Genomic DNA, 67,933 nt, shown 5'->3' with positions numbered 1-67,933 from the left:
TGCTGATAGCTATGCTCCTCTCCAGCATACTCCCCGCTGTACTTGTGAGCTGGTGACCCCATACTTCCCCAAACGCACACTTCAATTTCTTCTCCTCGTTCCCCAGAGGTGTTAGCTGATACCTCTGCTCTGCGGTTTGCTCCCCACTTTTCAGGCTGCCTTGGCATTTCCACTTGATGTCTCTAGCATTGGTTCTCTGTAAAGTAGTTTGATGCTGTATACGAATGTCAGATAAACCTGTGATGGGTTATCTGTGTTCTCAGACCCTTACTTTCTACCAACCCCTCTTAGTGCTCTCCTCTTAGTTGGCCCATTTCTCTGCTCCCTACAGCCTCAGTGGTCTCAGTCTCATGGATATTTTCTCTCTGATTGCTAATAACTGGATGCTGCCTGGGCAATAATTATCACCATCCTGAGCAGCTCCACCCTCTTGCCTCCTAAATGTTGTGGCCATGAGTGGCTGTAAACCTGAGCATCATTGCAGCTAGGATCAGAACAGGACTGTTTTGCACTAATGATTCGATGTTAGCTGTCTTCATCTCTGGGCAGGCGGAAGAAGAGAGCTGGACAGAAGAACCCAACGTCCTTCTTTTGCTTCATACAGAGGAGTTTGTGTCCATGATCTACAACTACAAACAGGTGAGGTGCTGCGTACTTTAATGTGATCTTTGTTTAGCCTGTGTGAATGTTAAACGTTGCCTGACCTTTCACACTGACATGAATAGAACCACCTCTGCTGTGGGACTGGAAGGCAACCTCAGAATGCAGCTGTTTTTCTTCTGTCTGAGGGATTTGATTTTTCCAGTAGTACAGGAACCAGCGATTACCTTTTCCTACTGTGACCTAGCCTGTGTGATTTAAAGGGTTTAACTGGCATTTTGCAGGTGCCTTTGCAGGAAGTCCAGTCTAGCACAGATGGACAGAAGGAGACTTTACGGAGCTTTGTGGCTCGTGTCATGGAGAAGATTCCTGGGAAGACTCTGGCACTGGCTGTAGTAGAACTAGAGAAATACCTAAGGTTAGAATTCTTACTGCAGAGGTTTCTGGTAAGCTTAGCAGAAGTGTTGCCAGTGACTACACACAGAATGACACCAGTCTTCTGCTCTGTTGCTTGTTGCATTTCATACTGGTAAAGGCTGGGTGTTGGGAGCATCTGTAACCAGAGTTATCCTCTTCTGTCAGGGGAGGCTGGTGTTGGGGTAGCTGCAGACTACCCCCAGTCAGCTGGGACTAGAGCCAGAGGTGACCTCTGGGTCTTTTTCTCAGGTCTCACAAGAGTCAGTCACAGAAGAGGCCACGACAGGCAGTGCCAAATGGAAGCCAAAAGGAGGGACAGAGGAAACGGAAAAGGCAGAAGGAGAAGGAGGCTTCTGGGCCAGAGGTGTCCAGGCTGGACGTGGAAGAAGTGGGTAACCTCGGAGCAGGAATGTAGCAACCTTCTCCTTTGCAAGCTCTCTCAATTTCAGGTTTTGCCTGAGAAAACCATCTCTGGGGCAAGGAGCATTTAAACCCCTGTTTGCAAGTGCAGCTGTTCAGGCTAAGCTCTGCATACCAGGCAAAAGCTGAACACCTGGTTCCCCTCCCTGGAGACCAGAATGTCTCTGCTGGTTCCAGATGCCATGTCTGTAATAGCCTCTTCAGCCTAACACCCATCTTCCTTCATAGCCCAGCAGACGAGCTGAACGGGAGTATGTCAGTATGGCAACAATGGGGTGGATAGGTAGTGCAGAACAGGGAGGAAGAGCTAATCTATGACAGTTGACAAAGAATTATATTAGTCTGCAGTGCCTGTTTGTTAGTAGAGCCTATGCTATATTTTTTTAGTGGAATAAGCTAGCTGAGCCCATGGAGGGGAGGACTCTTGTCCTCCAGCTGGCTGTGGTGAGGGATTGGGGCAGCATCCTACACATGAAAAGGGTGTTTTCCGCACTCACTCCTGATCATCCTATGTTTGCAGGCCTTGGTAGATCTGCAGCTTCACACAGGCATCCAGGTTAGATGCCTTGAGAACTGGAAGGACCTTAGCGACTTTGCCACTATGTTCACCAAGTCTGTTGCTGAAGCGCCCTTCAAGTGAGTGAGCAGATGGATTTATTCTGTTCCTTATTTTGCCCTTTGGGATTCCCTTGGGAGAAGCCTCACTGTTGTCATTTTGGGGAAAGAGCAGGCCTGTGGCTTTGCTTCCATGCTATGTGATATAGTATATGCTGAAGGACTAGGTGATGCTGAGCAGCCATTGATGAGCTTTAAAACCAGATCATGGAGGTGTCGCTTGCCTTGAAATAGGTGTAATGTTTGGGACTGAAATCTCAAAGTCATTTATCTTAGGGTTGGATTCTGGCATCGAGCACAGATCTTATTTTCAACCCACATTTGGGAATAGACCTCAGATGGTAAATAAGGACAGTCTCTGGTGGCCTGATTCAGTCCCTTACAGGCTGGCTTTTGCTTTACCCTCAAAATATTTGTGATCAAAAGAGACTTCCCCAAGGTCAACCCCCCATTTGATTACTTACCATGGAAGACGTGTTCTGTGTTTGTTTAAGCTTCAACTGTGTAGAGGTTATTCCTTGAGTGTGAGAATGAACAGTCCTAGCCTATGTACCAGAGCAGCCGTAGCATTTTGTCTGTCATTAAAATCCATGGGAATGGACAAGCTTTCTTTAAAATGCTTTTCCACAGTTCTTTGAAAGCCTGAAATGGATTTCTTTTCCCCAGCTTGCAGATGCCTTGGCTTGTTCCAAGGTTGCTTAAAATACTAGGATGTGGATATTAAAAATAAGGCGACCAAGTGAATTGGGCTGGTTTGTGCTGCTCCAGTAACACAAAAGGGACTTAAAGCTGCCCCTGTAGAGCGCCTGGGGAATAACTTTCAATAAAGCCCTGAGCTATATGAAGTCAGGAGAGCTGCCTCTGTGCCTCTTGTTACAGCCAGCACCCCCATCCATGTGGTAAGCTGTGTGGTTATTTTGCACCACAGTAAAAGGATCGTGCTAATACATGTAGAGGAGATAGGTCAGGTTTTGATCAGCTGCCTTGATGCTGCTGGTCTCTCATGTTCTGTGCTGGGTGTGAGGGTTTCCTATCCTGTAGCCACTGTTTCTCCCAGTAGTTTCCTGCTCCATATATATCTATGCAACTGGTTCTATGCCAGTCTCATTGATCTCATTGTCCTCTTTCTTTGTCCTAATCAGGCGGGAGCGAGAGAACACGGGTTTCTCCTTCTACCTGGAGAATGAGTGGTGCCGAGGCGTGAAGGTAGACCGCTCAGGGAAGGGGCTCCTGCAGGCTTGGCAGAGGCAGATTCAGCAATTCCACCGGGTTAGTCCGGATATGGCCAGTGCCATTGTGTCAGCCTACCCTTCTCCTTGGCTGCTGGAGCAGGTAAGTGTGCTTTGCAGGTGCTAAGAAAAGTGCGCATGCAGCCAGTGTGCATTCATGTCCTGCGGGGATTTTATTTGCAGTCAGTAATCTTGCAGAGTTGAAGTCTGACGTCAGTAATCTCATGGGACTCGCCATTTGACCCCATGTCTCTCCTCAGCAATGTAGGGCATAACTGTAGCTGATTATAACCCATGAAAGGTGGAAGTCACAATGTGCATATGCCTTTTGATAATTGATTTTCAAGTGCCTGCAAAGGTGGATATTGCTGCCAGAAGGGGAAACTCAGTCACACCTTACAAGTTCTTTCCACCCCTACAGTGAATGAGTAAGAGAGCCAGGAACTTGGGTTGCAAGTGAAGAGGTGCTAGCAATAAGAAGGAGGCTATCTTCTGGGATAATGGAGGGATCTGATAAAGGCAGGGATAGCCAGATGTGTTCAGTAAATTGTTTTCCCCACTCCATTCCAAAAAGTTAAACAGAGAGTAACTTATAGCAGTCTGTACTGAGTCCTCCTCTCTGCTCCAGTAGTATATCCTTCTATGCTGTGCTTTTCATTTAGTTGTCACAAGTTTGTAGAAACTCTTCATGGATGGAGTGGTTGATGCAGTTTGGGATCCTAGGGCCATGTCCAGATGAGCGCAGACATGTGGTATGTGGTGCCACAGACCCATCTGTGGCATCATACATGCGGATGTTGTGGGAGGGGGTTAGGGTCAAAGATCCTACACCCTGGAGATCCCAGGGTCAAAGAAACCCGTGCCTCAAAGCAGGTCAGTGCACATGCTTGGCCTGCCAGAGCCATGCTCCAGCTACCTGCCGGGCTCCCAGGTGCAGAAGTGGTGTGGCTGCAGCTCCCTGAAGGCTCCAGGTAAGGCTGATGGAGCCAGCACAGTTGCTGGCCTCAGCCTCCCCTACCCAACCCAGGATAACCAGCCAGGAGAGGGCAAGTGGCACAAGCATTTCCCAAGGACAAGTAGTAGCAGCACAAGGTGTTCCACCGCTTCTTGTCCCCAGGGAAATCAGTGTCCATGCGGACTCATCCTATGGCTTTAAATATAAGTGCCAGTTAATTTCATTCCATTAAGGCATCAGAAGGAATGATTTACCTACATCCGTTGGCCGAGCAGAAAGACACTGACCTGTGTAGAGAGCAGAATGAGGCTGACGAGAAGAGCCTGTTTTACTAACCTTCACATTCTAGGTTGCTTAAGTGTTCCCCTTCGCAGAGGGGGGAAAGCGTGCATTGGCCAAGTGGACTATGATGGCTGGTACAAGGTTGTTACTTTTCTGTTGTAACTTTTGTGCTTGGAACTGTTCTAAGGACTCGCCTTATCAGTATTTATTGGAGCACTCTGGATTCTTGGGGTATACCTTGGCTGCTAAATGGGGTGTGAAGGGAGAATAAATGCAAAACTTGTGACTGACTGTCTGTTGTCCTTGCTAGACCAAAGAGCATGCCAAATCAAATCCCTGTTTCTTTGCACTGTTCCAGGCCTATCGCAGGTGCTTTTCTGAGCAGGAGCAGCAGAACATGCTGGCTGATATCCCTGTGCGCCGGGGTGATGGAGTAACAGCCACCTCCCGGCGGATCGGACCAGAACTCTCCAGACGGATCTTCCTCCAGATGACCTCCCACAATCCTGACCTCTACCTGGATGTCACCAACTAACCTAGGACTGTGGATTTTATTATTTTCCTGGTTAAACATTCACTGCTCTTCTGGGGAAAACGTGTTTGGGTAAGAACAGGGGTTATGGACTTTGAAGACTTTAAGATCTGTTCCTCTGGTCTGCAAGGACTGCCTCAAGACCCTCCTAGATGCCTGAAATGGCCATGGAGGTGGAGGCTACAGAAGGCACCTCATCATCTTTATCACTCAGGGATGCCGTGCTGCCTCCATCTGTGTTGACTGTTCTTGAGATTAGCTGCACGTTTTATCTTGGAATGAGTCTATGCTTCTACAGGAAGCACTAGATCTGCTTTAGGGGTTTATTAGCACACAGTCAGATCTTTTCTATGTAAGACAGGATATTTTCATGGTCACCCTTTGAAGCAGTTTGTTCCTTGTCATATCCCTAAATCAGTGTAGAAAAACTTGATCGGGGGGGGGGGGCAGTCTAATTATGGACTGGACTAATTTGAACTCTGTAATAAAGTCTGCAGCAAGAGATTTTTTTAAAATTAAAGCAGACGGCATCTGCCTTGTGTGGGTACTTACTGTTCCTTGAAGCCATTGATGCCTAAATGCGTTTGTGGGTGTAGAAAGTCTTTCAGTATTAGCAAAGCAAGTACTGAAGTGAGGATCTGGGTATAAACTCAACCTCATGCAATGTATGATCCATAGCTTATTCCTAAGAGTAGTGCCATGCTTCAGACGATGAAGTGTCCAAATTCTATCAATACATGGATGTCAAGCCCACGTATACTGCCCTGAAATGGGCTTTTTTTGCACTGCCATTCACTGTGACAGCAGCAGGCCTTGCATTTTATCAGTGCTAATTTTGTTAGAACTACAGTGTTCTTTCTACTAAAGTGGTGAGTGAATTGGCTCAGTATTAGGTGCTGGATTCTTTCAAGAACGCTTCAATAGAGGTGCAGCGATCTCAGTCCAATATTGGATCAGTACCACTCTAAAGAAAATTGACTGTATCAGAAATTGGCCTGACATGGCTGATCATTTGGCCAATAAATGTCCCGTGCAGCTGCAACGCAGCAACTAGATAGCGAGGAGCACAGCCCGGCAGCTTGGAGAGTTACATACAGCTGGTATGTCTGTTCTAGTAGAAGGGGAGGGGGCAGGGAAGGTGTACAGTGAGAGAGGGAGTGGGGCTGGGGCAGGAGGTAACTCCTACTGCTGCACCTACCCCAGGAGGGCGGTGGGGGCTGCAGCTGGGACAGGGTCAGGCTCTTCCCAGTGCATGGGGGCCACACTTAGGGCTATGCTCCTGGCATGTAAAGACTGCACTTGAGGCAGGCAGTGGTGCTGGGAGGGGGCAAAGGCAAAGGGGGCTATGGCAAAATTTGGGGTGGCTGCAACCCCCTGCCACCACCTGCCCTGAGCATAGCCTTAGCCTGTAGCTGCAGCGCATCCCATCCTTCTCCGTGCCCTCCTGGGGCGTGTGCAGCAGTAGCCCAGGATGAGCTATGGCTCTGTCCTGCACTTTACCCGGCCCCAGCTGGGAAGTGCCTGCCCCACGCCCTCCCTCCCCACAACAGACTTATAGTTGCCTCCTTAAATGTCAGCTATCAGTATCAGCCCCCAAAATCTCTATTGGTGCACCCCTACTTTTCAAGGGTGCTACTGCTGTTTGAAGAAAACCATTCTGCATGCCTCATCTACCCAATGTGTTGGCACCAATCTAAGTGAGGGCCTCCACTATACTGTAGTGATAAAATATTTGTACAAAGGAAGCACAGTAAAACCCTAGTGTGTAAGCAACACACATATCAATCAGACAGAGTGCTGCGAAAACTGTTATATTGAAAACCGTCGACTTGTTCCAATAACACATCACCTCTTTCACACTGATGTACTGATACACAGCCCTCTTACAGACTTCTGGTCCTGGAGTGGGTCCACCTACACTCTTATCCCAATTCAGCCATACCAGCACAGACTTTAGCAGAGGGTTTCATCAATAAACATAGTGGCAAGACAAGAACCTCCACTGGAGAGCCAAAGTTAGCCTGAGGAAGGCTTAAGGCCTTCCCTCACTCTGCTGTAGACTGCCATTTTACAATCTAGGGAAGAAGGAAATGTTAACAAGTTTGAGTTAATGTGGGCAAACAATGGGAAATGCAGACCAGCTGAGACATGCACAGCAAAGATGACCTGAGCAGAGGCTCTGCTGTTTGGAGTGGACCAGCAAATCCAGCGCTGCCTGACTGAAAGCAGTTTTCATCGGGACACGATTCCATAGGAATTCTGGCTGTGCGGATGGCGGCAGAGATGCTGGGAATGCAAGTGTCTGGGTAGCACATTCACTGCTGCGAGTTCCGGTGGAGCATGTTCTGCAAGGTTTTGTGGCTCTGTACGGCAGTGACCACATCCTCAAACAGAGTGTTCACGCTGACACACAGCGGCTGGTGCTGCAGCTCAGTCATCCTGCACACGGCCAACGTGCAGAGGGCACAGAGCAACAGCATGAGCAACAGCCTCAGCAGCGCCTGGGACCACGAACGCCTGCGCTGGGGCAGCTTCGATGGACGGGAAGCAGATGAGAGCTCTGCAATGATATGAAATGGGGAAAGGAGGAATCACGGAGAAAAAACTGTTTACAAAAGCTTCTGCCTGCAGGTATGAGCCTATGTGGGGATGTGCTGTACCCCATATCTAAACTCCAGCTTTACCTATTCCATGAATATACATGGTCTTCATAAAGTCCTTGTACACTTTTAAACTTTAATAGCTTAGGTTGTAGGTATGATAGAAGCTGTAAATGGCTGGTCTACACAATGCTAGACTTCATAAGTAATAAATTTATTCTTATTTCAGATCTTTTGACAAATGAAAAATGGCTACTGTAGACGAGAGGGTAAACTGAGACAAGAGGGTAAACTGTCCTATGGCTAACAGAATTGAAGTCCATATCAGCTGTGAGAAGAAAATGGTTATGTTGAGGTCTAGCATTGTGTACTCTAGTTGTCCTAAAACTTTAATAAATTTGCTTTTAAATGCCATTTACAGATTGTTTCTATCATACCTACAACCTAAGTTATTAAAGTTTAAAAGCGCACAAGGACTTTATGAAGACCCTGTATGTGAAGGCCCCAAGGCTGTCGCATGTAACATTCAAGGAGATCAGACAGCCTTGAAGATAATATGTATTACTCATGTGAAGAGGTCTCCCTCCAGAAATCGTGAGGAAGAGGAGATAATTTTCAAGAGTAATTGTAGAACTTCATGATTTAAGATCAGTGTCATCCACTGCAGAGATGCTAAAAGTTCTGCTCCCTCCCCCCGTGGTGCACATGTCTTCTAAGAGTCTCAGCTCTGCCACTGGGCCCTGTTTTTCCCACCATGCTTAACAAGTGACTACTTCATTGACTGTGTAAAAACAGATACAGCATTGTCAACAGCAGAGCAGAGCAGACATGCAGATAGAAACAACCATGCTAATACTCCTCCTTGTTCCCACCCATCTATTTCTCCTTCACTCAAAGTATGGAGGAAAGTGCCTTCTATTTGCAGTGCTCCTCACAGTAAATGCCCTGTTAACTTACTGGGGCTCTCGGTGGATTCTTTCTTCCTTTGTGTTTCCAGCTCCTGCTTTACAGCTCTTAGTGCATCATACTCTCGCCTTCTGCGTTCCTTCTCTTCTGCCTTCTCTCGCCTCCGCAATTCCCTCTCCTGAGCCTCCCTTTTTCGCTGCTCTGCTTCACGCTTCTTCTCCAGTTCTGGGGATCAAACGCAAATGTTTTCCCCTCTGAAGTGTGAGCACTCAGTCCATCCCCACCCTTACCTTCTCTCACCAGGAAGGTAAAGTAATAGAAGAATGACCCAAAGTCGCATTTATTTTCTAGAAGTGTTGTCTCCCAACACCCTCCAAGCTAGTCTTCCCTCCACTGTCATTTGTGTGCTCTATAGCAGCTCTCGCCTTGCAGGATTTCTTAAATATTTTCAGTCTCATAATACCAGTGTGAGGCATTATCCCAATATTACATACGGGCAAACAGAAACAGTAAGATTTATGTTGACAGTGTTCCTTTTTAAGATGATCAATTTTAAAACCACCACTCTCTTGCCAGAGGATCCTTTAAATCCTGAGCCTTGAAAATTCCCCATTCCCACTGCAGCCCCACACACAATATTGTCACATGTAGAGTGTAAATCAGAGCAATTTGTTACTAAAGATTTGTTATCTCTAAACAGTTAAGTATTTAACATGCAGAGAAGCCTAACTTTGCCTTGTGTCCCTGCAAGACGGCATTTAGACTCAGTTCACCAGGAGCAGCAGTAGTGGGAAATCTTCCTCCCAAGTGGTCCTTGAGAGACCCACTCTGCTCCAGTGAATCGCAACCTTTTCACCACCTCCAGTTCAGACATTATTGGTGTTTAGTGCCACGCTATTTGGAAATCCTTGTTAGACATCCTTGGAAGCTGGGATCATCATAGAACAAACACAGCCTAGAGCAGTACTGAGGTGGAGGGGATAGTGGAACCTACCTCGCTCCACTTGTAGCCTCCGCTGCCTCTCGCGATCCTGCTCTGACTGGATGGCTTTCATATATTGCAGCACCTTCAAGACCCAAGAGGACAAGGTGAGACAAGATAATACAGGAGGTGCTTTGAATGGTCACCTCAGCGTGGGAACAGTCAGAGCGTAACTAAGAGGAAGAAAGCACTCTAGGACTGACCTTGAGCCTTAGTCAGGACAGACAAGCCCTAACTCCTACCCTGATACCACAACCTTCAGCTCTTCCCCAACTGCTTCAATGCATCTGTGCACGGGCAACACACAAGCCTGCTGTGATGAGTGCTGGCACCGCATTTCAAGAAGGATGTGGATAAGCTTGAAATGGTACAGAGAAGGGCCACCCGTATGATTAGGTGCCTGGCAGCTGGGCCCCATGAGGAGAGACTCCAGGACCTGGGTTTGTTCAGTCTGAGTAAGAGAAGACTAAGAGGTGACTTGATAGCTGCTTACAAGTATGTCAGGGACGAACACCAACATGTAGGGGAGCAACTCTTCAGAAAGGCAACCCTTGGGAGGAGAAGGACCAATGGGCACAAGCTAGTTGAAAAATTTAGGCTAGATATAAAAGGAAAAACTTATCTTCTGTAAGGGTATCTGGAACACACTCCCAGCAAAGGTGGTGCAGTCGCCATCCCTGGAGGTGTTCAAGAGGAGGCTGAACAAGCACCTCGCTGAGCTCCTTTGAGCCCAGTTACCTCCTGCCCATTGCAGGGGATCAGACTTGTAAGATCTTACAGGTCCCTTCCAGTCCTACTATTCTATGATTTTATGATGTAATGTCTTTAATCAGTTTATTTTAACAAGGGGGGGAGGAGCTTAAACACTGAGTTAAGTAGAAGAGTGATTACTACATGCATCCCATTGTTAAATTACACAAAGTTGTCACAGAATCCAAGGGCCCGTCCTACAGGGACCAGAGATTGCTTCAAAGGAAAAAACGTTACATGGCTGTCAAATAACGGAGAAACACTCACATGACAAAACAGGCACTCCATTTCACAACCCAAGAGACAAGTCCCAGTGTGGAACTGTTGCCCAACAGGACATATGCAAAGCAGATACGCATCTAAATCAGGGGTGGCCAGCCTGGTACATGGGCACCACAAGCGGCATGGCAGCCTGTGTGTGGCATGTAACAGACTGGAGAGCAGCAGCTTGGTCAGGGAACAGAAAACAGAGCAGCAGATCAGAGTAGCACTCAGGGAAGGTACAAGGCTAATTTGTGGTACACCTGCCAAAGAGGTCTAAACACCACCTGCGTTGGGTAAGATCCTCAGCTGCTGCTGTTGGCCTGGCTGCACCAAGACTTGCCCAATTTGCTGGTGTTGGGAGTAGTACCTCCACCTGGGGCTCAAAGAGCAACCCTCAGTGGAGGCAATCCCTGCTGATTGCTGAAAGGTGGTTACATGCTCTTTGTGACTGCCCATCTTTTCAAACAAAGACTGAATCCTCTCCAGAAACAGCAGACAATTGCAACAGCACAAACCCCAACCTATTTTTGTCCTGCTCTACAGCTCCCGGGAGTCACGCTTTACACAGGTTGCCCCTGCTTCTCCAGAGACTTTTGTACTCCACCCTACAAACCTGCCTATGGATTATTTCACTGAGGGCACCTCCTAGTTCCTGCTGGTCAGCATTTCAAGGCTCATTCCTTGTGCCAATCCTGGCTGAACACACTGCTTAAAATGACTTCCTAGACATTCAGGGTCAGGGGCAGTACTGAGGTCTTGCAAAGCTAACACTGACTTTGAAAGGATCGGCTCCTCATTCCCTCTCCAGACCAAGAGCCATCGAACTGCCACACTGATGCCCTCTAAGCCAGAAAAGGAGAAACAACAGCTATAAAATCCAAGGAAGACCAAATAAAGCCCAGAACTGGTTCCTTACCCTGACGGCCGCCTGTTTACACTGTTTCTCATCCAGGCAGTCTCCTGCCACCTTGGCCAGGGTGGGATCCAAGGGGTTGTCCTTCAGGTCCAGCCACTTCAAATTCTACAGGAGGGAAAAGATGAACGGATCAAGCGACTGCAGGCCCCTATGAGGCCAGCGATCAAAAGCAAATGCAAACAGGGCTGTTTATTCAAGTGAATCGAAGCAGGAAGCAACAGCTAGTGAGTGTCCACGTGGACGAAAGAGAGAGGAAACCAGCAGGGGTTTGACTTTTAATAGAAGCGCAGCAGTTTCTACAGGCAGGGGCGCAGGTCCCCAGCTGCTCAGAGTCCCACAGTGGTCTGTCCTGGCAAGAAAGCAAATGTTTTTACTAGATAAATCAGCTCCAAGGAATGAAAAAAAAAAAAATAACCTCCAGCTGCAGCCCAAGGGCCTAGGTAGCTGCCTGCCAGAGGGGCTTTACCTTGAGCTGCGCAAAGCTGACAGGCAGGGCGACCAGCCGGTTGTTCAGGAGGTCCAAGTGCTGCAAATTCACCAGGCGGCCGAAGTCCGAGGGCAGCTGCTGCAGCTGGTTTTTGCTCAGGTCCAGCTTCACCAGGTGGGTCAAACTGCAGAAGTCCGACTGCAAACCCAAACAGGAGCAGAACCGCCCGCCCTGTTAGCCACGCTACTACAGAGCGGCCGAGAAAGGCAGGGGCATTTTGCCGCACCCTGCAGGAGGCAGAGGACAGGCCGGAGAAGACTGCAATGGGGCTTGCTTTCCTAACTGGTCGGCAGCTGCAATCCCCCCCCCCCCCCCCCCGCCGACTACAACAGACAGACGCAGCAACTAAGGGGAGACTTGGCAGGCGCCAGCAAGCAGGGCCGGGCCGGGCCGGATCCTGCAGCACGAAGGGGCCGCAGCCCTCCCGGGGAACCCGCCTGCCCCCCAGGACGCCGGCCTGTCCTCACCGCCGGGGGCACCGCCGGGGGCGCCGCCTGCCCCCCAGGACAAGGGAGCCCAGCCCAGCCCTGCCCCCCTTACCGGCAGCGCAGCCAGGTTGTTGCAGGACAGGTCCAGCACCGTGGCCTTCGGCAGGGCGGCCTGGGAGGAGGAGGAGGAAGAGGCGCCACGTTTCATTAACCCCCTCACTGCCCCTTGGGGGGCCCATTAACCCTTTGCTGCCCGTGGGGGGGCTCATGAACCCTTTGCTGCCTGTGGGGCAGCTCATGAACCCCTTCGCCGCCCGTCGGGAGGACCTCATTAACCCCTTCGCTGCTGGGGGGGGGGTACTGACCAGCTCCTTGACGGGCACCTCGCTCAGGTCGCTGAGGCTCAGGTCCAGCTCGTTGCCCTCCAGCTTGTCCCGCAGGTTCACGCCCTTGGCGGTGGAGGCGGCGGCGGCGGCTCTCGCCATGGTCCCGAGGGGGGCCCGATCCAGATCCGGCCGCGCTCGCCCCCCGCCGTGCCAGCTACTTCCGCGTCCACGTCCCGGCTCGGCCCGACGAGCGGCCCTGCCAGGAGCGGCCCCCGCGCTCGCGGCGCGGCGCAGAGCAGCGCAGCGCCCCCACGCGGCGGGAGGACGGCGGCGCCCCCTGGCCGGGCAGGCGAGGAGCCGGATCGAGCCTTGTACTGAGCGCGGGGCATCAGAGGCGAGCGGCGGGCAGGGGTCTCCGGAGGTCACATCTGCCTCTCCCCAGCACCAGCATCATCCCAAAGTTTTGTCGAGCCGGGTCTTAAAAACCTCCAAGGATGAAGATTGCACCACCTCTTTCCAGCGCTTCACCACCCTCCTAGAGAGAGAGTATTTCCTAATATCCAACCTCAGCCTCCCTTGCTGCGGCTTGAGGCCATTGCTCCTTGTTCTGTGTGAGACCAGTCCTGCTCCGTGCTCTTTGCAACCCCTTGCAGGGAGCGAAAGGCTGCTGTTCAATCCCCCCTGCTCTTTTCTTCTGCAGACTCAATAAATCAGGGGCGGGCAATTATTTCAGGTGGAGGGCCGCTTACTGAGTTTTGGCAAGCCATCGAGGGCCGCGTGACAGGCAGCCAGGGTCAGATAAATGTGTCTGAAAAGGGTTCATGTGTCCGGGAAGTGTGTATGCTTGGGAGTGGTGATGACAAAGGGGAAAAGGATGGTCTGGATGTATTTAGCACCAGGCTTGGGAACTGGATGTGAAGCCAATCTGTTCTTTCATAGCAGTGAGGTTATCATGCCTGTGCCCTCCAGGCATGAAAGGTAGCTGTGCCTGTTTGCTTTCTTCTGGGACATGAGAGAGGTGTTGCAAATTCCCCCGAAGGATTTCACCATGGGAGAGACGCATAGTGCAATGCCCGAGAGGGTGAATTCAGCCTCTCTCTCACTGAGGTTCCCAAGCACAGAGGAACCACTATAGCTCCATCTTACACATACCTCCATTGATTTTCAGAGCCCATAGGTGTGAGGGGAGGAGCAGGGGAACCCATGGGAAGCCCAGGTTTCCCCTGTATCCTATCACAACAGTGAACTGGAGGCCAGGGAGAAACACTGGGGAAGCTACAGCAGGATGGTGCATCCATTGCCATTAGTTTCTCCAACCATTGATTCCCTGCTGGTGTCTGTGATTCTCTCACCTCCACTGAACTGTAGGGGCAGTTGGGAGGTGACAGAAGTGAAAGCATCCCTTACCTCTCTTGCCCCGAGCTCAACCGAGAACTATGTCCACGGGGTAGTCAGCCCAAGGAGTTTAACACGCAAGTTCAGAATAAACACTCCTCAGGGAAGGAAAGCTGCATCTAACCTCCCTTGATACTTTGGAAGCAGCTGCAAGTTTCCAGAGCCTTGTATCCCTGCCTGCAGCATTACTCCAGGCTTAGGATGACCACGGTCCAAATCTGTAGTAGGCAGAACAGTACAGGACCTGTGCATGTGGCAAATGTGCCCATCCCTGGGAGGAGGAGCAGGCCCTGTACCTCTAAGCTAAGGAAAAGGCATGTTTGATTTGCTGTGCTGCTGAGTACTGAGAATATCTGGAGTCCAGGACTTTGGGTTATGAGTTTGTACTAGGCCAAGGGCCCTTGGCTCTTATCAGCAGGATACAAGGTCACAGGTGATCATTCTCAAGTAGATCTGCTGAGTCTTCCTGACTTGGAATGAATTTGGCAGCATATTTTAAGATCTCTGCTTTCTGCAAGAGAGATTTAAAATCTTATGCAACGCAGGGAAAAATCTCATTCATAGTGTCACCACTTTGACAGCCTTGAACCATTGTCCTCATTTCCCCAGAGGAGCAAAATCAAACAGATTTCTGCATATTACCTCATTTCATGCCCAACTGGGATTCACACAGTACAACCTGATGATCTGAGCACAGGCTGGTTAAGTAATACCAGGATTACATCACTGTTGCTTGTTAGGCATTTATTGCCAGCTCCTTGGATTGGGAACTGTGTTTTCCTTTGTGGTAGGAATGCCCTCGGCACTTTTGTTCATGTAAATGAAAAAATATATAATTTTGATAACTGATATGTGTGCTTTATCAATATATACACGATACCAATCCAGTGCTCCAGCCCTACACACAATCACATGCACGCATAAATGTATTCTTTTGTCTTCTTTTTTTTTTAACAGGACTGACTTGTGAGTTAAGTTATCCACGTGGATTAATATTCATAGGATCGGAGCCTAGTATCCAGACTGCAGAACAGGACACAATACTGCTGTGAAAGAGAATGAGCCAGGAAAGGGATTAATAAGGAAAAGGGAGCGGGGGTAGGAACAGAGGGATGACCAGGGGTGATCAGCCTGTGGAGAGGGAACACAGTGATAGACAGGACAGGGAGCAGAAAGCAGAGCAACAGACTAGTTAGGGACAGGGGACCAGAGTAGCACTCAGGCAGGGTGCAGGGCTTACCCTGTGGCAGGTCTGCCAAAAAAATTGGCCCCCGCTAAGCTCCACTCTGGGCCAAATTTGTTCTCTGTGTTACAGTGGTGTGAATTAGGAGTAACCTCTGAGAAGTCCCAGGAGTGTGAGTGCACAATCAAACTTTTTTGAGCAGATTTTCTGCAGCAACTAATGGTCCGAATGCTTCAACTCGAGACACTCTCAGTATGGCCTGAATTTCAGAAAGTGCTCTGCACGCTCTGCAACTCAGCCTGGTGTTTAAGCTGCTTCAGGGGTGGCATCCAAAGCATTGGCGGCTGTTGCAAATCTTGGCCCTGTGCATTTTAATGATTGAGAGTAGATTTGCCGTGTGAAGCAGGCCAAAGGGTACCGCTTCTTGTGTGCTTCCCTCAAGGCTGATAGTGTGAAGATTGCACAGAAAGGAAGGCCAGAAGGACCTGTTGGATCATTTAGTCAGACTTCCTTTGTATCAGAGGCCAGCCTCACCCAGATGCCCTGTACGAGCCCGAACGTATGAATTACACAAAATATCTCAGTCCTTAAAACTGTGGGTGTCACAGGTAAAGAACAGGTAAGACCCGGGCACCACCAATGTCCAAGGTCCCTGCAGGGGCAGGAAACAGATTATGTGGGTCTCCCTGGCTGATCCCAGCAGACAGACTTGTCTGCGTTACAGAGAAAAGTAAAAACCTAAAGTCCCTACCAGTTTGATAAAGGGGAAAATTCATTTTTACCCCCACATCTGCCAATCCTAACATGAGCAGGACTCACCAGTGAAGTACCCGAGAGGTTCTCAGTGCTACTTCAGTGTAACAGTCCACCCTGCTTAATATGCATCTCCCCAGCTAGTGCCAATCCTTTGATGCTTCAGAGGAAAGTTAAAAAAAAAACCAGAAACAAAATACTCTTTGGAGGAAACAATTCCTTCCTGCCTTTTACAGGTCATGGACTGCAGCCCTCAAGGATGCCATTTGAGTAACTTAAGGTCATGCTACAATTGTTAGAAGTGCATTCAGGGTATAGAAAGTAACAGGACAAACGGGGAAACACAGGTCTGCAGATTCAAAGGCCAAAAGGAATCAGTATTGTTTTGCTGGGTGGGGGGAGGGGGGGACAGGCGCTAAACACAGGACAGTCCCTGTGCTGAAAAGTTTGCCTGTAGCTACGCAAGACAAAGTGTTGGAGGAGAAACAGAAGCAATAGAGGTGACGTGAGACCATAAAGCAGGTCAATAAGTGAGCCAGAAATAGAAAGTAGGTCTCTTGTCTCAGGCCGGTGCCCACTGATAGCATGATTTAGTTAATGTTTGTTGGGCTTTGAAACTGAAGAACACTCCCTCAGGTCTAATTCATAGCCAGGGCCCCGAGGCAAGACTTTATGATGCTTTACAACTGCTGTTACCAAACAGGGCAGGTGAGTTTAGAAATATAGGCAGGGTTGGAAAGTTAGTGCATATTGTCTGCCACCTGCCATCACCTACCTCTGTCCCATCCTGTGACGGGGCAGCGCATCTGTGTCCTGTACAGCCCAGACACCATCAAGAGGCACTTGTCGGAGGGTATAATGTTCCTGTAACAGCTGCCGGCTGGAGGGAAGGAAAGCAATTGCCACCTTTCAGGAGAAGCCGCTCGCAACAGCTGAATGCCAAGAGCACAGTCCTGCCGTGACACGAGCCCCATTCCCTCCACTGAAGCAGCTCCCTTCCCAGACAGCTTGATGGCACATGGGCTTTGGCAGGTCTTTTTATGCCACCGCAGGGGTGACAGGGACGGTGCCAGTCTTTGCAGACTGGGCAGTACCCTTCTCCCCGCAGGGTCGAGGCTGCTGCATTGAGCCCCGTGCTCAAAGTTGCAGCAAAGTAAGTTTAGATTGGATGTCCAGAAAAAACATCTGGGAGGGGGTATAGACGGGGCCAAGTCAGGGGCCGGCGCCTGGTGCCCCGCGGGGGACGGGGGTGGGTCGCGGCCCCGCGCTGCCTTGCCGGGGAGCAGCAGCGCCGGGCTCCACCTCCGCGACGCCGCCGCCCCGCCCCGCCCAGCCCCAGCCCCGGCCCCAGCTCCAGCTCCAGCCCCCGCCGCAGGCGCAGCGCAGCGCCGAGCCAGCCGGCCGGGCAGGCAGGCAGCGCAGCGCCGCGCACCGCAGCGAGCGAGCGGCTCAGCCCCGCGCCCCGATGGCGACGGCCGCCCGGCTGCGGCTGCTGGCGCGGGAGCTGCGGGCCGCCCCGCGGGGCCGGGGCAGGTGAGCGGCGTCCCCGGGGCTGCCTCCGCCCCGCTCCGCCCCCGCTCGCCCCGGGGCGCCTCGGCTCGGAGCTCAGCGGGCATCGCGGGGCCATGGTGATCTCAGGGGTGATCTTGGGGCTGCGATGATCGGGGGGGGGGGGGTGATCTCAGTACTGTGACGATCTCAGGGGTGATCTGGGGACATGGTGATCTCGGGGGGTGATCTTGGACCTACAATGATCCCATAGCTGTGGTGATTTCAGGGGTGATCTCAGGGCTGCGGTGATCTCGGGAGTGATCTGGGGACATGATGATCTCAGGGGTGATCTCGGGGCTATGGTGATCTGAGAGCTGTGGTGATCTCAGGGCCACGGTGATCTCAGGGGTGATCTTGGGGCTGTGATGATCTCAGGGGTGATCTTGGGGCTGTGATGATCTTGGGTGATCTCAGGCCTACAATGATCCAAGAGCTGTGGTGATTTCAGGGGTGATTTCAGGGCTGCGATGATCTTGATGATCTCAGGAGCGATCTCAGGACTGTAATGATCTCAGGGCTATGATGATCTGAGAGCTGTGGTGATCTCGGGGGTGATCCTGGGCCTACAATGATCTGAGAGCTGTGGTGATTTTAGGGGTAATCTGAGGGCTGCAGTGATCCCGGAGCTAAAAATCAGCACAACTCTTGCAAATGGGGGATTTCAGCGGTGGTCTTGCTTGGGTATAACGCTGGCTCTGCGTGCAGCACTGCCAAGGAGGGAGAGGGGATGAAGATCATGTAGCCTTCAACTCCCACCTGCCCTACAAGAAGGGCGCAGCTTCTTTCCTGGGCCCATTGAAATGGGATGGAAATCCCCTGCAGGACTGCTGGGAGTTGCAAGGCTCAGCCCTGCAGCAGATTTTTATAGGATGCCTGCTGGTAATTTTCAGCTGTGTGTTTTCGAGGTGAGGTGAGGCCAGGTGGGAGGCGCTGGTCGGTGAGTGCAGAGCTCTGGGAGGGGATGGCATTCATGACGTTGAGATCTCACACACTGTTCTCAGGAAACAGCAACTGCGGTGGAGGGAAAATAGGCTCTTTTGTGGTTTGGACTCCAGCCTAGCCTTGTAACTATATCAGAGGATTATTTGGTTCCCAAGTTTGAATGGACTCAAATTAAAAATTCTGGGCATGTTGGGGGGCAAAACAGTAGCATAAAAAAGCTCTTCTTATGGAAACCCTTCAGAGCAGATTGCTCGTTCGGTTGAGGAAAGGGCACGTTAACTGTAAAGTCTCCGGGAGTTTTGAATGCAGAAGGCCCCAAGGCTCAGGAAATTTTATCATCCCCAAGACTGAAGCTGCGATCAGAGCAAAACAGCTTGTCTGCAGTAGGACTTGTGATGGGGTGGTTAAAAGGCTTGTTTTATAAAGTAGGGAAGATGGGGAAAGACGAGCAGAGCATGGTGACTTTGGTGACCCTTGCCACCAAATTGCAGTGTTGGTACCGCAGAGGCCTAGTAGAGCTGCTATGGGGAGAGGAGAAAGCAAGAAGTCTTTCCCTTGTAGAGGGGACAGTTAGAAATGGCTGGGGAAGAGTTCCCCTCCAAAGAGCACTTTGTAGCCATGAGCTCCCCCCAGTCCGTGGGGCAGTGCAAAATGGGGGGATGGCCCTCCTGGTTGTGTTGCCAGAGCCCTCTCAGGTGCTCAGCATGAGAGGATGCAGCATGGCATCCATCCCTTGCTCTTGCAGGGGTCCTGCGCCCTGCCTGGAGTCCTTCAACTTTCTATTCCTGTGGCAATCTCCATAGGCACAGCGTTGGAGGTGGGGAGATAAAGGAACTTATCTTGAATCAACAAGTGTAAATTGGTGGCTGAGGCTGTTCAGAGATAACCGTGCTCGATTCCTAGCTGAATCCAAGAGTGCTTGCGTAAGCGGCCTGGTTTTTGCTTGTCACCACCAGGCAGGAGAGGTTTTTGAGGGCTTCCTAAGTTTAACTGTTGTGCTTCTGCATGGGGAGCTGCCCTGGACTGTCTTTAGGGAACAGAACGAATAAGCACGGGTCTTGGAGAGTCTTTGCCCTGTTGCACTTTCCAAGACCTGCTGAGATCAGAGACTGTGCTCTTGGTTTCAGGCCGCCTGGCTCGGTTTCTGACACTGGAGACTGTTTTGGCACTAGGATGCTTTGCTAAGGGAATGTGTGCAGTCTAAGGGAGAGCAGCTTAATTTGACAGCCTGTTCTGCTGCTGTACTCGTTTCCTTTGCTCCAGGCCTCTGATGGGGGTTGGTGAACGTAGGAAGTGCTGCAACAGGTCAGACTATCCATCCTGTCTTATAGGCCGGTATCAGATGTGTCAAAGGAAAGAGGTGCGAGGGAGAGAACTCTTTGCCTTCCCTAGCAAAATGATGGGAGCATTTCTTTGCCTATTCTTTGCATTTCTTTTCATATTCTTTGTTCCCCTTTCCCTGGTCTTCCCTGCCGAAACAATATTTCAGATGAAAAGATGCGTTTGTTTGTAGCCAGAAGTCCTACAGACCTGACTGTCTTAATATTTTCATTGTGGTCTCAGCGACTAATTACTACTTTGCACATCTAGTTCCTTCTGTCCTTGGCTCCTACAGTGCTTTCCAAGGATGCACTAGTAACTCCTTGAGAAGTAGTCCTATGATCATTTCCACCTTAAAAGAGGGAGCTTAAATGATCTGTCCAAGGGTAACAAGCCTATTTGTGGGGCTGAGCAGTGCCAGTAATGGAGCCCAGGTATTCAGGTGGTCATGAGACCATCGTACACTTCACGTGTCTATATCTTCAAACCACCATTCAGCTATTTACCATTTAATCCTCAAACAACCCCTGCGGGGTTGGTATAGCATGCTCCCTATTTTATTAGTAGAAAAACAGACCAGCTGAGAGAGACACAACAAACTGGTTCCAGAGTCAGGATTAGATCTGGAGCCACTGGTACCCAGTCCCATGCTGGGTGTCCTAGGCAAGTTACTTCCAACCCTTTGTCATTCAGATTTACAGAGAAAATCAGCCCGTGACATAAATTCCTGCCATCTCCCTGACCATTCACTTTTTATGGGGTGACCCTTGCTTGAGACTGTTCCTTTTTATTGATTTTTCTGCTGCCAAAATGTTCAACTCCAAGAGCTATTTACCTTCAGATTCTGTTCCACTCCCTGTCATTTCAGCCTTTGAATCCTATAATAATACCATTATAAAAGGAGCTGTTCTTTTCTGAGAATCATTACCTCTCCTTAGCAGTCAATCTCCATGTGTTATTGGACAGTAAGTTTGCATCACATTTGCGATCTGATTTGATGTATGGATATGAACATCTGGACTCAAGGCATTCATATATTGCTTTGTGTAGATTGACCAGAAGACTGTTAAATTGCAGAGAGAGAAGTTTGTGAGTTCTGCTGAAAAAAACAATTAAAACCCTTTATTTACTTGTAGATAAGCTGTGTACAACAGTTAAAAAAAGAAAGGGGCAAAATCAGACTTCACTGAAACCCACTTGCACAGGGATGTGCCTGGATCCAAGGGCTTCTGTCTCTCCCATCTTTTTGCAAGAAGGAGGTGGGGTTGGGGTGGTAAATGGGAGAAAGAATGAATATAGTGCAACAGGCAGCTGTTACCTCCCAGCGGCTCCTCTCTTCACTGGTTCAGTCCTCGTGCTGCGAGGGAGGATTCATTCTTTGGAAGGATCCTAGATAAGCGACTTGGGTATAAATCCATTCTGAGTGGGCAGATCGGGGACACTTTCCCTTGTGCATCTGGAACTTGCGGGGGGAGATCTGTGTGTATGCATAATCCTTTGTGATCGTTTTTAGAGAGGCTGAGAACCAGCAGAAAGAGCTGCTACAAATGGTCCACATCTTGCTGGCCCTCAGCATCGTAGGATATGGAAACAGCTGCAACATTGCACTTTTCTTGAGGGAATTCCTATGTTATAAGTGCATGAAAAATAAATGGGGTCTTTGTTTAGTGGCTGCATTTCACTCCTAGCTGGGAACTGAGTGGGGAAGTGAGGCCCAAACACCTGCAGTGGTTGGGGGGACTGTTCGGTATAGAGGTCTGTCTGGTGGAAAACAAAGGAGATCCTGGTTTCTGATCACAGCTGAGATGCTGATCCTCCTTGTGACCTTGAGCAAGTCTGATAGGCCAGTAACCTGAAAAGGGCTGGAGATTCTGTGCGCGCCCAGTTTGAGGCATCTTTGACCTTATTTTCAGAAATGCAGAGCTCTTCAGTTTGAGACATGTAGGTTTGGCACCTATGTGAATCAAGCTTAGGGTGTCTTGAGTCGGACAACAAACATCATTATTGCTTTTGGCAGTAACCCTGCTGTGCCTCAGTTTTCCGGTCTACAAAATGGACACACCACCTCTAAAACCATGTTTTAGAGGTGAAAAGCACAACATGGACGTGAACCAGGGCAGCAAATGTTCTTTGTTACTAAATACTGTAGGGTATTTCTATCCTCAGTTATAAGTGAAACCTCTTGGAAAGTGAAAGCAGAATTTGGCCTCTCTCTAGTTCTTTCAAATAAAGCACCCGTGTGGGGCCTAGGAGCTAGGTTGAAAAGCTGCTTGTTGCTTTAGTCTTGCAACTGCTATATTTTTTTCAGGGTTGGAGTGTGACTTGACAGTCGTGTCCCAAGCAGGATCCTTTCCTGAAAGCAACATTACAGGGGAGTTTCCTGGAGCTCAGCATTTTTGTCAGGGGGCAAAAGTCCTTGCTATAAATACTTGGAGCCAGCTCCTCACTTATTGTTTCTCACTGGTTCAGGATATAGCACTTCTGGCTTTTCTTGCTAATGCCAGGGACTCTTGCCTGTTCCCACATTGAAGCTCAGGGGTAAACTTTCCAGGTTTAGGGTCCATCTCTGATCCTGTTGAAATCAACAGAACCCAGCTTTGGCTTTTTGGTATGCATTTGAAGCTCAGTTATGTGCTGTGCCAAATCACGGGGCAATGCCAGCACCCCACCCCTTTAACTGGAAAATAGCAGCTGCTAATGCTGCCCAGTTTTAAAAGCAGAAAGATTACACTGCTGGGCAATGCGGGCCAGCGTGGGTGGGATGTTCATGTACAGCCCAGCAGGATGGACCGGGCTGTGGTAGGAGGGGGGGGTTCCCCCATGGCTTCCTTCTTTTTTTGTCAGATCCCCTTTGTTTCTTCCAAGTCACGTGTTGCGCAGAAATGTGCTCAATGAATTTTTCCCTTTCCTTTTGTCGTGGTGCCCTCAGGTCTGAGTCCCCATGGAAACTGCACAGGCGCTGGCATGCTGGCCAGAGGCATGGCCCTGTTTTCCTTGGACCCAGTCCAGAGCACTGCTGAGCCTCTGCAGTTCCTACTGACTTCAGCGGGCCTGATGGGGCCTCAGCACCTCTCACACGACCAGTGCAGCAGTGGGTCTTTGCTTGCTCTAGTCCCTCCTTTCCATCTCACTCTGTAAGTGAATGAAACACTTAAGAAAGAAGTGGCAGGCAAGTTTCTTTGGGTAAAAGTGATCTCTTTTATTAAACCAACTTAAATATTTGGAAAAATTCTTCTTTGCAAGCTTTCGGATATAAATACCCTTCATCAGGATGAAGAGGCATCTTGTCTGCCTATGTCCTTAGACCAACACGGCTACAACCTATACCCCTGTAACAAGAAAGAAGTGGGAAGTTTGGGTTGTTTCTAAACCTGCTGGGATGCAGGGGTTAGTGTGAAGTGTTAGATTCAATTCCACTTCCATGGTAACTTTGCCCTTGACCAAAATCCTCTCTCAACTGAGCGTCCAGCGAGTGATCATTGGCACGGACTCTCACGCCTCCAGCGTGCCTCTGCCTTGTCCTGGAGAGACCTCGGTAGATTTGGGCAACTGGGCCTCTGCTCTGAAACCACCCAGCAGCGATCAGGGGATAAAAGCTATTGACCGGGTCTGGATTGGGATGGGTGCCCTAGGAGTGAACAGCTGTGAGCGTTTTGACCTTAGAGGATGACGCCACCTTCCTTTAGGAGAGAACTTTCTGGGAAGAGAAAGCTCCCGGTGAAGGGCTCCTGTCCTGCAGCGCACTCTTATCTCTCCTGGTTTATTTACCTGACCTGCTCAGCCATTTCTAAATCATAAAATTTAACTCTGTTTAACATTTGCCCCTCTGCGTTCTTTCTCACCCAGCCCTGGCATCACTGTGGCCTTGGCACAGAGCACGGTCGGAGCCTGATGTAATGAGTAACCGGGTGAATGGAAGGAGCAGGCGGCAGGGCATTGCCCGGTGGCACTGTGCTGCCTGCTGCCTTTCTTTCCAGGAAAAGAGCGTACGGAGCTGATTCTGCCCTCCGTTCTTTGTGTGAAACCCATCGTCCGGAAAGCAGAGGCTTAGTTCGTGCCTCGTGGAGGTCAGAACGTGGCCCCTGATGCTGTAGAATAGAAATCTGCTCAGCTCCGGGGCTTTCTTTTCTCATGTCAGGTGGACAGATCTTCGGCAACAAGTGGCACAGCCTCACAGCAAGCCATGGACATGGCCTCACAGCAAGCCATGGACAAGGCAGATCTGGGCTCAGGCTGCTTCAGCTTTCCTCCTTCAGACCAGGTCTCCCTAGAAATGCCGCCCTCCTGTTTTACGTCGACTCCGCACACATCAGGAGGTGCCGCGGGTTACTAAATCTACACACGACTTATCAGTCGCCTTCCTGCTTTCTTTGTAGTTGAGGACTAGAGAGATTGGGATAGGGCAGGGGTGGTGGACGTGGAACGAAGGAGTTGGGGTGGATGAAGGGGGCAAGAGCAGCCTGCAAGCCCTCTAGAGCTGGGCTGGCAGGTCAGGTAGGACTGGTCTAGGATGAGAGCTGGGGAGAAGAGCGGTGCCCTGTCTCAGGGGATCAGAGAAAGCTGTGGCTCAATGGGGGTATTGAAAATGTTTCAGGTATTCAGCATTGTGGAATGAAAGGGGAAAAGTCATTTAAAAACACTTCCTCTCCTCCTCCACAAATGCCTTTTGCAGCGTCCTCTCCTCTTAGCCTTGCTTTCAGGGGCCCTTCCAGGTGCTCCGCACAGCCCTGGGTTCTCAGTCTCTCCCACAACACAGCCTCACAACCTGTGCTCCTCCCAAGGCTTCTTGGTATAACCAGGGGTGGGCGAGCAGGGCATGAGCCCTGGGCACTGATTTAGAAAGGCAGCACAGCTGCCAGCCACTGCCACAGGGCACAACATTGCTTGCTACGCCTCTGGGACTTCTTTTCCCCTGTATCCTGTATCATGCTGACCTGTGGCTTGAGGCACCCTCCCCTTCCCTCCTGAAAACCTGCTTCTCTAACTCTGCCATCCCTCACTGGTCTCCCTGGCACTGGCAGTTGCACATTTGTTCTGCTGTTTCTGCTCTCGATGAGGCCTGGCCCGGGAGTTTCCAAGAGCTTGTCGAGTACCTTGTACACACTGACAGTGTTATATACACAGCCCATTACTGTGGAATTGCTTTTCTATTGCAACCTATCAGTGTTTGAACTTTCCTTCTCCCACACACTGCTTTTATTCTGGGCAATTAGAACCGCCTGTTCTTTACATCCTCTTAGTAGTGAGATGCCAGTGCAGTTTGTGTTAACCCTCTGTCTCTCACTTAACTGTCTTCTTGCATGTAATGTATCCCACCTAAGGGTTCTCCTCCATACTTGTGGCTTTGATTCAATGTCTTCTGGGTGATTTCCTGCTTTTTGTATGATCCACATTATTCAGGATTGAAATCTCTCTGCTTTGCACAGGAACCAGCAGGGATCATTAGGTGCCCTGAGCATAGAGTGAATTTGATTCACCCAAGGAACCTTGTCTGCCTATGTCCTTAGACCAACACGGCTACAACCCAAACCCCTGAGCATAGAGTAGTGTTTTCAATGTTGGTTTTTCATCAAATAAAATACCTGCAGCACTGGGGCCATTCAGGCTCACACAGTACACTGCACAGTGCTCTGCCTTTCAGGCCAAGCAAGAAGAGCTGGGACTGTGTCAGTGCTGTGGGCACTGCAGGGCATGTGTCCTCTGGCGGGAAGTGGATGCACCTGTAGGGCTTGGATGGGATTAAAGACGGCCATGGAGGCCCTCCTATGCTTCTTCATATATCTTCAAAAATGGCCTCTGATTTCTTCCTACTTGAGCTGCCCAAGGTCTGCTTTGCAGAGCTGCTAAGCACTTCCCATTGACTTCCATCAGAGCTGGACAGTTTGCTAACTCTGAAATTCAGGCCCTTCGTGTCTAAAGACCCATCTTTAGACACGAAGGGCCGAATTTCACTTAGCAAATTGCACAACTCAGATGCGGCTAAAGCTGGTGGAGACATGAAACCAGTGGCCGCTTCTGGCCAGAGGACCACCACTCATGGCTCGGGAAGACAGCTGATCCATGGTGTTTGCTAGAGGGAAGGCTGCCTCTTCTCATGGAGGCCCATGTTACAGCAGACAAGGGCATCTATCCCAGGTGCCTTCATAGCCACAGTAACTAATATCTGAGCATCTTTTGTAGCCTAGAAGGTGCAGTGCTCATCCTGATGTTTGCTTGCAAGAGGATGGGGAGGGGCAAGGGGCAAGGACCTGTCCAGCGTAACTATTGAGTGTATTCCCCTCGCTCCAGTTGATTTGGGCACTCGTGCTCTGTTCAGCTGTAGAGCACCCGTCTGGTCTTTAGAGCGTCATTGTGGCAGGCTCCGGAGACTCTGCCTCTTCTTTACTGAACAGTCCCTTTTCATCTGTAGTTTGGCTTCTTGAGAGGCCCAGAGTGGAGAATAGCGGGTTGCCCTTCACAGCATTATAGCAGCCCCCTGGCTGCTAGCCCAGTGGCTCTCAACCTTTTTAGACTCAAGGCACCCCTAGATAGGCTCCAGGCACCCCTGGATAGACTCAAGGCACTCCTTGGGAAATGCCAGCTCTTAGTTTTCACTCTTTTTTTTTGCCTATAGAAAAGCTTAGATCATTTTTTTTGCAGAGGTCTTAGACCATAACTATGGATTTCTATTTGCAGCCTCTGGGTTTATCTTGTGAATCATTTATTGGAAATGTACCAGTGCAAACACTGTGTGGGGCCCTGTAGGACCCTTGAAAGGATCTCAAGGCACCCTGGTTGAGAATCAGTGTGCTAGCCTGTGTTAACTTGGCTTGATTTCTGGTTATAAACACAAACTCAGCTGATGCAAATCAGCATTCCTCTACTAATGTTAACCCCCTCCTATGAGCTGAGGATGTGACTTTTTCTCTCTTGAGGAAAATCCCTTGCATCTGGGCTTTGTTTTTGCTGAGTACTCCGGCCAACTCACAGTGAAGCCTTGTTTCAAATGGCTCCTCAGACTGTCCATGTCATGGCTTTCAGTTTTCTCCAGTAAAAATTGGAAACTTAACTCAAATTAGGATTCCTCAAACTAGGGTAGGCAGTGCACTTCCAGTGACCACATAAAAGGAAGGAGTGAGAAAACAAAAAAAAAGGAAAGGGAAAATATAAATGCAGGGAAGAGAGGAGAGAGAAAAAATGAAGAACCCTACAATTTCTTGGATGGTTGGAGGGGGAACCAAGGTTGGTTATGACTTTGATTCTGTTATGGGTAATAATAGGAGTTATGGTAATAGGAGCCCTCTACTTAGCACAGGTAGGATATTATGGTATGGAGGAGTTCTCATAATGCATCTGGATTATATCCAATAATCTACTCTTATAACCGGACCTCTGACCTGTTGGGACCAAGAATCTCGGGGGTTGTAAGTCCTTTGGATCTTACGTTATAGTGCGGTGAAGGCAACCAGGATAGAAGATGGTCTCAAAGTGGGGGCAGCATAGGATCCTGTCAGTTAGGTACAACAAGGAAGACCCTGTCCATATCCCTCTGTCTCTTGGCCACTCTTCACCCTTGTCTCTTCTTTTACAGTGCTCTGCACACACATGCACCCCTTCCCAAGCCTGCAGCAGCCAACAGCTACGTCCGTGGGATCTTAAACGTTCCACTTCTCACCAAAACTGTGGATCGGTGCCTGGAGGAGACAGTCCACCAATTTCCAGATCGTGAGGCCGTGGTGTTTTGTCGAGAAGGGGTTCGGAAGACCTTTGCCCAGTTCAAACAGGATGTAAGCAGTTGGTGCGCTACGAACTCCAGTCCTGTATGTAGCTCATCCCCCATGACCATGGGGAGTCATAGGGTGCTGGCAGGAAAGCAGGCTCAGACCATCAGAAAACGGTTTCATCGTGGGGCTGAGCAGGACAGGGGGGAGTTGGGCTTGTCTTTTCTGGATCTTCAGCCCGGTCCTGAATAGATAGCAAACCTACATATTGCCTCATTGCCTGACAAGGTGTTTGCCATGTTCATCCTATCTACCTGCACTGTAAGGAATGAAGTCAAAGGGAGGAGGCAAGCCATGCCAGAAGCATATGTTATACATAAAGCACTTTCCAGAACAAACTGCTGCTCCTACGAAATGTTTTCCTCTCTGATATTATTATGGGCCCAAGCCTGAAAGGTTTTTCATTGGGGTCTGATTGCAGACTTGTGGCGCTCAGCATCTCCCAGTCAAATATGTTGCACAGCTCCCCAAGCTGGGCTGGATGCAGCATAGCCACAGCTGCAAAGCAACAAGGACAGGCCAACTGACTGCCTTTCAGCATTGCTAAATCACCCACTCTCGCCGCTCCACAGTCCCCGCCGCATGGCTTCCAACTGGGAGACCATGCACACGTGTTTGAGGGAGTTGCTGGCAGGCAGGGTAAATTTGCAGTCTAGACACAGCCATTTCAGCAGCCCACAGCCTCTGGAGCTTCTCAATCTTTATACAAGTAAAAATCTCATTGAAATGAGTGAGAGTTTTGCTGAATGAAGAGTGCAGGACTTAACTCCAGCTATAATAAGTGACTCAAATGGGTACTTTGGATATATGAACAATACTCCACGTGTAATTGGACAGCAGATTTCCACCATGTTTGCAATATGATTTCTGGTTTGATATATGAATATGAGCAACCGGGCCCAAGGCATTCATATATCATGTTGTGTAGATTGGCTAGATGGTTGTTAAACTGCAGAGAGAAAAAAATTGTGAGCTCTGCTGAAAAAAACAATTGAAACCCTGTATTTACTTGCATGGAACTTTCCTGTTTCTTAAACTGATAAGAGGGCAGAGAGATCTCACAAGTGGCTGCAAAATCAAAATCCCAGTCATTTAAAATTAGAAAGTGTCAGGGAGGCCCCTGAAGATAGTAGGCCATGTATGTCCAACCCAATCTGAAACATGCTTGTCATGATGCAAAATAAAATGGTAATGTGAATGTAACAACTGGGCCCTGACACACGTTGGCAGGGTTAGAAATCAAGTTAGATTGTTTTCATCATCTGAGTTTTTTCAGGAGCAAGCAATAATTCATGTATGGTTTGAGTCCACCCCTCTAAGTGGGCCCACTATGCGCTTTGGGCTATTGAAGTCATAGTTTCAGGAGCTGAAGAGGAATTAAGTGTTTCACTTGTCTGTAATTTCACCCATGGGTGTTTGCTTATAGCAGATCCTACATCCCTTTGTACACATGCTTCAAATTTGCTGCTTTCGTGCCTTCCATCACCCGTGAGTGGAGGCGGTTTGATTTCTGCGTATGCATCATTTATAGTAATATGATAGTAATTAAGCAATAAACTGACAGTCTGTACACGAGTGCTGCAGCATGTGCAGTCTCAGTTTCTTAAAATGGCTGCTAAAATGACATTATGCCCAAAGGATTTAATATGCCTTGATGTAGACTGTGAGCACCCCACTGTGAGGGGGCTTTTCCCCCATCTGACTGTGGAATACATTGGTTTTTTCATTTTTTGTAGGTGGACCAGGCATCAGCTGGGCTTCTGGCTCTTGGCCTCAAGAAGGGTGACCGGCTGGGAATGTGGGGCCCCAACATGTATGAATGGGTCCTAATGCAGTTTGCAACTGCTCAGGCAGGAATCATCCTGGTAAGAAGATTGTCTTTCATCTTGAGCTACCTGTACTTTTCACTTAGAGCAAAGAGGGGAGATGGGGATGAAACCAGGAGCACAGGGATTTGAATAACTTAAATAAAATAATGCATCAAAAGAGCTGAAGTCACAGTCTCAACTAGGTCCATACAGCTGTTATCCTCACCCTGTTTTCCTGGGTAACTCAGGATGCCAAGCTAATGTTGCCAGCTCACCCATGATGTACCTAAGGATGCCAGCTCACCCATGTTGTACCTTACAGTTAATGATGGCATGAAAAAAGCTGGAAACATCCTTAGATACAGCTCTGGTGGCCCAACCAAGCACTTGCTATTCAAATCCACCCTGAATTCATTCTGTGTCCCTATAGAAAGGAACCACTCTAAATATATGTAACTGTGCTGTCTGCCCCCATTGAGATTCAGCCATCACTTGATGGTATCACTTGCTGCTATAACGTATGGTTTGTCTTATTTAGACAATGAGCTCCTTGGGTCAAGGGCTGGATGGACTCTGTCGTCCAGGAAGTTTCATACAGCATCAGCCATGCTGATATAATTCAAAACATATAGTATTAGGTAGAGTGAGTCAGTGGACTCAACTGGCTGACTGCCAAATGTATGAATTTGATAGCTCGACTCAGTTCTGGTGGCCAGTCTGCATTTAGAGAGAGTTGTAAGCTGTATGACGTTTCCATCTCGTTTGTTGTCCAGTAAGGAGTCTAATTGCCCCTAGAATTTGGGATCACCATAATTTAGTGGACTGAGCATATGCCGGGGAGCCAGGAAGCCTGGCTCCTATCCCTAACTTTGCCATATCTGTATGATGCTGTATCACTTAGCCTTTGGGCCTCTGTGACACTAAAAATAAAGATCAGTTAGTTGTCTTCCCATGTTACCCTGAAATCTTTGGGATGAGCATCCCCTAGACTTGGTTTTCAAATAGAAGAAAGAAGCTGTGTCTTCGCTTTTCTCTTGGAGCATGTGGTCTAAAGACAGAGTTTGAAGGCATCTTCAGAGCTTTGATTAATTCTCCCATCTCTTCCTCTTTGTAGGTGTCTGTGAATCCAGCCTATCAGGCCCAGGAGCTGGAGTTTGTGATCAGAAAGGTACTGTGGACCGCTTGCAACTAATGCCACTTAATTTTGAAATGGAAGTGTGTCAAAGGCTGAGGGTAACCATAGGAACAGCACTAGGAAACAAACTTCTGATTACGGTACTTGGGAAATTCAAGCAGTGGGAAGAAAGGCTGCTAAGAGGCCAATCTGCGTGAACAGGGCTAGGGGGGTGGATGAAGGCAGTGCTGTTGTGCAGTGGTTGGGCATGCAGAATGCGAATACTTGGAATAAATTCCCTTCATTCAATTATTGTTGTTCCCTGTGGTTACCTTCCCACCTCCGCCTGCCTGCCTTGGAGCCCTCTCTCTCTGCCAGTGGTCATTTTTGCACTAGATGCTGAAGAAAACCCACGCAGGCACAAAGGGTTTGTTGCAGAGCTGCGTCTGTCCAAGAAGCAGTCCCCTCGGACTGCAAAACATTAGGGGCAACAAACTCGCTTGCTCAACAGGTGTGTGGTTGGCAAGCCTGATGGAGCAATGCTCTTCCTCGAGTCAGTTCAACGACAGCCAAGCCTCATGATCCAACTGCAACAGGTCCTCTGGATCTGCTGGGGGAGTAGGAGCAGCAGGCTCCAACCGCTGACTCTTCCCTTGGGGTTTCCTAGCTAGAAAAGCAATAACCTTGCACTTCTCTGGAAGCCTCTTTTAATAAGGACACAGCCTTTTGGGAGGCTTGCTGGGCAGAAAGCTCAGTTGGAAGGGCAGCATCAGTGAGGATCACAATGGCAAAACTCCCATTGGCTTCAGTTGGGTCAGGATGACGCTAGAGAGGAGAAAAGCCTCTTAAATGCCAGCCTCCACAGTCCTGAGGAATTGCTCCATGCGGTGTTTCTTCTGTAGCCACCTTCAGTTCCATTTGAATCTGTTCTGTGTTTTACTCCATCTGCTCGTTGTGGCCATGGTTAGACTGCCCTCATGCCTGCCTTCTTTTCAGAGCTGCTTTGGACTGTTTCCCAGGCTGTCTGTAACACCCCCCAGGATTACCAGGGGTGACTAAGCTGGTCCGATTTCTTATCCCCGGTAACAAAGGATTAAAACTATTCAACCTTCATTTTGGATCAGATTAATCCATCCAGGCTTACAGAGCCCCCTGCACTGGTCTGGCTTGTTTGACTTTGCAATCAAAAGGATTAGTACAAGAAGACACAGCCAATGTGCCACCACCAGCCTCCCCCATGCCATGAGCACATGGAAGTGGGGGATTTGGGGCAGCCAAAAAAGGTCCTTCTCCCACAGCCGTGCTCCAGGGCTCCAACCCAATCTCCCCAAATCATCTTCTGTTTAAATCGTTTACATTCCTCTCACAACCTGGCTTCCATTTTCCCAGATTTAGCCATTTTCTGCTATGTTTTTCCTGCCTTGAAGTCTCTTTAGTCCATACATGAAGAAGAAGGATCAGATAGGGCATCTGCATGTAGAGCTAAATTAAAGGTGGAGGGGTACTCTGCTATCCCTAGATCTTGGGGTCTGAAACCTCTCTTTGCTGGCATCAGACAGCTCTCATGATGCTCCTACCTTCCTTGCTTATGTTTTAGGTCCTGATCTAGCTTGAGTTAAGATTTCATTTCTGATCAGCTTTGGAGGAACATAGTGACTTCCTTTTCCTCCCCTGCAGATGTGCCTTTTTTTTTTATCTCAGTCTCTGCAGGTCAGATGCTGCTCTCATTTTCATCGCTGTAATTGTTTTGTTCCAGTCGTATCAAAATGAAATGTATTTTGCCATTTAGAAAAAATATTTTAATTTTGAAGAAAGAGTCAACGTGTTTAAGGGGCTCCAAAAACTTAGGAAACCTGAAAACAAAACAAGTTTGTTTGACCCCAAAATGAAATATTTGGCTTTCTACGTTTTGCTGAGAGAACTTATTTTTTTCTCTTAATTTTGCGTTGTCCCGAACTGAAAACATTTAAATGGTTCTTTTTCCAGTTGATTGGCCAAATGGACAAAAACACCAATCAAGTCAGCAAGTCACGCTGCTCTAGTGACAGAGGCAGCAGCCTGGTATCAATCAGCAGCACAGAATCTGTTCTGCTGTCTTGCTAACAAAAAGGAAACTGCAAGGGTTCAGCAAAATGCTCCAGGCCCGGAAACCCCAGAAACCCACAGCTGCGCATGCAAATTAGCTCTCTGCTGGGTAGAGCCACGGAGCGTGCAGATGCAGCTGTGCAGGTGCATTCTGGCTTATGCGCCAGGCTTCGACAGTGCAAGTCCAAGAGCTTGAGTCACCTCTTTCAAGAGTAGTGCTGCTGGAGCGAGTGAATAAAATCAGTGGAAGTGCTAGGAAAATCAAGCTGCTCTCTTTTTCGCACTGGTCAACTCGGTATTAAAGCTGGTTTCAACCCTGGCTTGGGCTCCCTCCGTATCACTGTCACCTTGAGTGCCAGCAGGAGTTTCGGAAATGGAAGCTCCGTCTTCCATTCCTGGGTTGTATAACAGGAGTGTCACGTGCAAATCAAAGGAAGTGATTCTTCAGCACTGGTGAGGCCTTATCGCTGTGCTCTGTTTTGGACCCCACACTTCAAAAACGATGTGGTCAGTTTGGAAAGTGTCCAGCACAGGGCTACAAACATGATTAGGGTCCTGGGAAGCAAAACTTGTCAGCACAGGTTGAAAGAACAAGGGTGATTTAGTCTGATGAAGAGAAGACCGAGGAGGGATTTGATAACAGTCTTCAAATGCCTGCAGGGTGATTACAGAGAGGATGGAGACAGGCTTCGCTCTGCGGCTGTAGAGAACAAGACTAGGAGCAATGGCCTAAAGCTGCACCAGGAGAAATTTAGGTTGGAGATTAGGAGGAATTGTTTGACAATGAAGAGTGGTCCGGCACTGGAACAGGCACCTAGAGAAGCATGGATTCTCCATGCTTGGAAACTTTCAAAAGCAGTTTGGACAGACACTTCTCTGGGATGGTTTAGTCAGGGAGGATCCTGCCTTGAGCAGGGGGCCGGAGCTGACGGCCTTGTGAGGTTCCTTCCAGCCCTACATTCCTATGATCCTATGTATAATATACTGGTTACACATCCCAGGCCAATATAAGTGGGTGTTGTTCTGGTGAAGTCCACAGAGTTGCATCTGCCTACACCAGACATCACATTAAATCTCATTGCAAGTGAGCACGTGCCTTGGGTCTCAGGGCTGCTGCTCTGATGAGCCACAAAAAAATTGATCCCACTGTATGTCATCCAGCATCGTGCAGGGGCTCCCTCCCATGGGAGGGGTAGTGCTGCTTCCCTATCTCTCTGCAAGGACCAGTTATTCTCCTATCCGGTGACTTTATAAGCCACTTTACAGCACAGCTCCTGGTAGGTCGATGCCAGCACAAGTGTCGAAGTTCATTAAAGATAAGGTCTTAGTAACATACACTTGCTTGTAGACCAGCCAGCCTTGAAGAAAATCCATGTGTCATCATGTTAAGGACCTAGCTTCTTGCATTTAATTTCTCTGGGGCCATGAGGTTTTCCATCAGCAGTGACTGCCAGTGCTGTGCCCTCTCCAGTGCCAGAGCCTACTCGTTATTTCTTGAATAATATGAGTTTTAGCTTAGCTTGACTTTTGATGGAGTCTCTCGTTCTCTCTCCCTTTCCCCTCGCAGGTTGGCTGCAAGGCTTTGGTATTTCCCACTCAGTTTAAATCACAGAAATACTATGAGATCCTGAAGCAAGCTTGTCCTGAGCTAGAGAAATCCAAGCCAGGAGGAATAAAGAGCAAAAGGTAAGTAAGATGCACCAGAAATCCTCTCAGCAACCCCACATCCATGCTCTGCTTTATGTCCTCAGCCCTGCACAGTGATGGACCTACTGCTGGACCTACTGAATAATCCCAAGGGGAAAAGGTCCCAAGCAAATTCTGTCTGTAGAATTCAGTACTCTGTGACATCCATCGCTGAGCTATTTGAACACCAAATAGACCCCAGACCACTGGCTGATAATATTGGGCCCCATTCTTTTCCCCACTTTGAAGTCAGCCACCAATCATACAGTTTCTTCCCCATGAAATAGAAGAAACTCTCATTTAGACTGAGCTCAGCCATGGATACGGGATCCCAGTTTTGTCACACACAGCTCCTCTTGTATAATCTGCATTCCAGACTTGCTAAATAGAAGGGCTAAAAAAAAAGAGGGTTATCTCACTATCCCCTCTGACCGTCTTAGCAAACTTCATCCTGTGTCAAGAGAGATGGTAATGTCCTTCCTAGGAGTGTACCTTTGATAACCCACAGGTGTCAAGCAATCCATTCTTCTGCCTGTTTTTTATTTGTGCCAGGCTCCCTGATCTATCAGTTGTCATCACCTTGGACTCCAAGTTGCCGGGCACATTCCAGATGAGCGAAGTGATGCAGGCTGCAGAAAGCAGCCATGTGAAGCAGCTGAGAGACATCCAGCAGACTCTGTCCCATAATGAGCCCATCAACATCCAGTTCACTTCGGTAGGTGCCTTGCACTGCTCTGCCCTGCAGCTGGCACCCAACACCCTGGTCCTTGTGAATGGCACCAGACCCAATGTGGGCATGCTAAGCTTGGAAGGTGAACGCTGTTCTTCACCCCTTCAGAGTCGGGTTGAGAAGATAATTTAAGATTTTCCCCTTTCCTTTTCCAGTCCCATAGCTCTGCACTTCTTAGGGGTTGACAGCAAAGCTTATCAGCTAAATTATCACACTGATCTCTGCTATAGTTAACCTATTTTGTTTGCACTTTACAACTGTGGTGCTTTCCATTCAGATACCACCCGGTCTGGATGGAGACTAAAGGGCCAGATCGCTGCAAAAATCTCCAAGTTGGGGCATCCCCACAAGGAACCTTTTCACCTCACACCCTGAAAGAGTGGTAGAAAGAGAATCTCATAATGCTTTCTGTCTTCCAGGGTACAACAGGAAGCCCTAAAGGGGCCACTCTCTCCCATTACAACATTGTGAATAATGCAAACCTGATTGGAATGAGACTAGGAGTCTCTAAGTCGGTGAGTCTCCTGGATGGATGCATAAGTTGGGGATGGGTGCTGCTTGTGCCAAAGTGGGACTGAACTCACGGAGAAGGTAGACCACTAACCAGCAAAAGGGGGTCTTTCACTCCTGGCTGGGGGTTAGGGGTGGTGAGAGAATGCTTGAAGGGGAACCCCAATCACTGAGGATGGAGGAGGGGTATGCCTTTTGGATGGCAGCAGGAAGCACCTTCACAAGACTGGGCTTAGTGAACCTTAACCATTCAGTCTTCAGGTAGCAGTCCTCAGCTCATTAGATCCAGCACCCATCTCTTGCACTCGTATCCTGTAGATCAGTGATTCTCAACCTTGTTTGACCCAAAGAAACCCTCGTTAGAGTCAAGACACCCCTGGGAAAATGCCAGCTTTTAGCTTTCACTCCTTTTGTGATCACAGGAAAAATAATAGGGCTTTCCTTCTACTGCAGAGCACTCAGAGCACCGCAGGTCAGAGTGCTTTTGACACTGGATTCCTATTTGAAATCTCTAGGTTTATCTTGTGAACCATATGTAAATGTTTTTGCATCTTGCAACACGCTCAAAAGGATCTCACAGCACCCTGGATGAGACCAGCTGTAGCACCCTGGATGAGACCAGCTGCTGCAGTTGAGCTGATTCTGAAAGTTTCCTTGGAATGTATCCCCCACCCCCAAGTTAATATGTTTGGAAAAAAATTACTATTTAAACAAATTTTCTTTTGGAAAAATATTTGAATATGTTGCATTTTTTGGTTGGTTGGTTGGTTGGTTTCATTTTTGGACCATTTTAGTTTCAGAAAATTAGGGACATTTTTTTGCTATTTTACTTCAAAGTTTATTTAATGAGATCTTTCCATTTACTTTCCTTTTATTTCATCTCATGTCAGAAACACTTACTACTGACATTGTAGTATAACAGCATGGTTGACTGTAATCACACAAATGGGGAAGACTTGGATCTGGGAAAAGAAGAGATGAAGCTTCGGTATTTGCTGCCCTGAATTATTTAAAAAATAAAAAGATCAGTGCTATAGTTAGGGTTTTCTATTATACTCTGCCAGGGCATTTGTAGTTGTTACTCTGCTGTTACTGGCATATCATGAAATAATGTAAAAATAATTGAAAAGCAATAAAAACCCCCCAGATAACCAAGGTTTTCTGCAGGCTGTTCCAGACATTTGCAGAGGCATGGAAAGGCCATGCTTCAGCCAGCTCTAGAGATATGTCATTTAGAGAGGTGCCCATGTGCTCCTTGATACAAGATGATTCAGACCCTGAGCAGGTCTTATCTCCTCACTGCTTTGTTTGGCTTGATCCCAGGACTCCCGGGTTGTCCTCCCTGTCCCACTCTACCACTGCCTGGGGTCGGTCGCAGGGTGCATGGTGATGGCTCTGCACGGCCCCACTGCCGTCTTCTCATCTCCCAGTTTTGAGGGGAAAGCAGCACTGGAGGCGGTGACTCGAGAGAAGTGAGAACCGGTTTGCATGTTCTAGCTATAAGACAGCTCCTCGGCCTTTGCCTGTTGCCTCAGCTTTGCTGGCAGGCAGCCCCAGCTCCTGGCCTTTCTCTCCCCCCCTCCCCTTGACTCCTGCTGAGTCACGTTTTCTGTCTTTCCCGAGTCCCGTCTTGGCTGCACTCGGGTTTATGATAGCTCTGTCTCAGTCACAAGCATACGGTGATTCCCCTGGTCCCAGCTGACTTGGCTGGAAGGTGTGCCGCTGCTGTGCAATTAGTGAATGGGATTGGGTCTTTGTGCATAATCAGCTGCCCTTTCTTTCTAGCCCTTGCTGCACCCCAGAAATGGCTGCATTTCAAGGGTGCTACTCCTGGGTAGTTGTAAAGTGGAAGCACTGCTGCTGCCTAAATGTCAAATCAAGTCATTAATCCAATAACCCCAAGTTTGCACTACTCTCCAAAGCTTCACGCAGGGGTGGTGGGGAGCAGGGTGCTGGGTCCATACTGCAGCAGGCTATAACAGCAGCTTTGTTTTTTCTCTCCCCTCCTTTGAAGATGCTCCTATTTATATGGCACTCCAACCATGTTTATAGACATGCTTGCCCAGCCCAACTTCGACAGCTACGACCTCTCGACCCTCCGGGGGGGTAAGTATAGGTGCTCAAATGGCAACAGCAAAACCCATGCTGAATCTGCTCCAAGAAGGTAGCTGGACAGTCATTAGCAGGGCTCCTGGTGTTCTCTGATTACAAAAAATCCCCTGGTTTTCTCTGATTAAAAAAAAAAAAAAAAATCCCCAAATGGCAACAGCTAAACCCATGCTGAAGCTCCTCTAAGAAGGAAGCTGGATAGTCATCAGCAGGGATCCTGGTTTTCTCTGGATACAAAAAAAAAAAAAAATCCCCAATTTTCAGATTTAAAAAAGTAACCCAAAATCCATGCTTTTCCATGATTAAAGTGAAACACCACTTTAGTGACTAAAGTGGTGTTTCGCTTTAATCATGGAAAAATTATTTCATTTTAATCACGATAGTGGTGTTTCATTTTAATCATGGAAAAAATGTGGATTTTTGAGTGACTTTTTTAAATCTGAAAATTGGGGGGTTTTTTAGCCAGAGAAAACCAGGATCCCTGGTCATTAGTTGGGGTGTCCAGGAAAATTGCTGTTGAGGAGGAAAGATTCACGTTACTTGTTCTCTCTATTTCACTGTTAAATTTGAGGCCTGACATTAGAGCTTTCCATATGATTTCCATATTTCTAGCACCCTTTCTCCTTTCCTCAGAGCAGTTGCCCGACAGGTTGAAGGAGGTACCCAGCTGTTTTGTCTGCTGGAAACAGCAAGCGGACGCTGTATGCTGGGAGCAGTCCCATTGACTTCCATACCAGTATCCACCAACATGTGGCAGTACATGCCTGGCATACCGTATTCGGTATACATTCCTTAAGGCAAAAAGAGCAGTTGTGTGATGGGCAGTGAATTTATTCAATTTACCAGAGCTATATTTTCATGCCTTTTTAAAACCGCAGATAGAAAATGTGCAGTACTCCAGAGTTTCCTTTTTCTGTTGTATAAAAAAGCAACCCAAATCTCTGTGGAGAGTGCCTGCCCTTTGTGGGTAACAGTTGTACCCGGAGACTCTGGTGACGTCTGCATTAGAAGGACGTGGACAGGGCTGTTAGCTGAGAGTGGTCCTGTTTCTCCAAGTGCATTAAATACACAGACGGTTCATCTTGTCCCATGAGCCTGAGCATGAAGGTTGCCCTCCAGCCTTGATTAGAGCTATTTCAACTGGTAAGAGAGTCGCCTGTCCTCTCCCACTGGAGAGGGACAAGGTTAGGATAAAAACTCCTTGACAGGAGTGGGGTAGTATTTGGAAGCATCCCCCTGCAAGGGGTGTGTGTTCCTGGACTGATACTTTCTATTTACAAAGCTTCGGCTTTGTGTGAACTTGTGCTGAAAACTTTTCTTTCCTAACGCAGCGGTGTCCAAGCTTTCCGGCCCCAGGGGCCCGGGGAGTGGGTGCAGCTATTGCACAGGCCAGATTGAACCAGTGTGCAGAGTGGGTCTGTGGCCCAACCAGCACTTGGGGCTATGTCATCTGGCCCGTGGGGCTCCCCAGAGGCATAGCAGGGCAGGGCACTCACCTCCTCCCCCCCAGGTATGCCACCAGGGCTCCCCACATGTCTAGGATTTTGGCAGTGGGGGAGTAGTGGCAGTGTTAATTGCCACGGCTGACCCACGGGTCAGATAACGTTGCTCCACAGGCTGTAATTGGAGCACCTTTGTCCTGCTATAGGAACTGTGTTACCTCCTCAGCTCCTCCAAGCAAATGCCCAGCTCTTAGTGTCATGCTGAGGCTCTGCTTCTAAATGAATGAGTGTCCATGTTCGTGGAAGTGCTACACCTTGTGAGCAGGAACTTTTGCACCTTGGTGCACTGAGATGGAAAACCCTTTGAGTGAGATGGTCTGAGCAAGAAGAGTCTTCAAGGCAGTCATCTTTCCCCCCACCCTCCTTTCAGGAGTCATCGCCGGGTCCCCAGTGCCTCCTGAGGTCATGAGGAAGATTATAACCAAGATGAACATGAAAGAAATCGTGGTAAGTCAGACTCTGTGGGTCACCGGCATCCTTCCCTTGAGTGGGATGTTGAGCAAGTACAAGTCAACATAGTAGTGGACCGAAAGCTCCTTGAGCTAACACAGCTGCATGTGATCGGGTCAGAGGGCTCATGGGCTTTCCAGTCTTGTGCAGGGGGTACAAGGTTGGGCTGGGGATGATTGAAGGTCTAGGCAGGCTGGGGAGGAACATGGGAAGCTGTATAGACTCAGCTACTTGCTAAAAGATAAGAGGCTTGTGGGGTGAGGCCTGTGAAAAGGGGGGAGCTTTATACGCAGGGGGCAAGACTTGCCTTTCACCCTGAGATTCCTTTTTTTGTTTCTGAGTGGTAGTAAACTGTTCTGTTTCCCTGTTTTGCATGCTTCAAGGATAAGCGCTGTGGACAAGGCCTTGCTGACTCAATCGTGTATACGTATGTGTATGCTTGTTTGTCCTGTTGCTTCTTGAATTGCACTTGTTCGGTCTCTAGCCCAATAAATAGTCACACCCTGAACCATCAGGACAGTTGGATCCAGCTGCCCCTTTGTATTCATACCCGAGCAGGTGGGCTTCTCCATCAGTAAGCACCCATGTGCACCCACACCCCTGTCCATGAACACCCGGTGAACCTGTCCACATTCATGGAGTCCCTAGGAGTTTAACTGATTGATTTTGCAGCTTCTTTGGGTGAGCAGGGCACTGTCTTATGCTGGTTAGTCAGCTCCAGAGGATGCCCCCAAATCCTATTCCATATTCTTTGGAGAAACTCATTTGGGATAACTCAGATGGGTGCGGGAGTCTGTTTTGTTTTACTTGAAAGGCAGTTATTCTACCTCTGTGCCAGGCTTCTTGTGAAGGCTAAGGAAACAGGTTGTGGTGACGGGTAAACACATGGGGCCGGGAGTCAGATTTCTCCTGTTATTGCTGGCAGTGCCAGCACAACTTGCCGGTACCAGCAGTTTTATAGGGATGGGTGTACTCTGAACTGAATGGCGCCAAGGCACTGGGAACATAGGGCAGCAGGCTGGAATGGGGTGGTGCCTTAAGGGAGAGCCTTGTTTTTTTCCCGTGAAGCTCTTAGGACTCAGCTTCAAACCTTGTGCCTTGGCATAACTCCATGAACTGCCATCAGGTAGCAGCTGCTGATTTTATAGCAAGCCTGAGCTGAGCCCTGCGCGTGTATTCAGCCATTATGACCAGTTGGCCACTATTCTGCAAGTGAGTCAGTTGTCTCTGCACCACAGCAGGGATAATAATAAAACCCTTCTTTCCAAATTGGCTTTGACCTCTCTTGGCTTGTAGGATAAGAGGCGTTAAGTCCTGCGTTCGTTTGGGCGTTTGGACCCTTAAGCCATTTCTGGCATATATCTCAAGAAGACACGTGGAGAGCAGCTGAATTCATCTTTGCAGCAAGAGCTTTATACAGAAGATGTACATAAGAAAATATACAATTTTTTTTCTATATAGAAGTAAGAGGAAGTTTTTTTTATCCCCTTAAAGGTCATTTACACTCAGTTACAGAGGAATAAATATATATATATATATTTATATAAATCTTTAGGATAAAAAATGCAGTTAAGTTGAAACTGTGGTGCTGTAAAATCCAGGACGATAAACCACAGTCATCTTTCTGCCTCTCACTGGGTTCTCTGGGCTTGGGGAAGGCAAAGGAGGAGGAAGGTAGAGCCCGGTCACTCCCCAGATACAGGGCAATGTAATGCATACCTTGCCTCTTGCTTGGGAGGGGCAAGAAGTGAATTGAGCCTCCAAACTATTTCAGTGTTGGGGGTTCCCCAACATTGTTCCACTAACAGACGTCAGGCCTGACCCAGAGAGAGAGATTGCCTCCTTTTGGAACGACAGGGTAGCTCCCTCTCTGCATCCATGGACTCTTGGACATGGCTTCCCCTGTGGTCCTCAGCCCTGACCCGCAGGGATCGACTCCTCAGGTGGGAGGAGGATTCTGTCTGCATGAGTTGAGATAGGATTTCCCGCTGGCAAAGACGGGGAGAAACCCTTGTGTCTTTCCATTTGTTTCCACCCCACTGGAAGGAGAGAGATGGGGGCAATCGGGGCCACTGGTTACGTCGTTGTCTGTGGGCAGATGACTGTGCTTTACTGGCAGGATCTAGGTTAGCTTGTCTTAGCGTGGTCATGCATAGTTTTAGTTTAAAATGACTCTTTAAAAATACATAATGTCAGAAAAGATTGAAAAGATGTACTCCATCCTGCAGTCTGCAGAGAAGCGGTGACTGTGAGAAGGCTGGAGGTGTTCTGGATACATCAGAAATATTTCCTGATAGGTGGAAGAAGCTGAAGGATGGATTTGGAAGGAGTCAGTAGTTTTGTGATTGGTTGAAGTGGGCAGTCACCAGGACTAGCCATGTGGGGCCTACTGAGAAAAAAGAAAACAAATTGGCATGGTTAAAGGGTCTTCAAGTAGATTAAGGTGCCTCAAGGCTCTTTAACTGTCTTCAATGAAGTGCTCCAAGTCAAGAGATGTATTGGCTTCTCTTGCAGAGATCCTACCAGCACCGCTCCTGCTCGAATTGAGGCTGAGGAATTCTGGTCCTGACTTGTCCACGAACTTGCTTCCTAATGCTTAAGAAACTCACCCAAACTATTCAAACTCTGCTGCCTTAACAGCAGTGGCCTAAAACCTGAATTTCCCAGTGCAACAAATGATTTTTGACGCCCAAGTTGAGACAGTTCAAAGCAGCCTGTTTGCTTTGACTGTGTTAAACACCCTCTCCAGCTGAAAACCAGGCCCCTTAAAGGTGTCTCATTTAGCATGTAAAAATCACTAGCCACTCTTAAAAAGATATTGCCTCTAAATTAGCATCCCTGTATATCTCACTAAGTGGCCTGACTTTCAGAGACCTTGTGTACCCATAACTCCAGTGAGATCAGAGGGAGCTACAGGGATCCATTTTTCAAAAGAGCATGCCACCTAAATCCAGGCAAAGGCATTCAAGTATATGTGTAGCTGTGGGCACTTGCACTCAGAAGTGTTTAGTTTTCCCACCTGCAAAGTGGGAATAAGTGCTTCACCTTGCCAGTTGTGAGAAGCAGTTCACCGATGTTTCTAAGTGTGACAGAGATCCTTGAAGGGAAGGTGCTCTAGAAAAGCAGAGCATTATCATCAACGGTATACTGTTACTGGGGGGGTGGGTGGCGATTGGTCTGGAAGGGCAGAAAGCTGAGAAGGGACTGGCATGTTCATAAAATAATCATTGTGGTTTAGAAAAATAACATTTCCATCTCTAGTGTGGACATTTACCCTCTCTGTATGGAATGGCTGGGGTTTCCATCTATAATCCATCAAGATTTCCATTAGGCCAGCAGAAATAACATCACCCTAAGAGGCAGAGGATCTGGTATCTCCAAGGCAATAGGGCCATGCACTTTGTTTTCTCCACCTTGTTGTCCATGTCCCTGTCTAGAAAGGAACCATGCCTGCACGTGGGCTCCAGTAGCTGCTCCTTAACCCGTTCTGCTAGCGAGGATTGAGATGAGTGTTGCCAACGTGGTGCCCCATAGGCCCACAGCCCATTACACAACCAAGAAGCAGAGGAGCTCTCTCTTCCAGGAGCTTATCAAGAGCCTGACCCAAACCCAGATTAATGGAGGGGGTTCAGATCTGGCCCTCAAGCAGACAGAATCAAGCAGCAGATGAAGCATGGACGAGGAGAGCGGCAGCACCGGTGAGGCTCTTGCTTCTGTGCATCCTTAAGAGTCTCTGCATCTGGCAGTCCTCAGCCGTGTGGAATGTGGCTCCACCATGCAGTTGCATATTCAGTGTCTGGCCTGAGAGGCTCAATAGGCTCTTTGCTTAGAGGCAAGTCAGCCCTGCTTTCTGTATCACCTTCCCCTTTTCTCCTCTCTGCCCTGGCATTCCTGCTTCCTGCCCGGAGCTTTAGATTCAAAAAGTTTGTTGTCTCAACCCTCCCTTCCCTGGGACTCAGCTCTGGCTTGAGGACACCACGTTCCAAGGCAAAGATCTTATTTTGAAATAAATTCATGCATTTGAGGTAAATCTATAGCTTGTTAGAAGGTGCTGGATTGGCAGGCCTGGAGAGCGAGGGCTTCTGTTTTGATATAGGCTGAAGAGGCATTGTTCCAACTTTCCCCGCTGTCCTCTGCCAGTGTGGTTTAAACCCGACCTGAGGGATTTTTGCCAGCACACGAGATAAGCCCAAGCTCCATGGCCTCCTTTTGTACTGAGACCACCAGCTCCCCTAGAAACTACACGGTGGTTACTGGCTTATTTCACACAAACCCTGAACTGTGGGGTGGCAGTGACTTGGCCATTACTGACTGGCCAGATTTGACTGAAAGGCAAAAGGCTGAATATCTCAACCCTCATTCTCTGATCTCTCCAGTCCCTTCAGAAATATCTTTTAAACAGATACTTTTGAAACTTCAGTAAATGAAAGCCTTGTGGTCCCAAACCAGGAAGAAACTGTGGGCCAAATTATTGCTGTTTTAATTAACTCCATTATTTGCACAGGGGCTATAGCAGAGAAGTACTGGACCTGATGCTTAATAGAGGGCACAGATAGAAGTTACATTTGTCGTGTGATCAGCCCCTTGAAAGTGCTCCACATCTGTGCCCGAACAGAAGTGCATGGTTGTAGAGTATTTAAAAGTCCCCCATCATGTGACAAATTAAGCCTTATTATATGAGGGTTCAAATGAAGGTGCTTCAAAGCAGAGTGCCTTCATTAACTTCTGTCTGCTTGTGTGGCTGGACTGATGCAACCCATCCCTGCCCCTTGGTGCTGTCTACAATGGGAGGGAAGGAGAAGGGAGGGGGAAGGGAACTCAGGCTGGGGTTTTCCCAGCCTGCACGTGGGGGCAGGGAAGGGCGGGTGGATTGGAGCTTCCTGCCACCTGGGGGCTCCAGTCCACCTGCCCCCACTCTAGGGTAGGCTGGGCAAACCCCAGCCCAAGCTCCTTCCCCTCCCTGCTCCTTTGTGTAGGCACCACTGGAGATGGGAGTGGGTGGGCCAGGGCAAGGGGGGAGAAGCTGCAGACACGCAGCTCCTCGGCTGGATTGGCTCCAAAGCGGAGCTTGATCCCCTGCCCTCCCGACCCAACAGCGAATGTGTGTTTGGTTGGGAGGGTTGGTGTAACTCATGGCGCTTTCAGTGAAGCGCCGTGAATTAGACCAGGGAGCTGCATGTCTGTCAGCACCCAGGCATTTCACTCTTGCTTGTCCTCTGTGGCCTGGTCTTAAATCTGGGTTTGCTTCACTGGGCTGACTTCATTGCAGCTGCTCTGGCCTCAGTTCTCTGCACTAGGAAGCTGTGGTGCCATCCGCTGTTGGCAGGGAAACAAAGACTTTTAAATGTAGATCTCCGCAAATAAATGGATGAATTGTTTTGGGCTCAGACCTTAGTATCAGGGAAAACAAAAGTCCCATTGACTTGGCTGGCACCAAGATCTGTTTGAAGTTGGCAAGAAAAGAGAGAAGGCCAGAGGTTATTTGCTGGGCGTGGTTGTCTCTTACCTGTTTAATGGCGACTTCCTTTCTTGGACCGCTTGGTAGGGAGCTTGCAGCTGCGGAGGACGGCAGCGTCTCTGATCTGCTGTCCTCGGTACTGAGCTGGTGAGGCGCAGGCCCCATCAGGGCGGGTGCGGCTGGCCTTCAACCACCTGGAGAAGGACAAATGAAAGCCCCCCCCCCACCACCTTGAGTTTCAGAAGGGCACGAGTGACCAGTCCCTTGGTCAAAGGTTCCAGGGAAACTGGTAACCATCTTAGTGCAAGGTATTGGCATGGGGCTTGTCTCCTTTGGCACAACTGACCAGTACTGTTCCCCATACTTGGTCAGCCAGAGCCAGCTAAAACTCGCTGAGACCTTTCCCTCTGCCGGATGGATGGGAGCCACATAGGACTGACCGGGACTCGGGCACTGAGACCGAGTAGGAGACATAGAGAAGGGAACAGGTCCTTACTTGCGCAGAGGAGCTAGCTGACAGGAGCAGTGCCAGGGGTTGTTGGACAGGGTGAGCTTCTCCAGTTTGCCGAATGGGAAGTTGCTGGGCAGCTGGGTCAGCTTGTTGTTCTCGAGATGGACCGTCTTCAGGGTGGTCACTCCAGAAAAGGCGTGATCTGTAAACTGAAGCACAAGGGCTGATGCAGATCACTGCGAAGCAAGGGTAAGGTATTCTCTGTACACTTCCTCCCCAGGCAGCCGGTGCTCAAGTGACAGAAGTGAGGCTGGAGAGAATAAGTGGCAAAGGGGGAGGATTGAGGAGACAGGACAGAGAGCAAGGAAGAGAGCACAGTCTTTCAAGAGTGATGGGGCCATTCCTCCCACCTCCAACTCCTTCCCATTTACTACTTGTTTTTCACAGCCACATACTTGCACCCTAAAGAAAAGTTGCAGTCTGGCCTGTCCCGTTTGTTCCTGAGCCGTGCACCACCTCGGTAACTGGACTCAGACGTGTCCCTATGTATAAACCTTTCCAAAGCTGGAGTTTCTACCAGTGCCTGTTGCCTTCTCTATTGTGGAACTGTTGATGGAGGCAGTGTTTGTGGAGTCTGAAGGGGCTGTAGGTTTTGGCAGTGCCCAGTGGACATTGAGTGGAAAGTTACACTTGGCTTCAGAGCAGCGTAGGAGCAGCAAGGCAGGCGTCCAGCCTCTCAGCCTTCTCACTTTTTTCTTTCTCTTTCCTCTTCTGCCTGGTCGTTTGCCAGAGATGCTACAAAATCTGTGTATTCACAGCCTGGGGCAGGCTGGAAAAGCAGGTCCTCGTCACAAACCAGGGAGCAAAATGCTGCCTGTGCCAGAGAGAAAGCCAGCTGTTTGTGCATCACCACATAGCCTCTTCCTTCTCCCCCTCACCATCCTCTTTGTCAAATAGTTTGGAAAAGTCCCTCTGTAATGCAAACCCATCAACACAGACAATCTTTGAAAGACACTAGTTGCAGATGAAGCTGTTGACTGCAAGAGTGATTCTCTTGGCAATAACAAACAGCCTCTTCCTCCCACGGCTTCTGAAGAGGAGGAGGAGGGAAGAGGACATGTACCAGGCTCAATAGAAAACTCTCCAGTTCAAATGGCGGTTTGCATATTGTCACTTCACGCTAGAAGATCTCACTGGTGCAGTTCTCTGAAATGACCCCTCAGTTTGGGTCCAGGAGTCTGCTTTTAGCTGCAAGCTAGAAGGATGGGGCCTGCTGCTACATCTCTTAGGCTTCAGACCTGTGAGATCTCCCAAGCTGAGCAGCACTGTGTTGGATGAATGCTTGAACGGGAGGTCTCCAGCATGCTGCAGGTAATTGTGGAAATGCAGCTGGGGGCCATCCTTTCCAGTTCGTTACTGAATGAACAGACATTTTACATTCCAACAACCTCAGATCCCGTTGGGGCTTCATTCCAGTGTTGCCTCCTCCTTCACTTTCCTGTCCCAAAGTGTTGTCGCATGACGTTTAAACAGCTTCTCTGCTTCTTCCCAGAGCTTAACTAATAATGAATTTTGGGATCCTCCAAGATGAGCCATCATTTAGGTACATGATTATTGTTCTTATAGCACCTATAATCTGGTCCCAAGTCCCTTTAGCAAATAGTATTGTTTTTTGAGGGGGGCGTGGTTCAGGGATGATGCATAGGGGGTGCATGTGGGTGCACGTGCACCCCCTGATCGTGGCAGTGCACTCCTGGTCAGTGCTTGCCACCCCCGCCTCCACCACCGACAGTGCCGGCGGCATCTGCGGGAGCTCACCACTGCCGCTGTGCCTCCACAGCCACCAAGGGCACGGGTCATTCATGGCGGGGTTGGAAACTACCACAGTGTTATCCTCATCCATGATGAATGAGTTATTTATTATTAGTTATTAATGACTTGTATTATGGTAGTAACTTATATAGAAGTGGAGATGGGAGGATTTTCCAAGTTCTAGATTTGCCAACATGTTTCAGTTCTCTTCTCTTCGATTCGCACTGGGACAATGGGAGGACTTCTCCTAAAGATTACTTTCAGACCTAATTGGCTATGCCAACTTGCAGCTCCACAGACAAACCCAGCCATCTCCAGAAAGAAAAGCTGAGCACAGGATTTTGGGGAAAAGGGGTCACAGCCTGGATGCTGGCAGCATTTAAAGTACATGATGATGATGTCACATCTCACGTGGCCTTTGTGACGAGGGAGTCGTCTAGCAGCGCAAAATGGCTCACCCCTGGCTCTTATGTATACCAGGCCTCTGGAAGGTATGAGAAAAAAAATTGTAACTTAGAGTAAGAAACAAAAGCTTCAGTACATCCATAGCTGCGAAACAGGACTGATCATTAGGTGGCACTGCTCACTTGGAATAAATGAATGTCCTGAAGGTACAGTGATGTTGGGGTTGCCATATTTCAGAAAAGATTGTGTCCACAAATGGTCATTAAGAGAAGATAGGACGCCTTTTTGCGAAGTTAGGGTTATTAGCCTACATAGAGTTACTCTGTCTTCCTAAACTCCTGCACAGTTCATTGGATATGCCTTTCTTCTCCACTTTCCCATGCAAAGGAGCTGCGTGATGTGTGACTATTATGCAGCCATGCATTCCACTCTAGAAGGGTGGATGAAAGGATTCCTATATATATATATATATATATATTATATCAGTGTTGTTGTTTGGGGTCCTTCCATCTGAAAGAAGCTGTGTGCCAGGTCAGATAATACTTGGTTTGCCTTTTTCTCAGTTTTTATATTTTTAGCAGTATTAAGATCATGACGGAAAGGATGGAAGGAGAAGGACCAGCAGGTTCCAGAACTAGACAGTCAGGTTAGAACAAGCATGCAGCCTAACACCATCTGTATAACAGACAGAGAGTGAGAATGGATATAATCCATCAACCTCCTAGAAGTTACATACGCTGTTGCCAGCCAGGGTATGTTAAGGTAGATATCTGCTACAGGTTGAAGACTGAACTAGATTTGAATTCAGTTCTTGCAGTTCCATTCTTATTCCAAGCAGCTTTTCTTCAAACTGTTTCAAGATCTACATGACTCCATTCCAAGACTTGCAGTTTTTCAGGTAATTCAGATACAAGTTCTTGGGCCTCTTCAGAAGGTATTACATTTAACCTGCAGCTTTTGATGTGCACATGGTAAAACTGGATAGAAGCTGAGCTGATGCCTACAGCAGTGACACCCCTGGAGGATGACATGCTCACTGGGCAATATGCTCACTACAGGGTGTCCTTTCATAAATGAAATCTTGATTACACCCATCCTGCTGGGACTGTCATCTCAAGAATAGGAAAAATCTCAAATATTGAGTAGGTGGCGCTGTGCGGTCATCTTTGATGGGAGACATTGCAGCTTTTAGCTTCCTAGTCTGGCATTCTGGGACACGGACTTGGTCCTTCATCCCCTGGCTGTACTATAAGTCCCAAGTCTTTTGATAGTGCTGTATTGCTGTTCAGGGCTGTCCTCCTAAATGCAGACAGCTAGTGCACCCAGCACAGCACAGCGGTAGCTCTCTCTTGCTATAAGGTGCCCTGTTTCATCACTGGGATATTCTCCTTCCTCCTGTACCAGAGATTGGGATGTCTTCTTGCTGGAGTGTTCATCTTTCTGCTTCCTGCCATGGTATCCTGGGAAGCTGTGAGCTGCTCTGTATATGTGCCATCCACTTGCATCTCAGCCAGGCATTGAGAACACTGTGCTGCTTGCAGGCGATCTGCCTGCATTGGATTTGCTGCTTTCCTTGCACCCCTGCATGGCAGTCTAGGGGCTCTGTTTCAAGCAGTTCCTTGAGTGTGATGCTGCTACCTGTAGGTCATGCCTCTTTTCCGGGAGAAGAAGAGGGGTATTTTGCTGGGATACCTGAATGGGCTTCTTTGTAGCACACTGCAAGGGTTTCTCTGGCAAGATCATCAATAAACAAACCTTTCTTTATAACGTGTAAAGTTGGAAGGAGGAAGAAAAAGGTGAAGGTCTGTGTGTCTGCCTTGTCTACCTGTCTGCAGTGCATCAGTAAGAAACTGCTCCTATCCGTGACCTGTCTGGAGGACTCTCCCATGTCAGAGCAACAGCATGTACCCAGGTTGAACTAAGATGACAAGACTGTCCAGCTTGGCCAGAGATTGTGCCCTGCTAATGAAGGCATGGGCCAGCTGCTTCTCTCATCCCACCTCCCATGTGCTGGGGGGCTCCTTTTGCTTGTTTAAAGCACCAGAATACATTTCCCACTGGACTGGTGCAGCTGTTGGGTAGAGGGAGAACATGCCACCTTTCTGAGCCCAGCCCAGGAGAACAAAGATCCCAGGAGGATGGAGACCTCCCTTTCTTTGTTTCTCCTATAAACCTTTTCAGAGTTTCAGCTGCATTTTTATTAACGCTAAGACATTCTGCTGAGACGATTGGCCTCTCTTTTGCATGAGTGCAAATCAGGACAAAGGTCCCTAGAGTGGCAGCATGTAAAGGAGAAGAGGATTTGACCTTATGCTGCTTATTTAAAAAGAAAGAGAGTGGAAAGGAACTTACTTTTTCCAGGCCTGTGTTGTCCAGGCTGAGGGTCTCCAGGTAGCGCCCGAAGGATTGGAAGGCGTTGTCAGGAATGACCTTCATAGGGTTGTGAGACAGCTTCAGGTCTTCCACCACCCTCAGCTTGTTCATTGCAGCCACGGGGTAAGTGCTCAGCTGGTTCTTATCCAAGTGGAAGATGGCGAGGTTTTCCACATCATCCAGGGCCCCAGGCTGGATGGAAGAGAGGGAGTTGTCAGAGAGGTAGAGCCAGCGCAGGTCCTTGGTACCGCTGAAGGCCCCGGACCTCAGCTCTCTGATCTTGTTGCTGCCCAGCTGCAGGATGAAGAGGTTAATCATCGGAGAGAGAAGCCCTTTGGGCAAGTCCGAGATCTTGTTATTGTCCATGTACAGGTAGGTGAGCTCAGTCAGGTCGTCGAAGGCTCCCATCTTGATGACGCTGATGTCGTTATTGGAGAGGTACAGGTAGACTAGCTGCTTCAGTCCCCGGAAGGCGCCGCTGGAGATCTCCTTGATGTGCGAATGCTGGAGGTGGAGGGACACGAGCCCTTTCATCTCCCTGAATGCATTGGTCGGCAGGACAGGGAAGTTGTTCCGCTGCAGGTTGAGAAGCCGCGTTTGCTCTGGCACCTTTGGGATCTTTTTCAGCCCCACATTGTCACAGATGACGTGCTGGAGATCCCCACCGTGGCAGTGGCAGCTTGGGGGACATGCCTGGAGAACGGGAAGGAGGCACACCAGTAAGCTGAGGAAGAAGCTTGACCGGTCCATGGCCAGAACTGGGATGGTTGTTAAAGGGATGGGGGGAAAGAGAAGCGGCAGCAGCAGGAGGAGGGAGATGGGAGAGAAAGTGTGTGTGTCTGCAGCGAGCTGAACACAGCCCTATTTATAATGTTATTAAAAAACAAAATCCCTTCCCACAAACCACAGGCAGCAGCCAGACTCTTACTTGGAAGCAACTGACTTTGGGAGCTCAGTGTGAATTTAACTCCTTGGCACCAAGCAGAGGAGCGTCTTCACACTGTGCTGCAAAAAAAAAAGGGACTGTGTAGAGGTAGTTTTTTCTCTCTGGAGCAGGGAGGTGAATGGACACAGGGAGCTCGCCTAGATTTGGGGATTTCTTCACTCCCCACTGAATCAGGTGGTAACAGGGCTCTAAGTAATTCAGAGATGGAGAACAGGGTCTTGAGAGACAGGAATTCAGATGCACCTAAAGGAAAGCAAAGTTGTCCCCTGTCAGTACCAGCAGTATTGGGGTATTGAAGTATTGAGATGTTGAAGGGTCGTTAACAGACACTATTAACTAGTGCAGTTTCTAGCCTCTTGCACTGATGTTTTCCATGTGCTTAATACTTACTGAGCTGTATCTCGGATTATTATCCAAAGTGTAGAAGACATTCAGGCAGGCACCTTTTCCCTCTTGTTCCCAAAAGGGCAAAATCCTTATTCTGCCCAACTTTTTGTTGACTTCTGTTGAAGTACTTCTTGGCAAGGACTAAATATAATTGTAGGAGATTTGGGGAAGGTTCGTTGTTGCACCTTGTGGGGATTGCACCTGCATTACGTGGATGTTAGTGCCATGTGGGACTTCAGGATCTTGACCACGTGTAGGGGCTGTCTAAATTTGAGGAAGGTCTGGTGGGGAGAGTCTTAGTTCCTGCAGAGCTTCAGGTGGTTTCCCTTGAGGAGCAAAACTTGCTGAGCTAAATGCAGCCTGATAACCCTGTGTCTGGAGGAGGATTAGCACATGGTGCCATAGTAATGGGGAGGAACGGTATGTCCGAGGCATCTCTGTTGGACTGCCTTCTGGTCAGGCTGGAGTGCTGGGGCAGCGGCTGGGATTCTGCCATACGCGGTCACTGAGGATGGGACGGTGGCTGAGGCCTTGGTGAAATGGTGCGGGATGGCCAGAATAACTTAGAGGGGTAGTGACCATTGTGCTTAGATACTGCTGAGGAGTGCTGAGTCCAGTGTGGTACGTGGTGCTGGATCAGAGCATAGGGCTTCTAAGAAGGACGTGTGGAGAGGGGAAGATGATGGTGGGGACTTGGAAAGATGCAGTGTAGTATCTGGCCAGTGGAAGTGCAGAGGGAGCAGGGTCCGGGGCCTCAAGTGGTTGTGTTTATCGGGATAATGATTGCAAAGAAGAGTTACAAGGAGGGGAATTAAACACAGCAGGTGCTTCACGCTGTCCCCTTCCAAGGGAATAAGGTGAAGACATTAAGAGTCCTCGGTCTCCCCATCTTTGAGTGCAAGAGGCACAGATCGGGGAGGAGCTGTGGGGTGGGGTTTGGATATGGAACATTTTGAGCTGGTTTCTCGCCAGGTCCTGGCTGCAGCAAACAACTGCGAGCTGGGCGCAGGACTGTGAGCTTTCTGAGGCTTCCACCTCTGAAGCTGGCTACAAAGCCCCTACGGAGTTTGTGCGGAGGCGAGACAGTCTCAAGAAAGGGAGGAAATCCAAGGGCTGACTTAGGACACAGAGACTGGCTTATTCACAGGGATCACTGGGTTTTTCCATTGTTGAGATGTGGAATTAGCCAGCACCACTGAGCATGCTCCCAGCAGTGTTATGCAAAAGGACTGGCAGCTTTAGAGCCTCTGTTTTGCAGATGTATATTCAAATGTTTCTTTTATTTTATAAAAAGTTGGGGGGGGATACAAATTCTGGGGTGAATTTAGATTCTCTTGACCCCAAGACACGGAGAGGCCTGGGAGAGTGGGGGTGCATTATGGATGCAGGCCTTGTTTTTCCTGTACTCCCCAATCCTGGCTCTCTTGTCCCGCTTCATTCCTGGAGGTGGATTTCAGAGCTATGTGAGAGTCAAGCATCTGTTAAAATCATAGAAAATGAGGGTTGGAAGGGACCTCAGGAGGTCATCTAATCCAACCCCCTGCTCAAAGCAGGACCATCCCCAACTAGATCATCCCAGCCAAGACTTTGTTTAGCCGGGTCTTAAACACCTCCAATGATGGAGAGTCCACAACCCCTCTGGGTAACCTGTCCCAGTGCTTCACCATCCTCCTAGTGAGAGAGTTTTTCTAATATCTAACCTAAACCTCCCTTGTTGCAATTTGAGCCCATTGCTCCTTGTTCTATCGTCTGCCACCACTGAGAACAGTCCAGCTCCATCTTCTTAGGAAGCTCCCAGCTGCCACCAACCAAGTTTGCCTGTGGGTGAGTAACATGTAGGACCCAGGCCTCCAAAACCATAAGGCAAGTGGATTGAACGCTGGGGTAATAGCCTGATTGAGACTCTCAAAGGGATTAGGACAGATAGAAGGAGAAACATCCAAAAAAATCTCTCCCAGATTTTTTTACTTTGCTGTCCCAGTGCAGGCTGGGAGTGTAACAGCTCAAGTTGGGTATGATTAGCAAAGCTCCTCGCTGGAGCTGGGTGAATGATTTAAAAAAACCGTAATTTATCCCAAAAACTCCATCTCTTTCTTGCTGCTGATTGAACGAATGTCCTGTGACTTATAGCTTCCTTAGACCTATTCATAACTCTTTTCTGAATGATTTCTGCAAATAGTGAATGGCCTTGAGTCTCCTGCATGAGCAGCTCCCGACTGATATGTAAATTCAGGCTATTTTTGATGGATCAGTGAGGTTATATGGTACATCTTTTGTCCCCTGTTTGGAGAAAATGAGCATGTGATATTCACTTTCCTCTTCTCAATCTTGCTAACAGACTGCCGTGCCTGCGGCTGTCCCTGCCAGTCCAGGAACAAAACAGCGGTCCTTTTAAAACTCCATCCACAAAATAAGTTTTGCCTACACGTGGCACCACGCAACATCCTTTCCAGTTAAATTGTATGGCTCTGCGGCTCCCTCTCCCTCTCTCTCTCTCCTTTCTGAATTGGCGGGTGTAAAATATACCTTCTCTCCCTATTTGTCTGCCATGCCTATTGTCCATGTTCCGGGGTAAGGGCTCCCTTCCTCGTGTGGATCCTGAACTCAGTCAAGGCCTGTAGGCATCAGGAGTGCAGACATAGGGAGATTTTGCAGCCTGGAGGCGGCAGGATGCATTTCACACCCTCAAGTGGTCCACGTAGGACAAGCCCGCTTGGTACCACAGAGGTTAAGTGGCTTCTCTGCTCTTTCCGGCCAGAACGTGCCTTTTGCAGAACGGGAGCTGGGCAGTGCACCCGTGTTGCGGGGGGAGCAGGAGTCTGGTTTTAAATCCCCCTTTTAGATGCCCAGAAGTTTAATAAAAAGGAAAATTCTTCCCTCCCCCCCGATGTTTTCGACTCTCCTGCCTCGGCGAGCAGATTCCTGAGGGAGGCTGGGAGTGCGCTGGCGTCCTCCCTACAAACTGGCGCCGTGCCCGGCTGCTGGGAGGGGCCTTCGAGCTCCCAGCTGTTTGTGTCTGAGCTCCTGGCTGGCAGGATCAGTCTCTCCTCATTGAATTTCATAGCCCTTGACTGGGGATGAGTGAGGCCTGGGGCAGCGCATGGGCAGCGGTCCTCACAAGTTCACAGCTTGACTGAGCCATGCCAGTGTCTCATGGGTGGCGTGTGGTCTCTCGGTGACAAGGGGCCCAGTGTTCATGTTCCTTTTTGCAGCGGGAGCGATGCCACAGTGCACTGGGCCCCTTTCAGCCCTTCGCCTTCGAGCTCCCCGGGGACCAGGGCTGCTGGGACAGCTCCGAAGAGGCAGGATTATCCTGCAATCCCCTCTTTCTTAATTGATTAACAGTTCTGCAAACATTTGCCGTGGCACAGAGAGTGTGAAGCCAGTGCGGGAGTCATTTACCAGTGTTTGACTCCCTCCCGCAGCCCTCAGGGGCTAAGCAAATAGGTGGTTTCTAAAAACAGCGTAAATATAGATTTAAGGCGTTACTTTGGTGTCGTGGGTCAGGGCTGTTCTGTGGCTCTAAGAGAGCGTCCTTTCCCCTTTTGAGCTTTATTTTTATTAGTCACAAGGGCGGCTGCTGTGCACGAATGGATACGAATGCCCTTAGCCAGAGTCACTTGCTCCCTTCAGCCAGTGTCCTTACTGCTTTGTGCTTTGCATTGGGGTAAATCTGAAGTAACGCTGAAGTCAGTGGGATTGCAGTGGTGTGAGTGGGGTCAGAGGCAATGTTGACGTCGTTCTCTGCCTGCAGAGAATGGCACAAGTTAGCCCTTGTATTGGTGCATGGAGAGAATGAGGGGGGCTCCTCCTTGCTTGTTCCTAGTGCTCCCATAGGTACAAGGTGTCAGAAAGGGGGAGGGAAGAGCAAGGCGAGAGCAGGGCTGCAGCTTCCCCCTACTCCCTGCAGCGGTTTGGAGACCTGGCAGAGCCCACAGCCGGGTGTAGGCTGCATCTTGTTCTGAGCAGCACACTGGGAGTAATCCTGCATGCTCCCTGGGAGCTCCTATGGATGGTCCTGGCTTAGCAAGAGGGTCTTTGAGGATGCCAAGTGCTCTGCTTCTCTTCCAGTAATGCAGTCCATGGGGAGAGCCATATCCTTCATGATGGTCAGGCTTGGACTATAGGCCCAGGACCTGTACCCCAAGGCTCAGAGTCCAGCAGGGTGTCTCTGTCTTGAGCCTTTGCAAGAAGCCTTTTCAGTAGCTAGAGCTTCAGACACCTGTCTCCAGCTTACTGTCCATTCAAGCTCCCTGTCCACGCTTAAGGACCAGCCAGCATGCTGCTGGGTTTAGGGAGCTGTATGCACAGCAGTGCCCCCCACCAGTGTGCTTCCAGCTTGGCTCCCTGGTGGCCTTGCCTGGCCACCCTTCTCTAGCTTGCTTTCCTCTCTGATCCCTGCCAGCCTGTCTTCCCCATCTCTCACTCTTCTCTTCCCAGCTTCTCCCACTGAACCCTGTCCATCCGGGTCTTCCTCTAGGTTTTGTCACCTCTCCCTTGCCTTATAACACGCACGCCTGTTAATCAGCCTGGACCACAGATTCTGGCTGGGTGTTCACTCCTTGGCAAAACTTCTTCTTCCAGGTCTCCTCTCACCTGTTGCTCATGCAATGCATGGAGCCCCACTTTCCCCCCTACCCCAACCCTCAACCTCCTGCCTCTTCCTGCTGCCATGCATCTTCCCCCTTTCTGACTTAGAAAACAACCCCCACAGAAATGGGACAGCATAGGGTTAACACTTCTGAGAGCAAGCACTTGCTTGTTCATCCCCACCCACCCATCCTTCCTGCTAGGCAAGTGGTGTGTGAGTTGGGAGGGCTGGATGCTATTCCCCAGGAGCTGTTTGTGTTTCAAATGGTAATTATTAATAGAAGATGCAGACAGGAAGGTAACGGGCCATCAGGCACAGTCCTGACCCCAGAAAAGTTCAAGGGAACTTTACCTTTGACTTTTTTTGGTGTGGGTGGGGGAGGTATGGTTGTGCCTAATTTTTCCCAACTTTTCCATCTTTGCAAGACGCCAACCACTTGGAGCATTCAGATACACTCAGAGCCAAGGGTGTTTCTGTTTCTGTCCTTCCAAGTCTCTCTGTCTCTGTACTTTCCCTCTCTCTCTCCATTTGCTTTCCGCCTTCCCCACCTCCAGTTTCTATTGCCGTCTCCCAGCGTCCAGTCGCTGGTGAAGCTGCCCAGCAAAAGTTTTTTCAAGGTGTTGATAAAACAGCAAGGAACTGCCGCACGCCTCATTGGTCACCACTGAGCAGCGTTACTGCAATGCTCGCGGGGCTGGGGAAACACTTAGGAGCCTCGAGAGCACGCATCGGCCTGGAAAGAAGAAAAGCAGCATTAACTCCAAACCACTAGGAGCAGTTTGTCCTGCCTGTGCAATAACAGGAGGTTGGTTTTCAGAAATGTAGGAAAGCACTGTCTCCTGGAGCCATTTTGCCAGTCCGGTTGGGTATGCCGGTTTTAAATGGGCTTCTCGGGGCACAGCTGTTCTGTCACAACACACAAGCATCGCTTTGGCCACTCGATATTTTTGGGATCCTTTCCATCCCATCCCAACTGGGACTGTCTGGGTGGGTGGGGACTCCAGCAGGATGTCCCACAAGATGAGCTTGTTTGTGTCCTGATATCCTGACACAAAGAAGATACTGTGGCTATGGGGGAAGATGTCACTGGGGCACGATGTCCCTGTGCAACGTGATCAGCAACTTACAGGTTAGCAAAACCCAGGCAGAGGATCTGGGTCAGGTCCACTATACACTTCGGGGTGGAGGAGCAACCCCAGAGGGTCCAGCTCCAGGGGCAGCATCAGTTAGGGCCAGTTTCCCCAGTGAACCAGCTAATTAAGAAAAAGAGTTAAGAACAGTTTGGAGCAAGCTACCAAGGGAGGGTCTGGGGCTGGCAAGAGCAGAGATATTCAAGGCTAGACAAAATATCAAGCACTGGTTTAGGGCTGATTAAAACCCTCCTGCATGGTGTGGGCCATGGGGAGAAGCCAGCTAGGGATCCTGAAGTACTTCCTCTGGTTTGTTATTTTCCTTTCAGCTGTTCAGTTCTCCCTCTTTGAAGCCTGGAAATCCCTTTTATCGTGTGTCAATTTTTTTTGCCCTTTTTTTTCTGAAGCTGGTCCTGCCTTTTTGCCCTAGATCATGAACAGAATTAAGGTTGGTTTGGCTTTTGGTTTGTTTGTCTGTGCCTCCACATCCTCATACAGCCCAGGCAATCAAGAGTGACTTATTACATTGGAAACAGAGTTTTTGCCCCACCCTGATCCTAAATAATAATACTCTATAGAGGAAGCATCTGTGAAGGGTTTATGGCGTCCAATGATTTTCCACTCCACCCCAGCCTAGCTCCATTTTGAAAAATGCAGTGAGGAGCCAGGTCCTTTAAGTGCAAACTCTTAGCATTATTTGAGGGCAAAGGGGAATGAATGCATCTATTGCTCTTGTACAGATGGGGAAACTGAGGCATAGAAAGCTCAAAGGACTTCCTCCAAATTAAACAGCAAGTGAGTGGCGTAGCTGAGGCTAGACCCTGGGTCTGCTGCATCCCCCATTCCACCTTGGAGGTCAATCCCCAAATGTTTGCGGCAGAGACTGTTGTCCGGTTTTGCTCGTGTGTTTCTTGTCTATTAAGACACTGTCTTTAAAAACCACTTTGCCCCGTCCTCGGTGGCTGGTGTTTGAACAGCCTTAGCAGGAAATGTTTTCAAGCAGCTTTTAAAGACGGACAGTTCTACTACGATGTTTTTTTATTCCCGGTTCAGACAAGGACTCCGCAAGAAAGCATCACTCACCACCAAGAATAACCTGGAAGGCTTGTCAGTTTTTAAATATTTGCCACTTGTGCTAATCGGGGGACACTCACTTTGCCTGGCTATAGTGGGTTGCCAGCTTCCCTACCAATGCCAAATGGTCTCCAGTTGGCTTGTCCTTGCATTGTCCATTGGTCTCTTCCGGGCAAAGGATCCTAAGGACATGCGGGATCATTTAACATCTTTGTATCGAGACTGGCTGTGCTGCAGCTCCAGCTGAGCTTATAGATTCATAGATTGTAAGGCCAGAAGGGACCTAGGAAGACCATCGGGCCAAGCCCCATCCCGCACCAAGCAGGAAAGAGAGCTGGGAGTCAGGGGACCCCAGCAAGGTGACTATCTAGTCTCCTCTTGAAGATCTCCAGGGTAGGTGATTGCACCACTTCTGGAGGGAGCTTATTCCACAGTCTGGACATGCTGGGCTCGATGCAGAAATTGCTGGGTGAGGTGCTCTCTTGCAAGTCAAACTGGATGGTCATAATGGTCCCTTCTGGCCTTGAAAAGCTAGGAATCCTCAAGGACTTTTCCAGACTTAAGTTGGGTTATAAATTGTTCACAAGTCTCATTTCATTTGTTGGTGATATGAGCTACCTCTGGGCCAGGATGCAAAGCTGCATGACTGCCCACAGCACAAACCACCTGATGGATAAAGGAAGTAAAGGCGGGTGTAATGAACTGGCTGGTCATTAAGAGGCCCTGGGTTACTCCCCACTTCAATGGGCAGCCCCCAAAAGGTGGCTGAGCCCCTGTAGTGCAGGCAAGACAGACACTGCCTGAAGCCAGAGGGTGCTGGAGGGAGCTGCAGGTGAAGAGGAGCAGCAGGCAGTGGACGGCAGCCTGAGAGCTGGCCTGGGATGTGGGCTGGGACAGAGAGACCCTGTTGTGGCCAGGGCACCAGCCATAGTCACAGCAGAAGAATGTGCAGAGGGTCGAGACTCTTCTTACCCTGATATCCCAGAGTCTAAATTGGGAACCTCTGGTCCATCTTTTATTGCAGCTGTTAAAACAGTTATGCCTGTGGTTTTCACACCCTTGTGTTTCTGGCAGTCCTAGCGAGGCAGCCTCTGTTACTCCGAGTACCCAGCTGTTCATAGCCAAGCTAGGGCTGGAGCCTGAAGAGCCCGGTGCCAGGAACACAGGCAGGCAGCACTTGGATCTGAGTTCACGGTACCCAGAGCACTTTACCAGACATCTCCAGGGCACAGCCACCCTGGGAGCGTCCTGCAAACAGATTGGACGCAAGGCTGCAGGCAATTAAAATTACAGGGGAAGTTGAGGGAGGAAGAAAATAATGACTCAGAATCTGGCCCGAATGCTGTGGCTGATGCCTCTGTTCTTGCTAAAAAGTGCAGTGGGATTTTTAATAAGTGTTTAAGACCTCGGTTTTAAGTCTTATCCATAAAAAGAGGCGTGGCTCCAGCCAACAAACTCCTATTTAGTGGGTGGGAAAGAAATCCGTTTTTAAACATTAAGCCCTATGTGTTTCCTCCCAATGGCTAAACTGTGATTAAGCCTGGATGGAGAAGCACAGTTGAAATCTTTCCTGCTGGATTGCCAAGCACCTAGCGATATAAGATTTAACCAAAATGGTCTCTGTAATATCCTGGAGACAATCACAGGACTTCTGGGAAAGGAGAGGCTTCCACTGGAGAATCTGGGCCAGCTTTTGCATGGAGCCTATTGTGTGCTAGCAAGAGTTTCCAAAGCAAACCATAAGTGGGGCCCAACTTTACACCCCCTAGGAGGGTCTTGGTCTACCCTTGGTCTTCAAAAATTGCACTTAACCTCTGGATCTTTGGTTTGTCTGGGACTCAAGCATCCCAAGCTGCTTCCAAAAACTGTGGCCTGCATAGAGACTTAAGCAGCGCAGGAATGTACTTGGGGAAAGTGGCCAGCAGCAGAGATTAAACAATCTCTGAGTCTAAGCCCATGAGGCTCTGTTGCCAAGCCAATTTGGCTCTGTTGCTAAGCCAGCCACGTTGGATCACCATGCTACGCTCAACGGGTGGGCTGCCCAGACACCATCAGTGAAGCTCATAGATGAATCTCTTATCTCTTAAGGAAGGTCCCAGCCTCTAGGGACAAAACGGCCCCCAGCCCTAGCAGCACAAGGGCCAGCTGGAGCTCCGTGATCCATGGAAGTGCATTGCATTTTCTCCCTGGCATCCAGAGTGTCTGGCCTTGTGAACTTGCTGACTGCTGGGATGAGCAAAAAAAAAGCTGAGTGGCCTCGAAATGCGGTGACTCAGAACCCACAGCCGGGGTTAGCGTTTGAGGGAACGTCAGCCAGAAGCGCCACAGCCTTTGTCCTGATGTGGTGCTTCTGGCTTGCAAATGTAGCTGCCCTGAGCGGCTGGCGCCATCCTGGGATGCCTTTATTAACGGATCGGGAATTCTGATGTCCACACACCAAAGGGTCGGGGCAAGCATCCGTGCTGGGAGATCAAACATGTAACCACCAACAGGGGCCTGGAACCAGCTCTGGGATTGTTTCCCAGGCTCCAAGTGCCCTGTTACGTGGCAGATCCGAGGCACATCTAGAAGAGCAAGAGAGTGTGCTTGTGAGGGTACGTCCAGAGACAGACGTCTGGAGTCAAGCAGGGCTGGCAGGGAGCAGATGGAGCAGGGCCCTGTCCAGGGGAAATGGTAAAAGCAGGGGAGACCACTTGAGACAGGGAAATGGCCAGGGAAGAAGCCAGGTTCCCCCCTGAAGGGTAGGCTACTGGTGAGAGAAAGCCCTTCCAGCGGATCATGGGGAAGGGGGAGGCTTTGAATGTTGTTAAGGTGGCAGTGATGGGGGAGAAAGCATCCAATGTGTGCCATCTCATTACTCCCTTCTCAGTCTCCTTGCGGGGGGTGTAACAGGGGTAGTATTATCGGGAGCTGCCCTCCTGTGGATCTGACCGTGGGAAGGTTTGCCTGGCATCTACGGCCTATGGTGAAGAATCCCTGCTTCCCGTAATCATCACTAGATTCACCCACCTTAGAGCTTAGCTGTTTCTTTTTGTCCAGAAGACTCCCTGAGGTGTGTCCCCCTTTCAATATTTGCAGGTAGCCTATGGGACAACGGAGAACAGCCCCGTCACCTTCATGGGATTCCCGCAGGACAGCATCTCTCAGAAAACTGAGACCGTGGGATGCGTCTTTCCCCACACAGAGGTGAACATGATCCTCCCCACCTCCCCTGCTGCTTCAGTTTTCCAATCCCCAGCAGCATAAAACTGTTGGCACCCTTCCTCACCTCTTCAGCAGCCAGCAGTAGGCATCATACTGCACCCACTGCCTTTCCTCCCAGTCTGTCTTCCACCCAGCTCGGGACTTGCATCACACCTGAAGAGCCTGGCTCTCTTGCATTGCAGGCAAAGATTGAGGATCCTGAAACTGGAGAAATTGTGCCTCTGAATACCCCTGGGGAGCTCCAGGTTCGAGGCTACTGTGTCATGTTGGGCTACTGGGAAGACCCCACCAAAACCAATGAAGTGATCACTGATGACAAGTGGTACAAGACAGGGTGAGTTTGGAAACTCCCCAACATTGTTTCCCTTTGAAACTCTGTCCTGCATGTGGTTGGTGCACGTGGCCCTGTATGTGAGTGAGAAGCAGTAGCTATTCCCCCAGGCAAAATGGACTAGAGTCAGCTCTAGTGTCGGTAGGTCCAGTCCCATGAACTTCCATGGAGTTCAACCAGGTGGCAGGGGGGCTGCATTTGGTCCGTCGAACTTAGGTTACAACATCTGGAGACTTGATACCAAATCTAAGGTGAGGCTGGCAGGGGAAATTCCAGCTTGGATTGAGCTCTTGTTTATGCAGGATCTTGGAGACAGGCTGCAAGCTGGGTGGGAGAGTGACCCATTGGCCATTCATCCCTGGACATCCTTTCCTCCGGCCACTCAGGACTGAGCCCGTGAGGCAGCGAGCATGCCAGGGCGGAGAACCCCTTGGGGCTGGCCAAGTGGATAAGTCGTCCTTCCTCTTAGCTGAGATACCTGGAACAAGGGCTGTGGTGTCGTTTCAGGGACATCGCTCTCCTGGATGAGCACGGCTACTGCAGAATTATAGGTCGCTGCAAGGACATGATTATCCGTGGAGGGGAGAACATTTACCCAGCAGAACTGGAGCAGTTTCTACACACCCACCCCAAGGTGGAGGAGGTGCAGGTGAGTAGCACAAGGAGGCTTGGTGAACCTTTCATCAGGGTTCAGCTTCTCACTTGTCTGGTGACTTTTTATCATGCGGGGAGTGGGGGAGTCAGATCAGCTGGGCTCTATCCCTGTCCTTGGCATGGACTCGCTGTGTGATCTTGGACACATTCTCTGCTCTGCTTTCCCATCAGCACTGTGGGGATTGCAGCCCTTCCTCTCCTCAATTCTCAACTCACAGACATCTGTGCAGTGGTTTGAAATCCTCTTCTGGAAAACCCTGTAGAGGGAATGAGGATTAATAACTAAAACTTCAGGAAAGACTCTTTTTTTGTCCTGAAGTAAGTCCCTGAAGAGGAGCTGTGCTGCAGGTTTCATCACCAAGCAGGGAAGAAGTGATTTGTAGCTGCTTCGAGCAGCTGCTCCCAGTCTGCCAGGAACATCGTCCAGTTCTCATGTCAACCATGTCTCCCCAGAAGCAAAGCAGTGCTTTAGTAAATGCTGGGTTGGTGCCAGGCACAGCTCTTGCTGAAATAATCCTAGTCCAGTTCCAAGGGCTCTGAGTCACCTGGGTCTCTACATTGCTGGAATTTGAGGATGATATTTGGGGGGCACGAGGGGTCCTGAATGGGGAACTTGAGGGAAAGCATCTTTAACTCCCAAGAGAAGTAATCCAACCTTTCTAGTACCAAGGGAGTAGGCCTGTGGGCTCTGCCATTATAGGACTTTGGCCCCAAGACCCTGCTCTAAGGACTCCAGCATCCAGGACAAAAATGCTGTTGGATGGTAGGGGGATGGAGCAGTGAAGCACATGAGGGGTGAGGCACTCCCAGTGCCCTCTGGGGAAAGGAAGGGACCCAATGAGCAATGCTTCCCGGGACTCACGTGTCCTTTCATCCTGACCAGGTGGTGGGTGTGAAGGACAAGCGAATGGGAGAAGAGATCTGCGCATGCATCAGAGTGAAGGCCGGACAGGACTGCACCATGGAGGAAATCAAGGCATTCTGCAAAGGCAAGGTAGGATCTGTCCCCTTCCCCCTCACCCTCCCCAAGCCAAGTGCATGCTTGCACTGCTTTCCGCCCTGACTCACTGACCTCAGTTAGAGTGAATTTGCATATCATCATGGAAAGCAAGAAGCCTACAGTGATTCATACCAGCTGAGGCTGTGTCCTTAAAGCTGGAAGCACTTAGCTATAGGTAACATAGCAGCAATGGGTGCAAGGTTCTTTGCAGCTCTTGGCTCTTTCTTTCCAGATCTCCCATTTCAAGATCCCTCGGCATATAGTGTTCATGAAGCAGTATCCCCTCACTGTCTCAGGCAAGGTAAGAGGCAGCCCAGGGAAGTGGGGAGAGGGCTGAGATAAAGCTCTCCCAGGCTGTCTCCCACCTGACTCGCTCTCTCTTTTCCTCTGTTCTGATTCCAGGTTCAGAAATTCAGGTTGAGAGAGCAGATGGAGAAGCAGCTCCAGCTCTGAATGAAACGGAGATGGATTCACCTCTGCCAGTTGGGGCCTCCCCTTCAATGCCATGCCATATCAAGCAGCTAAGAACTGACACCTTATTACATGCAGCCATCATTTTGCAGTCAGGCTGAAATGCTTTCTAATTAATAAAAATGATACTTGTGTTTTTCCAACAGGGATTGTTTCTTTGCAGGAAACAGTAATGTGGAAAGAAGGATAGTAAAATGGGTGGACCAAGGGAGCGGACACCCAGACTCCTGGGCTCAGTCCTGGTGGGGAGCTCCCTTGCTATGTCAGGTTGCTCCATCTCTTGAAATGGGGATGATACTTCTTTCCCCCAGGGAAAGTGTTGCAAGGCTCTGGTCATTCATGTCTCCAAGGTACTTTGAGATGTCTCAGTGGAAGGTCCCATTGAGAGAAATACAATTGACTGATGCTATAACAACAGTCTGGCCCCTTGTAGCACGTGTAGGCTTGGATTTGCTAGGGGAGAACATCTCCTTGTGGCAGCAATAGGGAAGATAGGATGGGATTTCCCAGATGGTGTGGATCTGTCCAGTTCCTGTTGTCCACAGAGCAAGGATCTATAGCAGGAGGGGGGTGTCAGGAACAGGAACTCCCAAGGCCTCGCACCATTTGTTAACTCCATCAGCCCTTCCTTGACACCCAACTATGTGCTTGGGCATGGGAAGAGGTTCCCTGTAGCAGATAGAGGAAATGTGGTTTTTCCCAGCCCATCCCCAGATATTTTGAACAGAAATTACCATCTCACACATGGATCTCACAAGCATTTTATTTCTGTCTGGCACGAATAATCAGTAGGTATGGTATAGATGTGTCAAACACCCCATCCCATCAGACGCATGAGACGCAATGTCTGAAAACAACTTTTTTTTACAGGAGATATCTAGTACCTCCCAACCATGAAACACTAAGTGGAGGGTCGAAGAGCAAAGGCTCCCTCCCCCTCTTGCTGCAGTGTCCCCCTCCAGCTGGACATCATTCAAAACTGATGATGATGATTCTTCATCACAGACCTGACCTCCCCTCTCCTCCCCCTAAGTGGCTACTGTGGGCTCTCAATCTCCAATGTCAGTTCCTTCTGCATTGGATCTAAAGGGGACTGAAGTCTAGGGATTGGGGAAAAGGTGATTGATTCAAAAGCAAACCAAGTTCTCTACCTGGTGAAATCCTAGCATCTTTATAGGGGAAGTGAAGATGAAGCTCCTGCTTCTGTTTTGTCCCGGGTCCTGTAGAACTATCAAGGAGCCTCTGGACTACCCCTTTGGTTACCTTTCTTTCAAGAGCATGTATGCGGCTTGAGTTACCACCAAGTGTAGAATCCTATCTCATGCTGTGGCTGCAGGCATGAATGGGACAAAGTTCATGCCTGCTGGAACGGGATGACCTTTTTGCCCACGAACATGCTGGCCTTTTTTTGCGGTAGGGACAGAAGTGTTTTCAATCCTCTTCTGTTGACAGGATCCAATTTCTGCAACAGGCTTGGAGGGTCAGGAAAAGCAGGAGGAGGAGAGGAGTCGATGGGTCCTTGATGTCACAGCTGTGGAGTGGGCTCTACCCATGGAAGCAGATCCTCTGCATCAGAATCCAAAGTTTATGCTTCGTATCTAGAAGAAAACAAATGGGATCTGTTTGTTTTTGACTCTGAAGGTAGTGGTGCTTCTGATTTCAGGTAGGTTTCCTGCTCAGCTGATGTCTCCCCCTTTCTTGCTGGAGGGGAGGGAAGTATGTGCCCTTTGCTAGACTGCCCTTGCTTAGGACATGCCACACTTTTTCTTCCTCTGTTCTGCCCCGGGATGTGCATGAGCAGTGTTAAATAGCCTCGCTACTGAGAGAAACTGGGTCAAAAATATACCTCCCCAACATGACTTCCTCCTTAAGCAGGAGCTGCCTTAGACCTCACTGCATGGTGTCTATGTTATGTGAAGGGTGCAGGTGCATCCCAGGATTATAGTGAGGAAAAATCACTAGCTTCCTAGCAAAGACGGGACAGACCTATGGTCCTGATGTCAAAGAAGCACGTGTTTGATTGCCCTTCTTGCAAAGAGCACAAATGCCTCAGTGCCAAGAAGCCTTGAAAAGAGCCTTTCGTTCAGCTGCTGTCTGTGGCCTTGCACTATGGTAGGGGTGAATGGATGTGCGCTGCATACTCACACGGACTGGCAAGTCCACCCTCTGTACAGAATGATGGAAAAACCAACTGCAGTTTTCGGAGGGAGGAACCCTGCAAAATACACCAATGACTCAGTAAATGCAGATACAGTCAGAGATATGTAAAACCTGTCGTCCTCATCCCCCCCACCACCTCCATCCCTCTCTGTACCACTGGGAGATCAAAAAGACATCATCAAATCAGTGCAAGAGAGCAGGACTGCAAAAAGAGTCAGTAACATGAAATTTGTTTCCGTGTGTTTCAGCTGAAGCCAACTTCCAGCAGTCCCATCCAGTCAAACACAGTTACTTGCTCAAGAAGTAGCTTCATGTGGCCAGGATTTAAGAATTGCAGCACAGAGTCAGCATTTGTGACAGCCATGGAGTCTGATGTTCTCCCTCTGAACAGGTGCAGAATGGGCAGCAGGGCTGCCACCTCCTTCACAGCCTCTTCCTAAAGTGCCCCCACTCTGCACACCTCGGGGTCACTCTTCCTGGCCCATCCACCCTTGCTCACCAGTGCCAGGCAAGGCCATTCTTGCCAATGGTGAGGCAGGGTTCTTTGAGGTGGGCGCTTATGCCCTTGTGTCCACCGGCTCCTTCCCAGGGGTCTCCCATCAACCACCATCAGGTAGCAATGTATTGTCATGTATTGCCTCTGGTCTGAAAACTGCAGGTCCCATTACTAGTCACCTGAGCTCCTCCCCCCCCCCCCCCCCCGAATATAATAATTTTGAATTTTAAACTCTCAGCAAAGTCACACCTTCCTCCTCCAGTAGCATCCTTTCTCTGAGCATAGGGCTAACCATCCCCACCAATCCTCAAGTAGCATCCCTTCGCTGAGCGTAGGGATAACCATCCCCACCGAGCCAGCATGGCACTGTCCATCAAAACAGTGCTCTCTTGCACTGGCCTGTTTCTCACAGGCCTGTGCTCAGAGCCCAGATCTTAGCTAATACTCACCAGGAGCGACCTAACAAATATCAAAACCATTAGGAAATCCCTGTTGTGAATCTCGGGGCTGAAACCACTGTCCTCTCCGTCATATGCTTTCCAGCTCAGTAGCTGTGCTCTTTTATAGGGCTCGAAAGGAGGAAGTTCCTAGTAAACGGGCAATCAGAGAAGGTCTTGTTGAATCAGATAAAAAGCCCAGATCTGATTTTGTTACCCAATGCCCACTTTCAAGGGCCATTTCCCCATTTCCCACAGGAACATTCCTTTTTTTAAGACTATTAATAGGATGAACTGAAAACCCTCCACTGACGTGAATTGTGTGCAACATCTTGAGCTGTGGTTCAGAAAAGGATGTGATGCTGCTGCCTTACGTGGTGTTTATGTTGGATTGGAATTTACTTTCCTTAATCCCTTGAGTCAGGGATAAATCTTCTGTGTGCAAAAGCATCACAGAAAAACAGGGTTGGGAGGGACCTCAGGAAGTCTAGTCTAACATCCCAGTCAAGGTAGGACTAAGCCATCCCAGTCAAGGGTTTGCCTTAAAACTTCTAAGTATGGTGATTCCAGAGTGTCTCTGGGTAGCCTGTTCTAATATTTAACTACCTTGTAGTCAAAAATTTCTTCCTAATCTCTAAACTAAATTTCCCTTGTGCAGTTTAAAGTCACTGCACCTTCTCCTGTCCCCTTGCAGCCGTGGAGAACAGTTTATCTCCATCCTCTTTATAATCATCCTTCAGTTATAGTTTCATAGTAGGTAGGGTCAGAAGGGACCTGAGCAGATCATCAAGTCCGACCCCCTGCGATGGCAGGAAAGGATGCTGGGGTCAAACGACCCCGGCTAGGTGATTGTCTAGACTCCTTTTGAAGACTCCCAGGGTAGAAGCGAGCACCGCCTCCCTTGGAAGTTGGTTCCAGATCCTAGCTGCCCTGACTATGAAGTAGC

General features: G+C 49.2%; 4 protein-coding genes and 1 long non-coding RNA gene across 6 annotated transcripts in view; 2 read left to right on the top strand and 3 right to left on the bottom strand.

The window, feature by feature from the left end:
* Window positions 1-5,585, top strand: part of EME1 (essential meiotic structure-specific endonuclease 1) — an 8,140-nt gene extending 2,555 nt beyond the window's left edge. The window contains exons 3-8 of the mRNA XM_019494385.2: window positions 550-639; window positions 885-1,018; window positions 1,267-1,405; window positions 1,958-2,073; window positions 3,195-3,384; window positions 4,877-5,585. Coding sequence (XP_019349930.1) covers window positions 550-639; window positions 885-1,018; window positions 1,267-1,405; window positions 1,958-2,073; window positions 3,195-3,384; window positions 4,877-5,053 — 846 coding nt within the window. The 3' untranslated portion in view covers window positions 5,054-5,585. The remainder of the gene's footprint in view (window positions 1-549; window positions 640-884; window positions 1,019-1,266; window positions 1,406-1,957; window positions 2,074-3,194; window positions 3,385-4,876) is intronic.
* A 1,260-nt stretch (window positions 5,586-6,845) lies between these two features.
* LRRC59 (leucine rich repeat containing 59) lies at window positions 6,846-12,961 on the bottom strand. The gene is made up of 7 exons (XM_006258647.4): window positions 12,749-12,961; window positions 12,496-12,555; window positions 11,935-12,093; window positions 11,469-11,573; window positions 9,551-9,623; window positions 8,608-8,781; window positions 6,846-7,610 (listed from the first exon to the last, which is right to left on the bottom strand). The coding sequence occupies exons 1-7, from the start codon at window positions 12,866-12,868 to the stop codon at window positions 7,366-7,368; spliced, it is 936 nt and encodes a 311-aa protein (XP_006258709.2). The 5' UTR covers window positions 12,869-12,961; the 3' UTR covers window positions 6,846-7,365.
* A 4,484-nt stretch (window positions 12,962-17,445) lies between these two features.
* ACSF2 (acyl-CoA synthetase family member 2) lies at window positions 17,446-64,037 on the top strand. The gene is made up of 16 exons (XM_014601779.3): window positions 17,446-17,573; window positions 27,424-27,619; window positions 29,350-29,478; window positions 30,536-30,589; window positions 34,188-34,306; window positions 34,859-35,021; window positions 35,456-35,551; window positions 36,870-37,018; window positions 37,561-37,652; window positions 39,528-39,604; window positions 61,313-61,420; window positions 61,621-61,772; window positions 62,277-62,418; window positions 63,307-63,417; window positions 63,656-63,724; window positions 63,826-64,037. The coding sequence occupies exons 1-16, from the start codon at window positions 17,506-17,508 to the stop codon at window positions 63,874-63,876; spliced, it is 1,776 nt and encodes a 591-aa protein (XP_014457265.2). The 5' UTR covers window positions 17,446-17,505; the 3' UTR covers window positions 63,877-64,037.
* CHAD (chondroadherin) lies at window positions 40,999-50,957 on the bottom strand. Of its 2 annotated transcripts, none has more exons than XM_006258636.4 (4): window positions 50,086-50,957; window positions 45,562-45,725; window positions 45,114-45,259; window positions 40,999-41,996 (listed from the first exon to the last, which is right to left on the bottom strand). In XM_006258636.4, exons 1-3 carry the CDS (start codon window positions 50,854-50,856, stop codon window positions 45,118-45,120), a joined length of 1,077 nt encoding a protein of 358 aa, XP_006258698.1. In that variant the 5' UTR covers window positions 50,857-50,957; the 3' UTR covers window positions 40,999-41,996; window positions 45,114-45,117. The 2 variants fall into 2 exon arrangements, with proteins under 2 accessions (XP_006258698.1, XP_019349881.1); XM_019494336.2 differs by having other exon boundaries at window positions 40,999-41,993.
* A 606-nt stretch (window positions 64,038-64,643) lies between the features above and the next one.
* On the bottom strand, window positions 64,644-67,149 carry LOC106738126 (uncharacterized). Its single transcript, XR_001372673.3, has 3 exons — window positions 67,000-67,149; window positions 66,040-66,109; window positions 64,644-65,492 (listed from the first exon to the last, which is right to left on the bottom strand). It is a non-coding gene; the product is annotated as an uncharacterized LOC106738126 (long non-coding RNA).
* Window positions 67,150-67,933: the final 784 nt, after the last annotated feature.

Source organism: Alligator mississippiensis, chromosome 8, assembly GCF_030867095.1.
Source record: "Alligator mississippiensis isolate rAllMis1 chromosome 8, rAllMis1, whole genome shotgun sequence".
Classification (NCBI taxonomy): Eukaryota; Metazoa; Chordata; order Crocodylia; family Alligatoridae; genus Alligator; species Alligator mississippiensis.
This window is presented reverse-complemented; position numbering and strand designations above follow the sequence as displayed.

Excerpts from the sequence above, each read along its gene's own strand:
- ACSF2 (XM_014601779.3), top strand. The coding sequence starts at position 17,506 with ATGGCGACGGCCGCCCGGCTGCGGCTGCTGGCGCGGGAGCTGCGGGCC. Across the intron at positions 27,620-29,349 it reads TTGCCCAGTTCAAACAGGAT|GTGGACCAGGCATCAGCTGG; the intron begins GTAAGCAGTTGG and ends CATTTTTTGTAG. Across the intron at positions 62,419-63,306 it reads CCAAGGTGGAGGAGGTGCAG|GTGGTGGGTGTGAAGGACAA; the intron begins GTGAGTAGCACA and ends CATCCTGACCAG.
- LRRC59 (XM_006258647.4), bottom strand. The coding sequence starts at position 12,868 with ATGGCGAGAGCCGCCGCCGCCGCCTCCACCGCCAAGGGCGTGAACCTG. Across the intron at positions 12,556-12,748 it reads AGGTGCCCGTCAAGGAGCTG|GCCGCCCTGCCGAAGGCCAC; the intron begins GTCAGTACCCCC and ends TCCTCCTCCCAG. Across the intron at positions 8,782-9,550 it reads GAGGCTACAAGTGGAGCGAG|AACTGGAGAAGAAGCGTGAA; the intron begins GTAGGTTCCACT and ends TTTGATCCCCAG.
- CHAD (XM_006258636.4), bottom strand. The coding sequence starts at position 50,856 with ATGGACCGGTCAAGCTTCTTCCTCAGCTTACTGGTGTGCCTCCTTCCC. Across the intron at positions 45,726-50,085 it reads ACAACACAGGCCTGGAAAAA|TTTACAGATCACGCCTTTTC; the intron begins GTAAGTTCCTTT and ends CTTGTGCTTCAG. Across the intron at positions 45,260-45,561 it reads CAGCTAGCTCCTCTGCGCAA|GTGGTTGAAGGCCAGCCGCA; the intron begins GTAAGGACCTGT and ends GTCCTTCTCCAG.